General features: G+C 47.6%; 6 protein-coding genes across 19 annotated transcripts; 4 read left to right on the forward strand and 2 right to left on the reverse strand.

Annotated features, from left to right (window-relative positions):
* Window positions 1–12,304: 12,304 nt before the first annotated feature.
* On the reverse strand, window positions 12,305–16,161 carry napaa (N-ethylmaleimide-sensitive factor attachment protein, alpha a). 2 transcript variants are annotated; one of them, XM_077011168.1, is made up of 11 exons: window positions 15,929–16,161; window positions 15,621–15,697; window positions 15,424–15,540; window positions 15,275–15,321; window positions 15,083–15,160; window positions 14,820–14,875; window positions 14,635–14,719; window positions 14,442–14,546; window positions 14,268–14,336; window positions 14,038–14,088; window positions 12,305–13,721 (listed from the first exon to the last, which is right to left on the reverse strand). In XM_077011168.1, the coding sequence occupies exons 1-11, from the start codon at window positions 16,024–16,026 to the stop codon at window positions 13,614–13,616; spliced, it is 891 nt and encodes a 296-aa protein (XP_076867283.1). In that variant the 5' UTR covers window positions 16,027–16,161; the 3' UTR covers window positions 12,305–13,613. The 2 variants fall into 2 exon arrangements, with proteins under 2 accessions (XP_076867283.1, XP_076867282.1); XM_077011167.1 differs by having other exon boundaries at window positions 15,621–15,700.
* Window positions 16,162–16,204: 43 nt separating this feature from the next.
* On the forward strand, window positions 16,205–20,413 carry zbed4l2 (zinc finger BED-type containing 4-like 2). Of its 2 annotated transcripts, none has more exons than XM_077011160.1 (2): window positions 16,205–16,826; window positions 16,896–20,413. In XM_077011160.1, the coding sequence occupies exons 1-2, from the start codon at window positions 16,778–16,780 to the stop codon at window positions 19,553–19,555; spliced, it is 2,709 nt and encodes a 902-aa protein (XP_076867275.1). In that variant the 5' UTR covers window positions 16,205–16,777; the 3' UTR covers window positions 19,556–20,413. The 2 variants fall into 2 exon arrangements, with proteins under 2 accessions (XP_076867275.1, XP_076867276.1); XM_077011161.1 differs by having other exon boundaries at window positions 16,206–16,467.
* znf541 (zinc finger protein 541) lies at window positions 20,309–26,992 on the reverse strand. Of its 5 annotated transcripts, none has more exons than XM_077011157.1 (16): window positions 26,855–26,992; window positions 26,135–26,370; window positions 25,695–25,947; window positions 24,331–25,396; window positions 24,167–24,216; window positions 23,871–23,985; window positions 23,626–23,730; window positions 22,928–23,243; window positions 22,752–22,806; window positions 22,446–22,588; window positions 22,194–22,297; window positions 22,033–22,111; window positions 21,634–21,722; window positions 21,476–21,568; window positions 21,160–21,281; window positions 20,309–20,977 (listed from the first exon to the last, which is right to left on the reverse strand). In XM_077011157.1, the coding sequence occupies exons 1-16, from the start codon at window positions 26,980–26,982 to the stop codon at window positions 20,821–20,823; spliced, it is 3,111 nt and encodes a 1,036-aa protein (XP_076867272.1). In that variant the 5' UTR covers window positions 26,983–26,992; the 3' UTR covers window positions 20,309–20,820. The 5 variants fall into 5 exon arrangements, with proteins under 5 accessions (XP_076867272.1, XP_076867273.1, XP_076867274.1 ...); XM_077011158.1 differs by having other exon boundaries at window positions 21,476–21,544; window positions 23,626–23,733; XM_077011154.1 differs by having other exon boundaries at window positions 20,310–20,977; window positions 23,626–23,733.
* Window positions 26,993–27,038: 46 nt separating this feature from the next.
* On the forward strand, window positions 27,039–33,660 carry ehd2a (EH-domain containing 2a). 4 transcript variants are annotated; one of them, XM_077011162.1, is made up of 7 exons: window positions 27,039–28,249; window positions 28,431–28,679; window positions 29,001–29,180; window positions 29,581–29,678; window positions 30,247–30,659; window positions 30,988–31,152; window positions 32,306–33,660. In XM_077011162.1, the coding sequence occupies exons 2-7, from the start codon at window positions 28,456–28,458 to the stop codon at window positions 32,888–32,890; spliced, it is 1,665 nt and encodes a 554-aa protein (XP_076867277.1). In that variant the 5' UTR covers window positions 27,039–28,249; window positions 28,431–28,455; the 3' UTR covers window positions 32,891–33,660. The 4 variants fall into 4 exon arrangements, with proteins under 4 accessions (XP_076867277.1, XP_076867280.1, XP_076867278.1 ...); XM_077011165.1 differs by having other exon boundaries at window positions 27,039–27,280; XM_077011163.1 differs by having other exon boundaries at window positions 27,039–27,268; window positions 27,742–28,679.
* A 60-nt stretch (window positions 33,661–33,720) lies between these two features.
* Window positions 33,721–36,240, forward strand: selenow1 (selenoprotein W, 1). 2 transcript variants are annotated; one of them, XM_077011170.1, is made up of 6 exons: window positions 33,721–33,866; window positions 34,539–34,563; window positions 34,661–34,714; window positions 35,189–35,263; window positions 35,629–35,725; window positions 35,819–36,240. In XM_077011170.1, exons 1-5 carry the CDS (start codon window positions 33,838–33,840, stop codon window positions 35,704–35,706), a joined length of 261 nt encoding a protein of 86 aa, XP_076867285.1. In that variant the 5' UTR covers window positions 33,721–33,837; the 3' UTR covers window positions 35,707–35,725; window positions 35,819–36,240. The 2 variants fall into 2 exon arrangements, with proteins under 2 accessions (XP_076867285.1, XP_076867284.1); XM_077011169.1 differs by having other exon boundaries at window positions 33,725–33,866; window positions 35,860–36,240.
* A 218-nt stretch (window positions 36,241–36,458) lies between these two features.
* On the forward strand, window positions 36,459–50,900 carry akap10 (A kinase (PRKA) anchor protein 10). 4 transcript variants are annotated; one of them, XR_013132231.1, is made up of 16 exons: window positions 36,462–36,829; window positions 38,330–38,377; window positions 39,633–39,809; window positions 41,211–41,720; window positions 41,963–42,061; window positions 42,406–42,490; window positions 42,929–43,052; window positions 44,396–44,532; window positions 45,325–45,469; window positions 45,822–45,992; window positions 46,352–46,458; window positions 47,236–47,318; window positions 48,203–48,255; window positions 48,466–48,561; window positions 49,413–49,550; window positions 50,673–50,900. XR_013132231.1 is itself a non-coding variant. In XM_077011173.1 (15 exons), the coding sequence occupies exons 1-15, from the start codon at window positions 36,808–36,810 to the stop codon at window positions 49,416–49,418; spliced, it is 1,857 nt and encodes a 618-aa protein (XP_076867288.1). In that variant the 5' UTR covers window positions 36,459–36,807; the 3' UTR covers window positions 49,419–50,900. The 4 variants fall into 4 exon arrangements, 3 of the variants coding, with proteins under 3 accessions (XP_076867288.1, XP_076867287.1, XP_076867286.1); XM_077011173.1 differs by having other exon boundaries at window positions 36,459–36,829; window positions 48,472–48,561; window positions 49,413–50,900; XM_077011172.1 differs by having other exon boundaries at window positions 36,461–36,829; window positions 47,239–47,318; window positions 49,413–50,900.
* Window positions 50,901–68,045: the final 17,145 nt, after the last annotated feature.

A 68,045-nucleotide genomic window follows, 5' to 3' on the forward strand; every position in this document is an offset into this window, starting at 1 on the left:
TGGACGCAGGAGTGAGTACTCAATTGAGCAGATGCTGTTGAGAAGACACAGGAGAAAGTTCGCAGGTGAGTATGCAGTTGAGTATGCAGTTGAGATTATGCAAGTGAGAGGACGCAGTTAGGTGGACGCTGTTGAATGGACGCAGGAGAGAGTACTCAGTTAAGTGGACGCAGGAGAGAGTACGCAGGTGAGAGTACTCAGTTGAGTGGATGCCGGAGAGAGTACTCAGTTGAGCAGACGCTGTTGAGTGAACACAGGAGAGAACACGCAGGTGAGTACGCAGTTGAGATTACGCAGTTGAGATTATGCAGGTGAGAGGACGCAGTTAGGTGGACGCTGTTGAATGGACGCAGGAGAGAGTACTCAGTTAAGTGGACGCAGGAGAGAGTACGCAGGTGAGAGTACTCAGTTGAGTGGATGCCGGAGAGAGTACTCAGTTGAGCAGACGCTGTTGAGTGGACACAGGAGAGAACACGCAAGTGAGTACGCAGTTGAGATTACGCAGTTGAGATTATGCAGGTGAGAGGACGCTGTTAAATGGACGCAGGAGAGAGTACGCAGGTGAGTATGCAGTTGAGATTTTGCAGGTGAGTGGACAATCGACGCAGGAGAGAGTACTCCGTTGAGTGGACGCAGTTGAATGGACACAGGAGAGAGTACGCAGTTGAGAGTACTCAGTTGAGTGGACGCAGGAAAGAGTACGCAATTGAGAGTACTCAGTTGAGTGGACGCAGGAGAGAGTACTCAGTTGAGCAGACGCTGTTGAGCGGACACAGGAGAGAACACGCAGGTGAGTACGCAGTTGAGATTTTGCAGGTGAGTGGACAATCGACGCAGGAGAGAGTACTCCGTTGAGTGGACGCAGTTGAATGGACGCAGGAGAGAGTACGCAGTTGAGAATACTCAGTTGAGTGGACGCAGGAGAGAGTACTCAGTTGAGCAGACACTGTTGAGTAGACACAGGAGAGAACACGCAGGTGAGTACGCTGTTGAGTATGCAGTTGAGATTACGCAGGTGTGAGGACGCAGTTGGTTGGACGCTGTTGAATGAACGCAGGAGAGAGTACGCAGTTGAGAGTACTCAGTTGAGTGGACGCAGGAGAGAGTACGCAGTTGAGAGTACTCAGTTGAGTGGACGCAGGAGAGAGTACTCAGTTGAGCAGACGCTGTTGAGTGGACAGAGGAGAGAACATGCAGGTGAGTACGCAGTTGAGTATGCAGTTGAGATAACGCAGGTGAGAGGACGCAGTTGGTTGGACGCTGTTGAATGGACGCAGGAGAGAGTACGCAGTTGAGAGTACTCAGTTGAGTGGACGCAGGAGAGAGTACGCAGTTGAGTGGACGCAGGAGTGAGTACTCAATTGAGCAGATGCTGTTGAGTAGACACAGGAGAGAGTTCGCAGGTGAGTATGCAGTTGAGTATGCAGTTGAGATTATGCAGGTGAGAGGACGCAGTTGAGTGGACAATAGACGCAGGAGAGAATACTCAGTTGAGTGGACGCAGTTGAATGGACGCAGGAGAAAGTACACAGTTGAGAATACTCAGTTGAGTGGACGCAGGAGAGAGTACTCAGTTGAGCAGATGCTGTTGAGTGGACACAGGAGAGAACACGCAGGTGAGTACGCAGTTGAGTATGCAGTTTAGATTACGCAGGTGAGAGGACGCAGTTGAGTGGACGCTGTTGAATGGACGCAGGAAAGAGTACGCAGTTGAGAGTACTCAGTTGAGTGGACGCAGGAGAGAGTACTCAGTTGAGCAGACGCTGTTGAGTGGACATAGGAGAGAGTTCGCAGGTGAGTATGCAGGGGGAGACGAAGACAGCCTCCACGTGGCCTTCCCCGCAAGTAGCTGAAGAGTAGTTGCAAGTTTGCATGCCCTTCAAGCGAAACAAATGTCTTCACAACGTCCACAGCCTAAAGTTCCTACGCTAGCGCTTTTCCAGCTTAACATTGAAGGTCTCACCACTGCCAAAATTGAGTGCAGTTGAGAATACTCAGTTGAGTGGACGCAGGAGAGAGTACTCAGTTGAGCAGACACTGTTGAGTGGACACAGGAGAGAACACGCAGGTGAGTACGCAGTTGAGATTACGCAGTTAAGATTATGCAGGTGAGAGGACGCTGTTAAATGGACGCAGGAGAGAGTACGCAGTTGAGAGTACTCAGTTGAGTGGACGCAGGAGAGAGTACTCAGTTGAGCAGACGCTGTTGAGTGGACACAGGAGAGAACACGCAGGTGAGTATGCAGTTGAGATTTTGCAGGTGAGTGGACAATCGACGCAGGAGAGAGTACTCCGTTGAGTGGACGCAGTTGAATGGACACAGGAGAGAGTACGCAGTTGAGAGTACTCAGTTGAGTGGACGCAGGAAAGAGTACGCAATTGAGAGTACTCAGTTGAGTGGACGCAGGAGAGAGTACTCAGTTGAGCAGACGCTGTTGAGCGGACACAGGAGAGAACACGCAGGTGAGTACGCAGTTGAGATTTTGCAGGTGAGTGGACAATCGACGCAGGAGAGAGTACTCCGTTGAGTGGACGCAGTTGAATGGACGCAGGAGAGAGTACGCAGTTGAGAATACTCAGTTGAGTGGACGCAGGAGAGAGTACTCAGTTGAGCAGACACTGTTGAGTAGACACAGGAGAGAACACGCAGGTGAGTACGCTGTTGAGTATGCAGTTGAGATTACGCAGGTGTGAGGACGCAGTTGGTTGGACGCTGTTGAATGAACGCAGGAGAGAGTACACAGTTGAGAGTACTCAGTTGAGTGGACGCAGGAGAGAGTACTAAGTTGAGCAGACGCTGTTGAGTGGACAGAGGAGAGAACACGCAGGTGAGTACGCAGTTGAGTATGCAGTTGAGATAACGCAGGTGAGAGGACGCAGTTGGTTGGACGCTGTTGAATGGACGCAGGAGAGAGTACGCAGTTGAGAGTACTCAGTTGAGTGGACGCAGGAGAGAGTACGCAGTTGAGTGGACGCAGGAGTGAGTACTCAATTGAGCAGATGCTGTTGAGTAGACACAGGAGAGAGTTCGCAGGTGAGTATGCAGTTGAGTATGCAGTTGAGATTATGCAGGTGAGAGGACGCAGTTGAGTGGACAGTGGACGCAGGATAGAATACTCAGTTGAGTGGACGCAGTTGAATGGACGCAGGAGAGAGTACGCAGTTGAGAGTACTCAGTTGAGTGAACGCAGGAGAGAGTACTCAGTTGAGCAGACGCTGTTGAGCGGACACAGGAGAGAACACGCAGGTGAGTACGCAGTTGAGATTTTGCAGGTGAGTGGACAATCGACGCAGGAGAGAGTACTCCCTTGAGTGGACGCAGTTGAATGGACGCAGGAGAGAGTACTCAGTTGAGAATACTCAGTTGAGTGGACGCAGGAGAGAGTACTCAGTTGAGCAGACACTGTTGAGTGGACACAGGAGAGAACACGCAGGTGAGTACGCTGTTGAGTATGCAGTTGAGATAACGCATGTGAGAGGACGCAGTTGGTTGGACGCAGTTGAATGAACGCAGGAGAGAGTACACAGTTGAGAGTACTCAGTTGAGTGGACGCAGGAGAGAGTACTCAGTTGAGCAGACACTGTTGAGTAGACACAGGAGAGAACACGCAGGTGAGTACGCTGTTGAGTATGCAGTTGAGATTACGCAGGTGTGAGGACGCAGTTGGTTGGACGCTGTTGAATGAACGCAGGAGAGAGTACGCAGTTGAGAGTACTCAGTTGAGTGGACGCAGGAGAGAGTACGCAGTTGAGAGTACTCAGTTGAGTGGACGCAGGAGAGAGTACTCAGTTGAGCAGACGCTGTTGAGTGGACACAGGAGAGAACACGCAGGTGAGTATGCAGTTGAGATTTTGCAGGTGAGTGGACAATCGACGCAGGAGAGAGTACTCCGTTGAGTGGACGCAGTTGAATGGACACAGGAGAGAGTACGCAGTTGAGAGTACTCAGTTGAGTGGACGCAGGAAAGAGTACGCAATTGAGAGTACTCAGTTGAGTGGACGCAGGAGAGAGTACTCAGTTGAGCAGACGCTGTTGAGCGGACACAGGAGAGAACACGCAGGTGAGTACGCAGTTGAGATTTTGCAGGTGAGTGGACAATCGACGCAGGAGAGAGTACTCCGTTGAGTGGACGCAGTTGAATGGACGCAGGAGAGAGTACGCAGTTGAGAATACTCAGTTGAGTGGACGCAGGAGAGAGTACTCAGTTGAGCAGACACTGTTGAGTAGACACAGGAGAGAACACGCAGGTGAGTACGCTGTTGAGTATGCAGTTGAGATAACGCAGGTGAGAGGACGCAGTTGGTTGGACGCTGTTGAATGGACGCAGGAGAGAGTACGCAGTTGAGAGTACTCAGTTGAGTGGACGCAGGAGAGAGTACGCAGTTGAGTGGACGCAGGAGTGAGTACTCAATTGAGCAGATGCTGTTGAGTAGACACAGGAGAGAGTTCGCAGGTGAGTATGCAGTTGAGTATGCAGTTGAGATTATGCAGGTGAGAGGACGCAGTTGAGTGGACAGTGGACGCAGGATAGAATACTCAGTTGAGTGGACGCAGTTGAATGGACGCAGGAGAGAGTACGCAGTTGAGAGTACTCAGTTGAGTGAACGCAGGAGAGAGTACTCAGTTGAGCAGACGCTGTTGAGCGGACACAGGAGAGAACACGCAGGTGAGTACGCAGTTGAGATTTTGCAGGTGAGTGGACAATCGACGCAGGAGAGAGTACTCCGTTGAGTGGACGCAGTTGAATGGACGCAGGAGAGAGTACGCAGTTGAGAATACTCAGTTGAGTGGACGCAGGAGAGAGTACTCAGTTGAGCAGACACTGTTGAGTAGACACAGGAGAGAACACGCAGGTGAGTACGCTGTTGAGTATGCAGTTGAGATAACGCAGGTGAGAGGACGCAGTTGGTTGGACGCTGTTGAATGGACGCAGGAGAGAGTACGCAGTTGAGAGTACTCAGTTGAGTGGACGCAGGAGAGAGTACGCAGTTGAGTGGACGCAGGAGTGAGTACTCAATTGAGCAGATGCTGTTGAGTAGACACAGGAGAGAGTTCGCAGGTGAGTATGCAGTTGAGTATGCAGTTGAGATTATGCAGGTGAGAGGACGCAGTTGAGTGGACAGTGGACGCAGGATAGAATACTCAGTTGAGTGGACGCAGTTGAATGGACGCAGGAGAGAGTACGCAGTTGAGAGTACTCAGTTGAGTGAACGCAGGAGAGAGTACTCAGTTGAGCAGACGCTGTTGAGCGGACACAGGAGAGAACACGCAGGTGAGTACGCAGTTGAGATTTTGCAGGTGAGTGGACAATCGACGCAGGAGAGAGTACTCCCTTGAGTGGACGCAGTTGAAAGGACGCAGGAGAGAGTACTCAGTTGAGAAATCTCAGTTGAGTGGACGCAGGAGAGAGTACTCAGTTGAGCAGACACTGTTGAGTGGACACAGGAGAGAACACGCAGGTGAGTACGCTGTTGAGTATGCAGTTGAGATAACGCATGTGAGAGGACGCAGTTGGTTGGACGCAGTTGAATGAACGCAGGAGAGAGTACACAGTTGAGAGTACTCAGTTGAGTGGACGCAGGAGAGAGTACTCAGTTGAGCAGACACTGTTGAGTAGACACAGGAGAGAACACGCAGGTGAGTACGCTGTTGAGTATGCAGTTGAGATTACGCAGGTGTGAGGACGCAGTTGGTTGGACGCTGTTGAATGAACGCAGGAGAGAGTACGCAGTTGAGAGTACTCAGTTGAGTGGACGCAGGAGAGAGTACGCAGTTGAGAGTACTCAGTTGAGTGGACGCAGGAGAGAGTACTCAGTTGAGCAGACGCTGTTGAGTGGACACAGGAGAGAACACGCAGGTGAGTATGCAGTTGAGATTTTGCAGGTGAGTGGACAATCGACGCAGGAGAGAGTACTCCGTTGAGTGGACGCAGTTGAATGGACACAGGAGAGAGTACGCAGTTGAGAGTACTCAGTTGAGTGGACGCAGGAAAGAGTACGCAATTGAGAGTACTCAGTTGAGTGGACGCAGGAGAGAGTACTCAGTTGAGCAGACGCTGTTGAGCGGACACAGGAGAGAACACGCAGGTGAGTACGCAGTTGAGATTTTGCAGGTGAGTGGACAATCGACGCAGGAGAGAGTACTCCGTTGAGTGGACGCAGTTGAATGGACGCAGGAGACAGTACGCAGTTGAGAGTACTCAGTTGAGTGGACGCAGGAGAGAGTACTCAGTTGAGCAGACACTGTTGAGTAGACACAGGAGAGAACACGCAGGTGAGTACGCTGTTGAGTATGCAGTTGAGATTACGCAGGTGTGAGGACGCAGTTGGTTGGACGCTGTTGAATGAACGCAGGAGAGAGTACGCAGTTGAGAGTACTCAGTTGAGTGGACGCAGGAGAGAGTACTAAGTTGAGCAGACGCTGTTGAGTGGACAGAGGAGAGAACACGCAGGTGAGTACGCAGTTGAGTATGCAGTTGAGATAACGCAGGTGAGAGGACGCAGTTGGTTGGACGCTGTTGAATGGACGCAGGAGAGAGTACGCAGTTGAGAGTACTCAGTTGAGTGGACGCAGGAGAGAGTACGCAGTTGAGTGGACGCAGGAGTGAGTACTCAATTGAGCAGATGCTGTTGAGTAGACACAGGAGAGAGTTCGCAGGTGAGTATGCAGTTGAGTATGCAGTTGAGATTATGCAGGTGAGAGGACGCAGTTGAGTGGACAGTGGACGCAGGATAGAATACTCAGTTGAGTGGACGCAGTTGAATGGACGCAGGAGAGAGTACGCAGTTGAGAGTACTCAGTTGAGTGAACGCAGGAGAGAGTACTCAGTTGAGCAGACGCTGTTGAGCGGACACAGGAGAGAACACGCAGGTGAGTACGCAGTTGAGATTTTGCAGGTGAGTGGACAATCGACGCAGGAGAGAGTACTCCCTTGAGTGGACGCAGTTGAATGGACGCAGGAGAGAGTACTCAGTTGAGAATACTCAGTTGAGTGGACGCAGGAGAGAGTACTCAGTTGAGCAGACACTGTTGAGTGGACACAGGAGAGAACACGCAGGTGAGTACGCTGTTGAGTATGCAGTTGAGATAACGCATGTGAGAGGACGCAGTTGGTTGGACGCAGTTGAATGAACGCAGGAGAGAGTACACAGTTGAGAGTACTCAGTTGAGTGGACGCAGGAGAGAGTACTCAGTTGAGCAGACACTGTTGAGTAGACACAGGAGAGAACACGCAGGTGAGTACGCTGTTGAGTATGCAGTTGAGATTACGCAGGTGTGAGGACGCAGTTGGTTGGACGCTGTTGAATGAACGCAGGAGAGAGTACGCAGTTGAGAGTACTCAGTTGAGTGGACGCAGGAGAGAGTACGCAGTTGAGAGTACTCAGTTGAGTGGACGCAGGAGAGAGTACTCAGTTGAGCAGACGCTGTTGAGTGGACACAGGAGAGAACACGCAGGTGAGTATGCAGTTGAGATTTTGCAGGTGAGTGGACAATCGACGCAGGAGAGAGTACTCCGTTGAGTGGACGCAGTTGAATGGACACAGGAGAGAGTACGCAGTTGAGAGTACTCAGTTGAGTGGACGCAGGAAAGAGTACGCAATTGAGAGTACTCAGTTGAGTGGACGCAGGAGAGAGTACTCAGTTGAGCAGACGCTGTTGAGCGGACACAGGAGAGAACACGCAGGTGAGTACGCAGTTGAGATTTTGCAGGTGAGTGGACAATCGACGCAGGAGAGAGTACGCAGTTGAGTGGACGCAGTTGAATGGACGCAGGAGAGAGTACGCAGTTGAGAATACTCAGTTGAGTGGACGCAGGAGAGAGTACTCAGTTGAGCAGACACTGTTGAGTAGACACAGGAGAGAACACGCAGGTGAGTACGCTGTTGAGTATGCAGTTGAGATTACGCAGGTGTGAGGACGCAGTTGGTTGGACGCTGTTGAATGGACGCAGGAGAGAGTACGCAGTTGAAAGTACTCAGTTGAGTGGACGCAGGAGAGAGTACGCAGTTGAGTGGACGCAGGAGTGAGTACTCAATTGAGCAGATGCTGTTGAGTAGACACAGGAGAGAGTTCGCAGGTGAGTATGCAGTTGAGTATGCAGTTGAGATTATGCAGGTGAGAGGACGCAGTTGAGTGGACAGTGGACGCAGGATAGAATACTCAGTTGAGTGGACGCAGTTGAATGGACGCAGGAGAGAGTACGCAGTTGAGAGTACTCAGTTGAGTGAACGCAGGAGAGAGTACTCAGTTGAGCAGACGCTGTTGAGCGGACACAGGAGAGAACACGCAGGTGAGTACGCAGTTGAGATTTTGCAGGTGAGTGGACAATCGACGCAGGAGAGAGTACTCCCTTGAGTGGACGCAGTTGAATGGTCGCAGGAGAGAGTACTCAGTTGAGAATACTCAGTTGAGTGGACGCAGGAGAGAGTACTCAGTTGAGCAGACACTGTTGAGTGGACACAGGAGAGAACACGCAGGTGAGTACGCTGTTGAGTATGCAGTTGAGATAACGCATGTGAGAGGACGCAGTTGGTTGGACGCAGTTGAATGAACGCAGGAGAGAGTACACAGTTGAGAGTACTCAGTTGAGTGGACGCAGGAGAGAGTACTCAGTTGAGCAGACACTGTTGAGTAGACACAGGAGAGAACACGCAGGTGAGTACGCTGTTGAGTATGCAGTTGAGATTACGCAGGTGTGAGGACGCAGTTGGTTGGACGCTGTTGAATGAACGCAGGAGAGAGTACGCAGTTGAGAGTACTCAGTTGAGTGGACGCAGGAGAGAGTATGCAGTTGAGAGTACTCAGTTGAGTGGACGCAGGAGAGAGTACTCAGTTGAGCAGATGCTGTTGAGTGGACACAGGAGAGAACACGCAGGTGAGTACGCAGTTGAGTATGCAGTTGAGATTACGCAGGTGAGAGGACGCAGTTGGGTGGACGCTGTTGAATGGACGCTGGAAAGAGTACGCAGTTGAGAGTACTCAGTTGAGTGGATGCAGGAGAGAGTACGCAGTTGAGAGTACTCAGTTGAGTGGACGCAGTAGAGAGTACTCAGTTGAGCAGACGCTGTTGAGTGGACAGAGGAGAGAACACGCAGGTGAGTACGCAGTTGAGTATGCAGTTGAGATAATGCAGGTGAGAGGACGCAGTTGGTTGGACGCTGTTGAATGGACGCAGGAGAGAATACTCAGTTGAGTGGACGCAGTTGAATGGACGCAGGAGAGAGTACACAGTTGAGAGTACTCAGTTGAGAGGATGCAGGAGAGAGTACTCAGTTGAGCAGACGCTGTTGAGTGGAAACATGAGAGAACACGCAGGTGAGAGTTCGCAGGTGAGTATGCAGTTGAGATTATGCAGGTGAGAGGACGGAGTTAGGTGGACGCTGTTGAATGGACGCAGGAGAGAGTACTCAGTTAAGTGGACGCAGGAGAGAGTACGCAGGTGAGAGTACTCAGTCGAGTGGATGCCGAAGAGAGTACTCAGTTGAGCAGACGCTGTTGAGTGGACACAGGAGAGAACACGCAGGTGAGTACGCAGTTGAGATTACGCAGTTGAGATTATGCAAGTGAGAGGACGCTGTTAAATGGACGCAGGAGAGAGTACGCAGTTGAGAGTACTCAGTTGAGTGGACGCAGGAGAGAGTACTCAGTTGAGCAGACGCTTTTGAGTGGACACAGGAGAGAACACGCAGGTGAGTACGCAGTGGAGATTTTGCAGGTGAGTGGACAATGGACGCAGGAGAGAATACTCAGTTGAGTGGACGCAGTTGAATGGACGCAGGAGAGAGTATACAGTTGAGAATACTCAGTTGAGTGGACGCAGGAGAGAGTACTCAGTTGAGCAGACGCTGTTGAGTGGACACAGGAGAGAACACGCAGGTGAGTACGCAGTTGAGTATGCAGTTGTGATAACGCAGGTGAGAGGACGCAGTTGGGTGGACGCTGTTGAATGGACGCTGGAAAGAGTACGCAGTTGAGAGTACTCAGTTGAGTGGACGCAGGAGAGAGTACACAGTTGAGAATACTCAGTTGAGTGGACGCAGGAGAGAGTACTCAGTTGAGCAGACGCTGTTGAGTGGACAGAGGAGAGAACACGCAGGTGAGTACGCAGTTGAGTATGCAGTTGAGATAACGCAGGTGAGAGGACGCAGTTGGTTGGACGCTGTTGAATGGACGCAGGAGAGAATACTCAGTTGAGTGGACGCAGTTGAATGGACGCAGGAGAGAATACGCAGTTGAGAGTACTCAGTTGAGAGGATGCAGGGGAGAGTACTCAGTTGAGCAGACGCTGTTGAGTGGACACATGAGAGAACACGCAGGTGAGTACTCAGTTGAGTATGCAGGTGAGAGGACGCAGTTGAGTGGACGCCGATGAATGGACGCAGGAGAGAGTACTCAGTTGAGTGTACGCTGTTGAGTGGACACAGGAGAGCGTACGCAGGTGAGTACGCATTTGAGATTACGCAGGTGAGAGGACGCAGTTGAGTGGACGCTGTTGAATGGACGCAGGAGAGAGTACTCAGTTGAGTGTACGCTGATGAATGGACGCAGGAGAGAGTACGCAGTTGAGAGTACTTAGTTGAGTGGACGCAGGAGAGAGTACGCAGTTGAGAGTACTTAGTTGAGTGGACGCAGGAGAGAGTACTCAGTTAAGCAGACGCTGTTGAGTGGACACAGGAGAGCGTACGCAGGTGAGAGGATGCAGTTGGGTGGACGCTGTTGAATGGACGCAAGAGTGAGTGCGCAGTTGAGAATACTCACTTGAGTGGACGCAGGAGAGAGTACTCAGTTGAGCAGACGCTGTTGAGTGGACACAGGAGAGAGTTCGCAGGTGAGTATGCAGTTGAGATTTTCAGGTGAGTGGACAATGGACACAGGAGAGAGCACTCAGTTGAGTCTACGCTATTGAGTAGACGCTGTTGAGTGGACGCAGGAGAGAGTACTCAGTTGAGCGGGCGCAGTTGAGAGTACGCAGGTGAGAGGACGCAGTTGAGTGAACGCAGTTGAGTGGACGCAGGAGTGAGTACGCAGTTGAGAGTACACAGTTGAGTGGACGCAGTTGAATGGACGCGGGAGAGAGTACTCAGTTGAGTGGACGCTGTTGAGTGGACGTAGGAGAGAGTACTCAGTTGAGTCTACGCTGTTGAGCGGACGCAGGAGAGAGTACTCAGTTGAGCGGACGCTGTTGAGTGGACACAGGAGAGAGTACGCAGGTGAGTACGCAGTTGACTACGCAGTTTAGATTACGCAGGCAGGGCCGGCGCCAGGACATATACAGTAGGGGGCCGTCGGAAATTTTCGGGGTGGCGAACATAAGTTGTTTACCGGGGGGGATGGAGGGGGTGGCGAACGGAAGTTGTTGACTGGGTGGTGGTGTGTGACGGTTGTTGAACGGGCGAGCAGGTGCCATGTAGCGATTGTTGTAAAATAAATGGGTCTTATTATTTACATTAAGGGGGTGGGACACCTCGTCTGAGGGGGCGACGCCCCCTTTCGCCCCCCCCCCATGGTGCCGGCCCTATACGCAGGTGAGAGGACGCTGTTGAGTGGACGCAGGTGAGAGTACGCAGGTGAGAGGACGCAGGTGAGCAGACACTGTTGAGGGTACACAGGTGAGAAGATGCAGGTGAGAGGACGCAGTTGAGTGGACGCAGATGAGTGGACGGACGTGAGAGTACGCAGTTGAGTGGACGCAGGTGAGAGGATGCGGGCAATTAGACACAGGTGAGTGGATGCAATTGAGCAGAGAATCTATACAAGCATTCACTACACTCATTACTGAACATGTGTTATTGCACTTTAGAGCTAAGTAACACCCCTCCTTGGAGTACCAGGGTCTCCTCCCACCTCATCCCTCAGTTTGCCATTGCTGTCGTCCACTCCAACCTGTGGCCAGGTGCCACCGCCTACACCTGTGGCAAGTAAGACCCTTACCTCCTACACAGGTGTCCGCCACTTGGGACAACTCGTACTTAACTCACAGTTCTTCACAGGAAGTTTGAAAACACCTACATTGGTTGGGAGCTGAAGTTCTCCGGCAAAGGAAAATGGAAATGGCTTTTAAAATGTCTTTTAAAAACTTTTGTATTAAAATTGAACCATTATGGTTCAGCATAGATCAGTTTTAAATGTTCTTCAGAAGACTCTGAGTCCTCTGATGTTATTTAGATATTTAATTTTTTATTAAATTTATTAAATATATTTAGATATTTAATTTTCAGTTCCTAGCTTAAGAGACTTGGAAATGCTGTACAGTTACATGGAAATGTTTCAAATAAACAAGAAGTCAGTTTGAGACATCTGAAATATTTGAGTGTCACATTCTTTATTTACCTTAGAAAGCAATTCTGTATCAGTACTTGTATTAATCAAATGCCCTGGGGTGAATGCCCAAACACAAAACCCCTGCATGTCTACAGTCCTGCTGAACACCTGCTGTTTTCTTCCAGATCAGGGATCTGGGTCTGTGGTCTTGTTTTACAACAGGGCCATGTGAAATGCATCAGAGCAACCCCACGTACATCCCCAAAACAAAGCTGCTTTTCCGTGAAATAACCTTCTCCACTCCCTCCCCTGCGGTGCCCTGTAGCAGCCCCTCTATCACACACTGCGTCTGCACGCCTGCGAGGACTTGAGTGCCATCACACTAATTAGTTGCATATTAAATTTATATTAAACATATTTATTAATTCATATTAATTCATATTAAACAGTATCTGTGAGTACATTTTTAATTGAGATCAAAAGGCTCAGTAAGTGTATTAATACACTTTTATATCATTTACACCATCTGTCAAGTGTTCCTTTTTATAACTGAGCAAGAGAAATGGTCAAAGTTTAGTCTTTGAACATTTTAACTCCTTTCATCGTTCTCTGTGGTAAACTGCCAATTAAGTACTTTAAATTAACTGCACAAAAGTTTGGTTGGAAAAGCTAGTGACTCAAATTCACCATTCCCAATAAATAATAAATACATTTGATCCGGTTAAATACAAATGAATACGGCATCTGCTGTCATGCTGTCATCTTCGTAGAATGTGTCCTACAAGAACTACATTATCTGTATTGTGAAATTTGTTTGTAAGTGTGTAAAAATGAAAGCTGACCAAACTTCCTCAATAGAGGACAATAGCAATTAGTACAATTTCAGTTCTCGGCAAGAAAGAAAAAACGATATATACAATTTCCAAAATTATGCCTACATATTTTCTGTAGGTGAGATCCATGCATCCAACAGCCTATGGCTACATTAGTAATAATAAATTATAAAATTAATTAAATCAAAACTGTAATGATTAAAGCATTAGTGCTAGATACAATTACATAAGATATACCAAACATAATGCAACTACAGCTCAAGAAATATAATGGAAATCCATAAGTGTTTGATTTATACTAACCAGACATGTTCTATAGTTTACAATGATGTTCTTTGGTCGAAATACTTTTTGTTATGAGCATCTGGACTTGAAAGAAGAAGAGAGGCCATTGTGATCTTTGTGAAAGAAATACAGAAAGTAAAGAGCAGAGGGTTGGGCTTTGGGTTTGGAGGAACATCTCAACTAAAGTGAACGTGCATAGCAAGTCTGGAGTCCACCACGGGCTTTGCAGAATATTAACGGAGATCGCCCTCCTCTTCCTCCTCCTCAATAGTCTTCTTGATTCTCAGAAGCATAGTGGTTTGCCACTGATCCAGCCTCATGATCGAGTCAAAATCTTTCACCTGAAAGTCAAACGAAATATACATGCACTTAAATTAGCAATAATGTATTCTATAAAATAATGATTTAACTTTATTGAATGAATGAATGTTTCAATTTATATAGCACCTTATCTAGATACCCCAAGGCGCTTTACAATTGTTAACACAGCTACGTTACAGACAACCAATCACACACCGGCGAGAAGCGGCAGCCAATTGCGCACAGGATCCACTACCGGGATCCACTATTGACTAGTCATTTAGAAAATGGTAGAACCTATCAGAGAAATAGCTCGTTTATTTCTTTCCCAAACAGGAAATGGAAAAGGAAACTTACAGCATCCGTATATGCACCTACATCCTGCTCTTCATGTGCATCAAGAAGTTTCTGGAATTCACAGAATTGAGCAATACTGAGGTAAGTGCAAGTCCCGAGGACATTTTAAGGAACTGCACACATTCATAGACGTCTTTTGTTTCAAACTGGATGTAAAGTAACTTGTTTTATTTACTACAAAAATTCCATGCAAGAACCCTTAATGGCATCAGCCATAACAAACACCAAACCTTTAGGAGTTTGCATTCCCTGGCGTCTGAGAAAGCCGGGAACATTTCCTCGTATCTCCGAACGGCCAGCTGGATGAGAGTTAAATGAGAAAAACAATAAAGAGGTCATTCTCAACACTGTGACGCTCGCTGGAAGGCTGCCGTTAATGGAACATTAACGAGAAGAATGCTCACCTTGGCGTTCAGCATATCAACACAGAAGTGGCACAGTGCAGCCTTGAAGAAGTGATCCTTAGCCCCATACTTCAGCAAGGTGTTGTCCATGCAATATGTACCAATCTGAAGAGATACAACATCACTGAAATGAACTGAACAGAAACCGCTACGATATAATAAGATTTGGTTTTCGTCATATTCAGATACAAACCTGCTCGTAAATTTCAATGGCTTTCTGATATTGTTCCAGTTGGGCGGCAAATGTAGCCACTTTAAGAAGACATTTATTGGCGGCACTACAGAAAAAGATAGATCGTTTTGGCTACAGAACATCTTAGACAATATTTGGGTCGCATGAGGGGGTGGGAGTGGGGGTTGACTGGAGCACAGAAATACCTGGTAGACTCCTCGCCTTTGTAATAATCGGCAGCCTGTTCATAGTGGGCAACTGCCTAGGAAAATATGCACACAATTAACTGGCTGAAGGCAAATAGACAAACACACAAGAACTGTATTTCTTCAACAGCTGCACTAATCACATACACCACGGCTGCTATTACAGTGTAATAATTCAGGTGTTGGTAAGCCATACAGGTCATCTGCCCTGAGATAAATAAAAAAAACAAGCATTTGCCCGGCAAGTTAAGCGTATCACTCACTTTATCAGTGTCCACCAGTTCAGATTCATAGATCTCAGCTATAGAGATGTGGTGCTTCGCTGCAATGGTGAAGCGTCCCTGTAGAAGAGTGGGCACGTGAAGTCACAGCAAGTAAACTCGTGCTACAATTAATGCAGAAACTGGTTTGCTTTGTCAGCACGCAGCAAATTTGGTCTTCCGCTCCATTCTCACCATGTCTGTGTAGATATCAATGGCGCGAGTGAGACACTTGATGGCCTCTGGGGCAGAGAGAGGAAAGACGTTTCACAGTTTACCGAGAACCAGTCATTTCAACAACTCAAATGAGGAGTTTAAGAGAGACCAGGGGAAGGGCGCTCTACCTTGTGGATCAGCTTTTTTGTAGGCATTGCCAGCGTCGATGAAGTGCATTGCGGCGTCGTGCTTGCTTTGAATTTGTAATTGCAGCTTGGCAGCTTTGCAGAAAGCGTCTCCTGCCGCTGTAAGGGAGCACAAGCCAACGTTAGACGAAACGTCAATAAATATTCCCAGGTGTCACACGTTCAATGACTTGACGTACCGTGCCAGTTCTTTGCCATCTTGAACATATTAGCAGCCCTTACGTACATATCGCACGCCTCTTCAGCCTTAGATGAGCTTCTAGAAAAAAGCATTTGCCATACATTTGAACTGCATTTACTGAACATCACTGATTTCAAAGCTGTGCTTAAAATAGGTTTCATGATAATTTGCTTCTCTAGGTATTATACATTTCATTGTAATTGTAATTTAAGTTACAGATTCTTAGACTGATTTGAAAGTGGTATTTTGGCTAAGGTTACCTGAATAAATTGTACACAATTAAATGAAACCAAACTGCAACTTTACCCAAAAAACGTTCCAAAGAACGATCCAGACGTTTTCATTTTCTTGTCAGCTTCCGCAATCAAAGCCATGGCTTCTTTCTCTTTTCCAGAATAATCCATTTTATCCGGAGCTTGTTGGTGTTTATTAATAAACGCGTCTAACCGATGTATTCACGTTGGCCTTGTGTGTTTTTCACACACGCATCACGCCGAAGCCGGAAATGGAGTTGTGGTGTCGTGAAAATATTTGGGACGCGAACAAAATTTTCTTCTCGGTCCAAAATATCATATGTTAAGCGAGTGATGTATTCCCAAGCGATCTCTTGTTAGAGTATGGTATATCCGTCGTTTTGACCTAAATGTTGCTGTATGACGTGCATGTTGTACACGACCCACATCGGCGATGATTTAAGGATTTGGGGAAACTCCGTTATTGTGCACGTCTCGTAATTTGTAGTCCGACTCTAACCGAAACAACGCAAAGCGTTTCCAGTGTAGAGGTCGCAAATGTGGAAGGAGGCCGTTTTGTAATTCTACGATGTTGTAAACTTCACTGTAACGGTATTGTTAATTTTGTGCGTTGTTCTGTGCGGTGGAGACGTCTTTCAGTTGCCCGTGCAGCCGCAGTTCGGATACGGGCGCTCTTAGTGGGAATGGCATGAGAGCTGCTATGTGAATGAAATGCTCCTTACCATTAGGCTATGGCCCGGTTAGCCCGGAAGAACATTGAAGTGAACTGAACTGAATTACGATTAAATGTGTTTTTTCCACAAGGTTTTTCTACATAATACCGTCTCATTACATGATTTTATAATATTGATGGATTTGCTGTAATGGTCATGCATAGAGGACAGAATGATTAATTCAGTTAATGGTAGAACTTTTCAAAAATGAGTTTTTGCATGGCTGCCCTAAGTATGGTGAGTGACACTAAGATCACATACTAACTTTTAGTTTTCCTTCTTGTAAAACTACAATCTGATCCACAGATATGGAGGCTCGAACGCGGCCTGGCAGCCTAAGCATTCCAAGTCTGAGGCGAAGAATGGACCGTATTTTACCGTTTTCTGAGCGCCGCACGTCCAAAGTGTGGGACCACTACACCCAGCTCAGCATGTTCAGAGTGGAGTGTAATCACTGCAAGAGGCAGCTGTCTTTCCACAACAGCACCACGTCGATGAGGGAGCATCTGGGGCGCAAGCACAGCATTCGTGACGGCGCAGTGCCCCCTCATAACACGGCCGACGTCCCGAACCCCTCAGCGCTGCATCCCCAGCTGGTCCAGTCCACTTTACTCAGCGGCAGGTTTGTGGCGTCCGCCGCGGGGGCCGACCCTCCGGCCGGGGCGTTTCAGCCCGTGGTGCCCGTCGTCGTCAAAGAGGAGCAGCGGGAGGAGGCGTCGGCGGAGGCGGCCGAGGCCAAGCACGCGTGCGCCACGTACGCCCCCGGTTCGGCCGGGGCCGGCAGCACTTCCAACGCCAACTCCATTCCCAACCCGGACATGGATCCGGCGTACGGGTTCTCCCCGGAGGAGATCAACAGCACCAGCAGCAGCAACAACAGCGGCACCCGGGGTTGTAGCGACAAGCGGGCGGGCGTCTTTACGGAGCTGATCTTGGAGATGGTGTTCAGGGATCTGCAGCCGTTGTCGGTGGTGGAAGAAAGGGGATTCAAGCTGTTGCTTAGTTGCCTGGAGCCCAACTATCCGGTTCCCTCTCCCTCCTTGCTGGGGAGCCTTCTGTGGCATCGCTACCATGTTCTCAAACAGTGTCTGCAGCGGCACCTTGAGAGCAGCCTCGCCCCTCGCTGTCTGGCTCTCTGCGCCGAACACTGGCGCTCTGTGGAGGGCTGTGGGGTTGATGGGACGGGCCAGTTGTACCTCACGGTCAGTTCACATTTTGTGGACTCAAACTGGCGCCTGGCCCGCTGCGTTCTAGAGACTCGTCCGATACCAGAATACAAAGACGCTACCGTTGGGGCCGGGCCTGCAAAGTTTGCGGACACCTTAAAAGCGGTTCTCTCAGAGTTCCACGTTCCTGAGAGTTACGTGTTCTGCATCGTTTATGACTCTCCCTCGGGTGCTGAGGGCAGGAGGCAGGGTGACATGGCTCTCCATCAGGAATACCAACAGGAATTTCCCGGGCCGAGTCACGCGCCTGTCCTGTCCATTCCGGACAACTGGGAGCCGCTTCTATGTGCTGGGGAGGCTCTCAAAATCTGCGTCCAGGAGGGACTTAACATAGAGACCGTCAGGCAGGCGCTGGCAGACGCCCGAGGGATCGTCCTGCACTTCCAGCACGACAGCAACGCGGCTGCGGCTCTGAACCAGAAAGCCGAGGCTGCCAACAAGGGCGCTGCCCGGCTGGTCCTGGATGACCCGGGCCGATGGTCCACGGCCATCGACATGTGCGAGAGCCTGCTGGAGCTGAAGTGGGTGGTCAGCTCGGTGCTGGAGGAGCAGAAAGCCTCGCCCAACTTGGCTGATCATCAGTGGCGGTTGCTGCACGAACTCGTACCGGTGCTGAGGACAGTGCGCATCGCAGCGTCCTTCCTGAGTGAAGACATCAACGCAGCCATTTCTGCCTTGATGCCGTGCCTGCAGGGCGTGTCCAGGCTCCTCGGGCAGAACATCGCCGAGTGCGCCTGCCCTCTGGTCAGGGGGGTCATGGAGAAGGTCCGGGCCGGGATGGAGAAGCGATGGAGGCTGAGCGACGAGGAGGCCCTGCTCGACAGCCCCGCCGTGCTGGCCTCGTTCCTGGATCCCAGATTCAAGGAGATGCGGTTCCTCAGCCCGCACGCCCGCAGTAAGCTGCACGACAAGGTCAAAGAGCTGCTGTCTGTCCAGGCCTACGCCGACGACGGGGCGGTGGACCAGGGGGCAGACTCGGAAGCGGGAGAGAACGAGGCTGGAGGGGACGCTCCGGTTTTGGGGTTGGAGGAGCCGTTGCCCATTCCCACCGTGGCGTCCTTGGACTCGCCCGAGTCGTGTGCCTCGGGCGAAGAGGGGGACAGCATCGAGCTTCAGCAGAACGGGACCTTTGTGCCAGCTTCCTCTCCGGAGCAGGTCAACGAGGCCGCGCATGCCGGCTCCCCCGCCAAAGCCGCCGCCGGTGCCGGCCGCAAGAGATCGTCCGGCGCGGCCGGGCTGACGTCTCCGCTTCGCGGTGACCGGCAGCTGTCTGCACGGATGCGAATGAGCCCCCTTCCTCAAAGCATGTACGACATTCTTCTCGGGGAGGATCCCACCGAGCGCATGCCCGAGATCCACCAGCAGCTGGAGAACTACATAGCAGAACCGCTGTGCAAACGTAGCCTCTCGCCGCTGCACTGGTGGCGCAGCAAGGAGCACCGCTTCCCGGCCGTGGCTCGACTCGCACGCAAGTTCCTCGCCATCCCGGCCACCGCCATCCCTGCCGATCGAGCTTTTGCCCCGAGAGAGTGTCCCGTGGCCCACAGGAGAGCCATGCTGGGTCCCAAGCATCTCGACCACATATTGTTCCTTCACCAGAACTGCGATTACGCAGAGCAGCTCAAAGGCGGCGGTCCTTCGGGCCATCGTGAGAGTGACCACAACAGCAGCAGCGTGGGTGGGAACCAAACCAGAGACAGCCTGTATCAGACCTTGGTGTCCTATGACAGTAAAGTTTGAGTGAAGGTTGTTCCGTATGGATACGTGGCTCTTATGCACAAACTTATGAGAGCTGAAGCTCTCAAATGTAAGAGTCATAATTGGAAGGGGACAGTTTCCTGAAGATTATTTTTCACCCAAGTATCAAAATAAGCTCTTTCGGGTCTGTGATTCAAAGCCCAGACTAGTCAATAAGTATTCATGTAATATTTACAAGTTTTAAATGTAAAAGGTGCGCAGCTATTTAAAATTATATTTACAACAATCACAGAAATGTCCTTACTAGTTTGAAACAACACCTAATTTCTATTCCGTCTAAGGAAATTATTACACTACCTTCTTTTTAGTGTTTGGGCTCTGGGAGTTCTGGAGAACAATCTTGTTGTGGCTCTGATGTGTGTCCAGTATGTTAAATGGATGATTTTATGTGGCTGTTAAATATTTCGTAACTGTTCAATTACAGGGTAAAAGCCTAGATATGTTGTTATTAAGAATAATAGTCTCTCAAGCATTACATATGTGATGAAGTTTTGCCAAGCTCATGCATGTATTTCAAGTCAGTTTCTTCCATGTACATAGTAATGGGAAAATGACATGTTCTGCAACTTCACATAAAGTATTAGTTATCTTCCCTACTGTAGATTTTAAGATGTAATCCATTAACGCATGTCAAATTAAAATGAATGAAACCATTTTAATAAGAATTAGAAACTCACTGTGAAGTCATCCAAGAAATATTCAAGGTATTCTTTTATTTAGTTCTCAAACAAACTGAAACAATATTAGTTTTGTTACCATACCATATATCTTTTTTCCTCAAAATACAAAGTTGAATTATAAATTGATAACGTGCTTTGAACTGGATTAATAAAGCAATTATGAATTACTAATCAAATTAACACGGTAGACATTTACAACCAGCAAAATGTTTTTAGAAAGATATTTTAACCTGAACAAATGAAAATACAAAAATGTTAAATTTTTGATGGTACGTAAGATGAAATATACTTTATAGAAGTAGAAAAACCTTGTGTAAGCAATGTTTTATGAAAAATGTAATAATTTTAATCGATACAAAAAGTGATTGTTTAAGATCTGAAAGTGATTAAGAAATTTAAAGTCAACAATCTACCCCACATCCATCTGAGATACGCGTGCCACTTCATCACAGTCCCTGCTCAGAGGCCGGCCCGATTCACACATGGACACTGAGGCCGGCCCGATTCACACACACCCAGATCTTTATGAAATTATTTTACTAAATTAAGTAGTCTGGCAATCCCCCTTCAAACATTTTCAGGGTTCCAAATGACCTGTGACCTGTGCCCTCCTTGACCTTGCCTGTGATCTCCACTGAACCTGCTGTCCACGGAGAAGCTCTCCTTCTCCCGCTGCTTGTGTGTCTTCATGTGTGCGCTGCGACTCTTTACCTTATGAAAACTCCTGAAGGACATACACGTCAAACAAAATCAACAATCCCAGTAACTTTTAACATTATGACATACAACTCTATAGTTGTAGAAACAACTTTGCCTTCTATAGTTGTAGAAATAACTTTGCCTTCGGGCACTAATTTCCTAGACCAGGGTCTTTTCCACAGCTCAGTCCTGTTCTAGGGTCCTAACCTGCCACACTCCTCACAGGTAAAGTCTCTTCTCTCAGTGGACTGGCTTCCCTTTGGCCTAATGGGAGTTCTGTGCCCAGTCCTGCCCTCAGTCCGCTCTGGTGGGGCCCTCAGCGTCTCTGCCTGCAGCCCAACACAGGAAGTGCTACTTTGCGGTAGCCTCTGGCATAAGCATTTAGGTACTCACCTTCAGATTATGTGTGTGTTTTTCATGAGCGGCCTGAGCAGAAGGTCAGTTTGCAGGGTTAATGCGATTAGTGGGTCGTCGTGTAGGACCATTAAGCATTTGTGTATCTTGCTTGTGTGACAATGCCTACACGAGGTTCTCCTTTGGTCCGCTGCTTGAACTTCTTCACCTTCTTCATGGCGTAGTAGTACTCCACACACTGGGCCACGGATTTGGTCTGCAGCTGTCGGAAAAGGTCTCATTACTCCATACAGGCTGCAGCGTGAGCTCAGAGGCTGACCATCTTACCACATTATGGATTAGCTGAAAGTCCTTGTTGTGGTTGAGCAGAGCCTTCCGGAACGTTCTCATCTCCTGAGCGCTCCAGTGGTCTGACCCTAGCATTTAAAGGAAAGGATTTCCAGATAGACAGACTAAGTCACATTAGTCTCATAGCTTGAGTGCAAATTTACAGAAAAATGTAGGACACTAAACATGTTGAAATCGATCAAATGCAATTGGGCTTAAAAACAGTAGGTTGTTCACAAAAACATTTACTTCAAAGGAAAGTTTCAGAGTTCCACAAAACACTGTACAATCAGACAGTCTGATAAAGCACTGTCGTACAGTCTGATAAAACACTGTCGTACAGTCTGATAAAACACAGTCAGTGTGGGCCCAACATGCAAAGCCCCCTATCGGTAATACCTGCATAGTGATAGCCACTTAGTGGATGAGTGGAGGAGGTCCGATAATCTCCTCTCAGTAGGAGCAAATCTAGTGCAGCCTGGTTGAAACGAAATAAATCAATCAGATGTAAAAGTCATGACTCGTTAGCACATGAAGCTAATTGGATGACACAGACTTACTAGTGTGTCTCCTTGGACTTCATGTAAACAGTGAAGGGCAAGTTCAACATTGGTGCCCCCTCCTGGTAGCACACTGGAACAGCACATATCCAGAAACACTGTGACTGTGGCATAAAAGAAGACACATATCTCAACAAGACACATCAGTAGGACATCAGTAGAGATACTAGTGTGTGTGTGTGTGTGTGTGTGTGTGTGTGTGTGTGTGTGTGTGTGTGTGTGTGTGTGTGTGTGTATAAGGGAGACACAAACCCCTGTGTTGTGTTTCCAGGTTACTAGGGAGGTCACCCCACGGGGCCCAGACAAGCTGGGCAGGGTGTTCGTCGTACAGCATCAGCAACAAGTTACGCAGTGGGGGGACATCGGCCTGGAAACGGGCGCCCAAGTTGATCCTTCTACCCAGACAAACACACAGCATCACTGCCACCTGGGAACATGCAGCTCAACAACCAACATGAGCTCACGTAACTACCCCAGCTGCCCTCACCGGAATTCACACCAAACCGAACAGCGTGATTATGATAACAGCAAACGCCAGTGATGGCAGAGGTGACTTACGGCTCTGTACTGACTACCGTGTTGTCCGGCTTCAAGGAGATCCCGTCATTCCCATCTGGAGGGGGGAGAAAGTATAAATTAGTCCCACTACGAGAGTACGCGTGGAGATGGCGTCTCAGGACCTAACGAATCGATGCCTGATCGCAGCAGTGTACATCACGAGCTTTGTAACCCACCCAGGAATGCGGCGTACATGGCCGGCGGCGGTGGGAGAGGCTGGTGCTTGGACAGGGTGTTGAAGTACAGGCCCGTGCCCGGCCGCAGGGGGCTCAGCATGGGCGGCGGAGTGTAACGGGGCAGGTGGAGGCCGGAGGTCAGCAGATGGTCGGCCAGGTAGCCCGGGGAGCGCAGCTGGCTGGGGTAGCCCCCTGAGGCCCGGCCGCCCTGGCCTCCCGCCGGGGGGATGATGAGGGTCCTCACAAGGTCGGGGCGACGGCACTTCCTGGAGAGTCTGCTGATATTCGGCTCCTGCTCCGTCTGTGGGGAGACCTGCTAGGACATGAGGCAATTCAACAGCAAAGGAAATGGCCAGAGCTGTATGTGCTCAATAAACTAAAGTCCTGGATGAAGGAACACCTCACACAATAAGCCATGTGCTTTAAACAGTGATGACAGGTAATTATAGTGTTATACATACAAAACCCTGTGAGCTGGTTTTCATTTACTGTTAGCCACTAAATGCATGTAGCATTTCCCACAAATAATTACTCAAAGCGTAGTTTCCCAATCTAGTCCACAGACACTCAGAATAATCCAAGTTTTTTGTCTTATCTTACCTAGCACAGACTCTATCTGATCTTCACACTACACTGATCAATCACTTTATAATAAGGTAGTGAGAGCTTTTTCAAGTTGTGCTGAGGGTTTGTGGTACCTTATTTGAGACAGCCACAGGTACAGAGACCGGGATGACCAGAGGTGACAGCTGCAGCTCTGAAGACTTCTCATCCAATCCAAACATCTTCTCCACTTCTCCTCCCTGCTGCAGGAAGTAAATACCCACAAACACGTCTACTGCAGGAATGTAAGACTGATAGGAGACCATTTCAGCCAGAAATGCTAATAGGGAAGGAAAATTGGGTGGCGTTAATTTCTTTATTTGACTGTAAGACACTGTACCAGCATGGGGGGCATTGACTCCAGTAACTGAGTATCCATTTGAGCAGAAGAGGTTGTTGGAGCTTGATGAAGTGAAGACTGAGGCCCTTGTCCCGTAGGGTATTTTAGATATGTGCTGAAGAAACCACATTTTAGGAGATACAGTTCAGAGCAGTGATCTTCTAGATGAGTTACATATTTTTTTTCTTTCACTTTATTTTTATTTCATTTAAGAATTTCTTGGCACCACCATCTTTCAAAAAATGTGCTCAGATGTCTCCTTAATAAAACACTTTCCCTGTAACACATATTCTAACCTGTCACCAGACCCTCCTCCATCTCCTGGCTCAGCTGCAACACTTCGCCCCTGTGCAGTGAAATAACACAGATAAATCCACCCCGAATGATCTATTCTCCGACAGATCCTCACACCAACCAGCTGAACACTGACCAAATTACAGCAGTAACTATGAATATTCACCACTGTCTCATGCGATGCCTTGACTGACAGAGAGGTGGCGCCCTCTCTGTTGAAGGACGCCATGGCCACCTGGCTGGGTGAGACCAGGTTCCCGTGACGGGACTTGGGCCGTTTTTGCATGGAAGGTCTAGGAGCCGGTAGAGGAGGGAGGGGAACGTCGCCGGTCTTCGTGCTAGTCTTCTTCACTCTTTTCTTCCTGGGCTTGGATGCCTGTGGAAGGTTCTGAAGTGGAAGTTCTGTCTCTCGGGAGGCAGGAGGTCCGGAGCACGCGGCGGCCATGTTAACGTGGGGGATGTGCTGCTTGTGTTTTGGCTGTCGTGTGCTATGCTTCAGCAGGATGGGCCGGCTGTGCCTGTGGTGACGCGGAGACACCGGCCCCGAGGCGCGCTTCAGCCCGGTATCGCTCGCCTCTGTGCAGGGCTGGACGGACAGCATCTCCTTCCACGCGTGGAGGTCTGCCGTAGAGAGACGTGGATCCCAACCGTGGATGTTCTGAGCTTTTGCTTTGGGGCTCCCTGTTCCAGGTGGGTCCACAGCTCTGCTCACAGGCCGTGGGTCGTGATTCGAGGTCCCCAGGTGGAACGGTAACGCTTCACAAAACGTGGCCGAATCGGCCGCGCTCTGCAGATCGCACGGAACGCCGCCCACCAATGAGTCCCAAGCTTGCCCGATCTCGGGAGGTTTTGGCCGGGTCGGCTCAGGTTCCTCCTGGTAGCAGTTCGACTCGAGGTTTGCCGCCACCGAGGCAAACCCGGCACGGCCGTCTCCACAGCTGGAGCGATCCTCCGGCCAATAGCCTGAAACAGACATGAGGGGAGAGAGAAAGAAGGAGTGGTAATCGAGCGAACTCTCTGCCATGGTCGGAAGCTCAATGTGCTTCCAGGGGGCCTGGGCGGACCAGAGGGCCTCAGGGGCGTGGGGCTGAGATGGTGTGGAGAGCAGGAAGAGGCCGTGCTGTGTGGAGCAGTGTCGCCTCAGTGAGTGCAGGTCATGGAACGTCTTCTGGCAGCCAGGCTGAGGGCAGTGGTGTGGTGCCCTCTTCTGGTGGGTCAGCATATGGCCAGTGCTACACCAAAAGATGAGTTATGCTTAACACAATTGTTCACTGTCAATGTAGGCACAAAATCAATTAAACAATATGTAAACTTTTAATTTAAAGTAGCAATGTTGGACTAAAATAAATATTAGGAGTAGATTTGTACCAAATGCCCTCATTTCACTGTTGCAAACATGACGCAGTCTGGCTCATACTCTCATAGCTGACAGTGACACTTTAGCTGAGCTCCATGTCATCAGTCAAACATCTGCAGTGTTTATAAATGAAACTATGCTGAGGTTTATGCTGAGAAATAAGTTCCACTCACAGGTGATCGTGGCGTTTAAACCCTCGTTGACAGATGTTACATACATGGGGTCTGTCTGGCTGGTGCGTGAGTAGGTGTTTGTTGAGAGCGTTGTTGGTCCCAAACACCTTACTGCACTCTGAACACTGGTGCATTGTGACTTTGGCCCTGTGTACGGCCTGCGTAGGAAGCAGCTCAGGCCCAAACAGAGTCCCAGCTTCTCCCACGCTAACCGTGTCCTTCACTGAAGAAGACAGCCCTTCTTTTGACCTTCCTGATAAAGAAAAATGTAAAAGATTTTTTGAGTAAAATTGTATTTGTGATAAAAAAAAATACATTTTGTGAATATTTTAGACATATCTTATTAGGTTATTTTATACTAACTTACTAATGATTTGTAAATCCAAGTCATCTCCAAACTATTTAAAAAGATTGGCACTAGTAGCTACACAGATACTAACCACTCTTCCTGCTCACTCCAGAGTCTATCCAAAGCGGATACTCCAAAGCTGGTAGAGAGGTCATGGGTGGGGGTACAGAGGTCATGGGTGGGGGGGTTAAGGGGTTGATGTAGATGACATCCTCGGAGAAGTGGTCAGTCACTGAGAGCGGAGGAAGTTTCACCACAGGGTCCACAGCTACCATAGCCTCAGGCGTGGAGTACAGCTCTGCAGCCAACCGCTCTTCAGACATGTTGCTACGAACAAAACAATTGTAACTTTAATTTACGTAATAAATAAATAAATAAATATATTTTTAAAAATTATCAATTCTGCACACACACACCCACATTCTAGCTAGTGCAGAATCGCGCCACTGTGAAAACGGCTAATTTCGCTAGCAGATCCTTTAAAGCTCTCCAGAAAGGTGCAAATTAAACGTTGAATGTTAAAACTGTGTTAATTCTAGCTATATTAACGTCAGCTAACAAACTGCCACTATCTTAGCAAGGTGGCCGCTAGCTATGCTAACAGGCTAGGTACAAACATGCATAACGCTAGTCTAAAGATGTAAGATGACTGGTTAACTAGATAAGAAACCTTAGCGAAACAAAAAATTAACCTAAACAAAAAGTACTATTCACAAGTAGTACACACAAGCAGAGATCTTAAATGTAAATGCAAGTTATATTTAAGTTTGCTAATCAGATAAAATAGGATAAACTGCTGTCGTCGACTAACCTGTCTTGGCAGTAAAGGTACTGTACGCACTTGTATGGTGGCACGTGGCCGCATGCAGACTGTACTGTGTGTGTGTGTGTGTGTGTGTGTGCATTATTAATTCCAAAATTAATATTGACAGGGAACATTTGTTTACAGAAATTAGCTCATTATATTTCAGGTTTTTTTTTTAGAGATTTACTGATCCACTACCCCACCCATCGCAACATCTGGAACTGTGAACACTACAACCCTCTACGACTCTGGCTTTGCAATTGGGCTGCAATCCTGCATATACACTCCTTTTACTGTTTTCTGTGTTTAGATTCAAATAACTGAATCTAATCAAGTCTATACGGAGTCTGCTTGATAAAGGTCTGTGTTGTGGTTTTCTACTGGGACAAGAGGGATCATCATTTCAGCCTGTTCTCAAAGGTAAAAACGCTAGTAAGTGTTGGAGTGCTTTTGAGTTTATCGTGGTTCTCTATGTGTAGTTTGGGCTTCCATAAACCTAAGCGTGCACATGGTTGTTTTGTCTGTAAAATAATGTTTTTGAGATCGTCATGTTCAGCTGTCAGAGTAGCCTACATGAAGTTTTTTTAGCATGAGCAGAATATTAAAGTCATAGAAAATAATTGATAGAAAACCACCATGGATGATTTTGTAGCTTGTGACCATTGCATGCGCAATTCATATTTGTTATTATTTTGTCTCGCTTTCTAGGACATTACAATTCCTTTACAGGCATCAGCAAATTCCTATTTGACAGCATGGACACATAATGCCTGTTTTTATTCAATTTCTGTTATTATTTCATGTACTTTAGGATTTATTTGGTCATGAAAATTGTCATTCTATGATTTACTGCCCTCATTTATTCCTTTTCCTTATACCCGCATGCATTATAGATGAGTGCATCTGGAGCATGGGTGATGTGGTGACTGTACTTCCAGACCCACTATGATGACAGTGTTATTTCTGCATTCTTCAGACTGTTCGCACCCCCACCCAGTCCCATTGAAACCTTTTCTTTTTCTTTTTGTCCTATAAGTGCTGGCCTTCAGTTGGGGAGTCCCCGCTATTCACAGTCTTGCTCAAGGAGAACAATTAAAGCACAGCTGTTGTTGTTGACCAGCACAACATAGTCTCGCTGTGGATTAGAAAAATGTTTTAAAAGTCTGTTGATTTGCACTGTGAGAAGGGATTTGTAGTTTGGTCCTGAGGTCTGAGCACTTTTCTGTTCTGGCACATAATCCAACTCAAAAATGTTTTGATAATACACAGATGAATTGGAATATGTAAGCTAAAACATGGAACCTGTGCAGTGCAGTGGGTCTCCAGTGGATGAGCAGAAATCCTTGCACTGGGAGATTTTATAGATGTTACGAGACCAGTCAGACATTGATGCTGAACAAGGTACAACAGTCCAGTGTCTTTCATTCAAACCTACACAGTTCTCTCAACACTGTAGTGTTCCTTTGCATCTCCATGTCCATACACATGGTCCTTGCTTGTTTTGCCAGAAGCCTGATAACATGTGTCCTGTTGCACCAAGAACATGAAACAACACGGAGAACATTGTGTCTGTGTTGTTCAGACTGGCAGAATACAGTTCCAGCTTGATGTCTTCCAAAGATCTGAAGAACCAGGGTGTGAAATCCCTGAACGAGGTGTGCACGGTGACCGAGGGCTTGAGGTGGCTCTACCGTCAGAAGCTGCTTCCTCTGGAGAAGTATTACGCCTTCTCTGACTTCCACTCGCCCAGCCTGGAGGAAGCAGATTTTGACAACAAACCCATGATCCTGGTGGTGGGTCAGTACTCGACAGGGAAGACTACCTTCATTAGGTAAACGACGACGAATGTGAATGAATGAGACTGGGAGCTGGCGAGTGAAATGCTGTCTCGACTGAACTGAGCTGTGAAGTTTTATGTCAGCAGGAACACTGGGTTATTCTCAGTATATGTCCAACATCCAAATGTGGTTCCAATTTTACCTGTTTAGCTTCATCTAATTGCTAAGTATATAGTGTATTGCTAAGTATATAGTATATACTTACTAATTGCTAAGTAAGTATATAGTGTTGGAGTGGAGAAAAGACACTTTTCTACAATGCAAAAGTGACCCAGAAGCTGAGAACCTTGAGTTTGATGCAATACGCTTTTCAGGTATCTTCTTGAACAAGGAGAGTATCCAGGTGGCAGGATTGGTCCAGAGCCAACGTCAGACTGTTTCACCGCTATAATGCACGGGGACGTTCACAACGTCATCCCGGGCAACGCCCTCGTCGTCGACCCCAACAAGCCCTTCCGCAAACTCAGCCCTTTTGGGACCACCTTTCTGAACCGGTGAGTGAGGGCGGGACAGTGTCCAGATGGCTGGTGGAGACCGGGAGAGCCAACGTGCATGTTTTCAATGTGTGGCTTGAACTTCAGCCACTAAACAGAAACAGAAGAATCTGCACTCAGACTCTTGAGTCAGGGTGGGTGCACAGAGGAGCTGTATGTTATGTTTGGCACCTTAAATGGTGCACTTGGCCAAACATTTTTGTTAAACTGAGGTTGGGGTATTACAGACATATAAATCAAACGGGGAAAGTTAAAGAACAACCTAAGAGAGTTCAGTATCTGACCTGGGGCTTTTTTTGAGCTGTCTGTTCACTTGTTCACTCATTGGATTGTTCACTTGTTTACGTTCACTAGGGCTCCTGCTCTTGTGATTTACACTGATTGCTGGGTGTCCCTGTAGGTTCCAGTGTGTGCACTTTCCAAACCAGGTTCTGGAGAGCATCAGCATCATTGACACACCAGGAATTTTGTCCAGCTCAAAGAGAAAGATGAGCAGAGGCAAGACACAATACTCATTTACATAAGACAACACTCATTTACATAAGACACAATACTCATGTACATAAGACAACACTCATTTACATAAGACACAACACTCATTTACATAAGACCGCCTCCTTGGCCTTGATGCAAATACCTGTACACTTTTGAGGCCCACATCTGTACTCTAATCATGGAAATACAGTCATATTGATGTCTGGTGTGTACTTTTTAAAGGAATATTTCACCCAAAATGAACTTAATTTAAGGTTTAAAAAAGCAAAATAGCATGATCTTATTTACATACAGCTAATTATCGTTCATCAAGTAAAATTTTTTTTATTTGCAAAAGCTTTTGTGTGAAGCATTGCATTATTCTGCTGTGTTCAGAATGTGCCACCTTCCAAATAATATTAGCACACAGAAGGTGCTTCTAATAACATGGACAGAGTGTCATTTCAAGTCATATTTATGGTTAATTTATGGCTCATACACCCAAAACCTGGTCCTCCATCAGCACCACCCTATCTGTGCCGCTTTGTGAACACCAGCTGAGATCCCTGAACGTTTCGGCCCTCCCCGCTAGGGTACGACTTCCCTGCCGTGGTGCGTTGGTTCGCCGAGCACGTGGACCGCGTCATCCTGCTTTGCGACGCCCACAAGCTGGAGCTGTCCGACGAGTTCTCGCGCACCATCGCCGCGCTGCGGGGCAACGAGGACAAGCTGCGCGTGGTGCTCAACAAGGCGGACGCCGTGCACCCGCAGCAGCTCATGCGCGTGTACGGCGCCCTCATGTGGTCGCTGGGCAAAGCGTTCCGCACCCCGGAGGTGCTGAGGGTCTACATCGGCTCCTTCTGGTCGGCTCCGCTCAAGGTGACGGACAACCAGAAGCTGTTCCAGCGCGAGGAGGAAGATCTGTTCGCCGATATCCAGAATCTGCCCCGGAGCTCTGCTCTGAGAAAGCTCAATGACCTGGTGAAGAGGGCACGCCTTGTAAGGGTGAGACGGCATGTGCCTGTGAGCTTACATGTACCTTTCAATGCTAATGCCACATACGCCACATACGTGTAACACATTCATCATTTAAATGGTGTTTATTAAAGACAGGTCTTAAGATAGCTGATATGAGAGAGAGAGAGAGAGAGAGAGAGAATAAATGTGTGTACATTTATCATTTCTCAGTTGTAACAGCAGTGTACGTGTAAGTAACAAGATACAAGTTGAATACAAATATATAGTGCAAATATTGTAAAAAGTACAAAAATAGATAAATAGATAAACACCACGGGCCTCAGTGACCTAACGTTCACCCCTACCCTCCTCCCAGGCCCATGCTTACATCATCAGTGCCCTGAAGGAGGAGATGCCCCTCGTCTTCCGGCGAGACCACAAGAAGCGGGACCTGATTTACGACCTCCCACTGCTCTTCTCCAGGATCCAGCAGAGACACCAGCTCTCGCCCGGGGATTTTCCCGACTGCGCAAGGATGCAGGTCTCCCCCAGCTCACCCCACACACACATGGCCTCTAGGATTTAACTCAAACCTCAAGGATGCAGGTCTCCCCCAGCTCACCCCACACACACATGGCCTCTAGGATTTAACTCAAACCTCAAGGATGCAGGTCTCCCCCAGCTCACCCCACACACACATGGCCTCTAGGATTTAACTCAAACCTCAAGGATGCAGGTCTCCCCCAGCTCACCCCACACACACATGGCCTCTAGGATTTAACTCAAACCTCAAGGATGCAGGTCTCCCCCAGCTCACCCCACACACACATGGCCTCTAGGATTTAACTCAAACCTCAAGGATGCAGGTCTCCCCCAGCTCACCCCACACACACATGGCCTCTAGGATTTAACTCAAACCTCAAGGATGCAGGTCTCCCCCAGCTCACCCCACACACACATGGCTTCTAGGATTTAACTCAAACCTCAAGGATGCAGGTCTCCCCCAGCTCACCCCACACACACATGGCCTCTAGGATTTAACTCAAACCTCAAGGATGCAGGTCTCCCCCAGCTCACCCCACACACACATGGCCTCTAGGATTTAACTCAAACCTCAAGGATGCAGGTCTCCCCCAGCTCACCCCACACACACATGGCCTCTAGGATTTAACTCAAACCTCAAGGATGCAGGTCTCCCCCAGCTCACCCCACACACACATGGCCTCTAGGATTTAACTCAAACCTCAAGGATGCAGGTCTCCTCCAGCTCACCCCACACACACATGGCCTCTAGGATTTAACTCAAACCTCAAGGATGCAGGTCTCCCCCAGCTCACCCCACACACACATGGCCTCTAGGATTTAACTCAAACCTCAAGGATGCAGGTCTCCCCCAGCTCACCCCACACACACATGGCCTCTAGGATTTAACTCAAACCTCAAGGATGCAGGTCTCCCCCAGCTCACCCCACACACACATGGCCTCTAGGATTTAACTCAAACCTCAAGGATGCAGGTCTCCTCCAGCTCACCCCAAACACACCTGGCCTTTAGCGTTTAACTCAAACCTCAGCTGGCCCAAATCAACCACAAAAAAATACACATTCTTGAGTTCAGCATCAGATTGTTTTGTACCTAAATTTAAATCTACTTCTGAGTGATTCTGACCCTGTCTGACCCTCTGCTGTTGGTAGGAGCAGCTCATGAATCATGACTTCTCCAGATTTAAGGCCCTGAAGCCCAGGCTCTTGGCTGATCTGGACGAGCTCTTGACCACCGACATTGCCAAGCTGATGCCTCTTCTGCGAGAAGAAGAGCGTGAGGCAGCGTATCGACCCGGCGTGCAAGGCGGCGCCCTGCTGGACACGAGCAGTGGACCGTTCGCAGAACTGAACCCCTTCTGTCACCCGGAGCCCGCCGGCGAGAACGCGGAGCCGTCCGACGAGGGCTGGGTGGTCTCTAGGGACAAACCGAAGTACGACGAGATCTTCTACAACCTGTCTCCTCATCAGGGCAAACTGAGCGGCACCCAGGTGAAGGACTGGATGCTCGGCACCCGCCTGCCCAGCTCGGTCCTGGGCCGGATCTGGAGGCTGGCGGACGTGGACCGCGACGGTATGCTGGATGAGGAGGAGTTTGCTCTGGCCAGCCACCTGATGGAGGTGAAGCTGGAGGGGTTCGGACTGCCGCCGATGCTCCCCCCCCACCTCGTGCCTCCGTCCAAAAGAAGGCGCAGGACATCAAATACAGAGAACAGTAAAGACTGTGGGGATGCATAAAGACCCCCCCCCCCCCCGTACCCCTGTTATTTGATTCAGATGAATGGTAATTGCATATATAAAAACTCTTTTATACCTACAAGAACAAACTTAAAAGAATTTAAGGATTTTAAGATATCAGCACCTAGCTCTGAGCAATAGGCTACCAAACACGTGGAATCTGTCCATTTGCTCTTTACAGGTTATTACAGATGTTATTGTGAACACCCGCACATTAATTTTATTATACAGATAATTCAAGTTGTTTTATTATTTTACTTTTCTTTGCATGACATCTGCTTAAATGTATATAGTTTGCTTTCATTATTTCGTTTGCTTTCATTAAGGAACATTTTATTCATCATTGGTATTTTTATTTTAAAATAGTGTGGGACCGTAATATAAAATATACGTAATATAGCCTTGTAATATAAAAACAAAAAACAACAACAACAAAACCGACGGGCAACGAAGCAGGAGAGCCAAAGATACTAGTTAAGATAAGATGGTGCACTGTTGCAGACTTTCCTATTATACCGGGCACTTTGTACGAGTTCATTTTAGTAGCTGCACTCTGTAAATAACTGATTAGTAAATTATGACCTCCATAAACCATTTGCGACTGGCATTGCGTCCGAGGTTAGAGAGGACAAATCCGCAAAATTGCCATTAAAACATTGTGGTTTTAAACGACTTTGTTTATTAATTATATCGCATGCAAACAATTTTTAAATGTTTTATATTGATGTTTATATGGATTTTATTAAGCGTTGTTATGCCATGAGTGTTCAGGAAGTGGAGTGAAGTTGAGCATCTTGCATGTTCTCTTGACTCTTTGTCGCTCCGCCTCGTCTCGTTGGTAGGAAACAAGGAAATAAACACGGAATCACATCTCCAAATCACTCACTGCTCCACTTCCTTCATACAACAGTTGCTTGCTCCTGGCAAGATCTTCTGCAAACGCCGAAATGGGAGTCAAAATTCATATAATCTACTGGTAGGTTAACGCAGTAGCCTATTTATAGCGCATAGGTCCGAAAAAAATATGATTTGTTGTCATCCGTTGAGACGCGCACCGATCCAGTGTTTATAAGCTACGTGGGTGTGTTGTGCTACAGATAAGGAGTTACGATAGAAACGGCGCATTTATATTCTTCAGTCAGCTAATAATAAACCACAAAGAGGTCCTCCAATAATTTCTACACTTGATGGAGGCCGTAAGCGTTACAGATCATTTCGAAAAGGGCGAAACAGCCTTCGCTCTTTCGGGACTGTCGTCTCGACGCAATGGCTTCTGCATTATCAGACGCATAGCTGCATTCCAGTTATACCAGGTTTCTAGGACTTGAAAGCCGGTCATATTTTTTCTCCAGCAACCATTGATGGATGGCCAGATCTTAACAAACACGTTAGACTTCATGTTAGATTTTTTTCATACCTTTAACTTACGTAAAGCATAATACCAACTTTATGTATTGATATTGCATTGTCACAATATATCCATATACCCAATTGTGTATTTAAAAAGTCCAAAGGTCTAAGAAATCAATATTCAGTATTTGTTTAATACTTCTTCTTAATAATGATAATAATAAAGTGTATAATGTTCAGTAATTGTACCATATAATAGTATTTATTATTGTTATTAATACCACTTCTCTTTTTTTAGTGGTGGATGAGGGTACAGACCCAAGGTGTGTTCCACTTCACACACTGCATGTTCTTCTTGTGTTTCATGCTTGTTCTGTAGTTTTGAGTGTGTTTGAACTTTGATGCTGTGTTGTTTTATAGTTCACCAAGCTCATGATGTTGCTTGAAGATGAATTTCCAGGCGACCTTGAGATTGTAAGTTACTCCGTCCGACACATTCAGTAGTGTATGAGGTTAGACATTCACTGCATTAGTAAACTGGATTAGATTAGATATTCAGTACATTGGTGAACTGGATTAGCCAGTCTGAGATGGGCTGGGTCTGAATGTTTTGTCCTTCTAAGATCAATTTCAGTTGTGCGGCATTTTCAGTATAGAAGGTGTTCTAGTTCATGACAGAGCTATCAACTGGATTGCTGCCTTATTGTGCATTTTCTGTATGCTCAGTATTGTGATTATACCTTTCCAAATATATACAAACCTAAGTGACTTTGTCTATTTGCCATCTTAAATAACTAAATGTGTTGTTTATTCATTCTAATAATATAAAAGTATTGTTAACTAGGCAGTAACCTGCTCCCGCTACACTGCTCTCTACTAAAGTAAGTAATAGTTTTAGGTTGTTTTTTGTTTAGTTCCTCCTTTTCTCACAGCTGTGTCTCTTTATAGTCTGGTGAGGCCACACCCACATCATCTGGGTGGTTTGAGGTGCAGGTGAATGGCAAACTGGTCCACTCCAAGAAGGTAAACACTGTGGAATTCAGATTCACAAATGTTAGCAAGTGTATTTACATCCCCATGGCTGAGATTGTAAGGAACTGATGAATGTTCACACTTTTTTATGCATCTTTGTGAATAAAATAAAATAAACTGGATATTTCTGTTTATCTATCTGACACTGAAATTATATCTTCAGGCCAGCACCCAGTGTGATGGGTGAGGAGAACATTGTAATGTTAAACCTGTATTGTGTCTGCATGGTTATTCAACACTTGTGTCCCATATGCGTTTCAAGTTTCCATTCTAAGCTTAGTCATTTACACACAGTAACACAGTGTTAGGTGGTCTGACAAGTTACGCATGACTGCATGTGTGCTCGCTTTTGACAGAACGGAGATGGTTTTGTGGATAGTGAACAGAAGATGGCCAAGATTGTGAAGGCTATTGAAAGCGCAATTGGAAAATGATGCCGCTCTAATGTCGGAGGTGAGATCTTCACCAGCACCTTCATCACCTATTGCCATTTTCCTGTTGTAGGAGCAGATGTAGCGTCCATTCCTCCTCCGTCCTCTTTTGCAGCGCTCACCTGGTGTCTCTCGTTTCCTTCCCCCGTCTGGCAGTTTGTCCGTCTCTGTTTGTCAACCCCTCTGGCCGTGCAACAATGACCGTGACTTCCGAAGTGTCCCAAACACGGATGTCGCATGATGAGCCCGCACGTCCGAGGAGAAGGCCCTCCGAGCTGGCAAACTCCAGATGTGAAACGGATTTATGCAACACTTACCCAGGAGAAAACTTTTTTTGTTGTTGTTATCTTTGTTTAAGGTTTACTTTTCATTGCTTTGTGAGAACCTGTTACTGAAATTGCACAAGTTAGAGAATATGTAACATTGTGAATAGTAATAAAAAAGAAGTTAGCTCTGAAATTCTTTTTTCCCAGCTTTTTTTAGTTTAAGGAAATTAAAGTGTATGCAACCTAAACTAATTAAAGTGTTGAAAACTTGCTACTTGGATGTGACTACTTCATTTACGTGCAATACACACTGATTAATCGTTGATTAACTGATATGAGTAAACTCAATAATTAAGATAGTAACATATATAAAAAGGCCCAGTATCCGTATGAAGTGCAATGCTGCCATCCTGTGGACAAATGTTGTGTTGCACAACATTATAGGGATTGCAACTCATTCTTTCACTTCAGGTTTCGACTATTGCATATTTATTTCCCATTTACGTAAATGCAAGCGGACCACTGCGGTAATGGCGTTTTAACACGCACGTTTATGTTGGTGGCGCTCAAAAATGGACAAAAAGGTCTTTTTAATATGTCGCGCGTCTCCCCACAACTCCCATTAGAAACGCTGCCCGCAGAATTCCGGAAGTGAGACGTTTATTGACAATATGGCGACGCGGCCAGCCGATGACAGAACGGGAACGTTTGGGATTTGACCGCGCACGGAAAAGCCCCCGAGCCGCACACACTCCCGCGTGTTATGAATGAAGGGAGCCGGGGAGCCGCGGGACGGTGTCACTGAGCTGAGGACGCACTCGCAGCGTGACGAGCCGCCATGTCGTTCTTCAGACGGAGAGGTGAGGAAGTGGCCGCGCGCGAGCCCTTTTAGCCGAGTTGCTAGGCGACACGTTCGCACGAGACGTTGAGGGGAAAACGTTAGCGGCGTTTAAGGCCACCGAGGACCGTCCCGTTTACGTTATTCGCTTCGTTTAACGTATTTAACTCCTTTAAGTAGCTGCGTGTGGCCAAATTCGTGTACACTGAGGGCTAGTTGGTTGGTTAGCTAGCAGGCTAACGAGCTAGCCTTCCTGTTGGCCGGTGGGACCGTCATCCCAGTTTACCGTCTGGGTGACGCGCAGCAGCCCGGTGGGCCTCACGCCCCGGGACTCCCGTGTCCGTGAACCGGCCGGCCGCGCGTCTGCGGTGGGAACGGTGGAGGACGCTTTGGGTCATGTGTCTGTTCACTTTACATGTCAAGACCTCGACGTTGGGTGGCGGCCTGCGACCCCGTCGGTCCCCCCCCCCACCGCAGGTCGTAAGTCGGCGGGTTGTTCCCGCCGCTCGACGTGCTGGTTCACCTCACCTTCCAGGACTGGACTGGGGATGTGAAGGTGTTGCAATCCCTCCACTCATCCCACCGCCCCTGCATCTCTCCATCCATACCTCCTTTCATCCCACCGCCCCTGCATCTCTCCATCCATCCCTCCTTTCATCCCAGCTCTTTCTTTTTCAATTAAGAAGTGTAAAAGAGCAAAATAATGTTACTTTGATTCCACAAGTCACAAGTAACATCATGAATATTGACATTATTTATAATAAACATAGATCTACTCCATAGATTGGAGTATATAAAGTACTTTCATATAGTACTTCATAGATACTGGGATATTGCCTGTCCAACTGCTGCATTTTAGGAGATCTTAATTCATAAAGTTCCGGTTCACTGCACTTGCAGTGCGTACAGATCTATAGGCTTTGACCTTGTGAATGACGTGGATCACAGTGAATCCCTTCTGTGTTGGGCTTATTTTCCCAGTGACACTGTTGAGAAGGATGGAACGTTCTAGAGCTGATACTGAAAATCCTCACAGCTCGCAGTGTTTACATTAGTCTTACATTTACATTGCTCCTGAAGTGTTGTTTGCTATGTTTTGGTTTTGTTTAAAAATGGTAAATGTGTCTTGCGTTGAATAACAAAATAAGAAGCGATGCGATTAATAATTAATGTAATATGTTGTTATAAATATAAAATATAGTGATTTATTACCCCAACACCTGTTGACTCTTCCTAACACCTGTGGTTTATCAACTATGCTAAATCTTGCACTCAGACAAACACCAGCTCTCATAAGTACATTTTTATGTGGGTCCCTCCTTACGTTCATAGTTGTTCCAGGAGCGACACACGTATGGCGTATAGAGCGGCACGCGTATGGCGTATAGTGTGTAGAGAGACACATGTATAGTGTGCACCTAGTGTGTGTTTTTCACCATCTGGTCTGTGGCCCCACATTTCTTTAACCTGTTCTCCAGTAACAGGTCCTGCACGCTCAGCTCTCATGTGCTTTGTCCCACAGCTAAAGGGAAGGAGCTGGAGAGACCAGTAGATGCTAAAGCAGGCAGGGGTGAGTACGCCACTCTCTCCTGCAGCCTGCCCCTCACCGTAGGCTACATCAGTGTTTTATTATTACTCTTCAACCTTTCTAATGTGTGTTGCCACATTCTTTGACACCTGAACTTTATTTAAACATTGTTATGGTTATTTTTGCGAATACATTAGCACTGCTTCAGCTGAAATACCATGGTGTAATAGCTCCTTCAGGGCAGGCAGGTCTTTTTGTAGTGTGTCCTCTTGCGTCATTAATTAATACCCAGTAGCCTGTGCTGCTCGCCTCTCACCTTTTGAAACCTTTGCCTTTAAATAGTGCAGCGGCATGCACTTTAATGGAGTGGGTTAGGAAGGCGACGTCGAGCTAATAAAAGACAGCACTGTTAGGAAGAGGGTGGGGTTGAGGATCAGGTAAAGGCCAGTGGGTCGCCGTCTCCCAGTCAGAGAAGTGGCAGCCTCCCAGTCAGAGAAGTGGCAGCCTCCCAGTCAGCTGGCTACTGTACAGCCCTGGGGACTCCTCCCAGCGTCCTTGAAGGTCATCGCTGCGTGGCAGGCAGAGGTTTGCCCAGGGGCTCTCGTGAGGGTGCGTATCACTCAGGGGTCAAGCCTGAGGTCGTGCACGCTGTGTTTGGTGATTAAACGGCACGTAGAGCATGACGTGGTCTCATACATATAATAGATTAGATTAGACACAGCAATGGTGTTTCACAGTAGGATGGATGGGAGATGTAGTTCTGTTCTACTCGATAAGGATGGATGTAACAGCCGATCACGTCGCAAAAACAAATGCAACTCAAGTTAACTTGCAATGCAAGTTATATGGAAGTTTGAATATCCGAAAACCATGAAACACAGATTAAGACTGATTAAGTCTTCAAAATAAGTCTTCAAAACCCAGACAGGAAACACAGCAAATCCAGTCGATCAGCTCAGAAGGTGCAGTCCCAGTAACCGCAGTGACCACACCCACAGAGTGAACTTGTGGCCCATGTCTTAGCAGCAGGGCTACTGAGACTGCACCAAAACAGCCATTGTGTCATGTTGTTTATCCCATATGAAAGCAATTTAAAAAGGAGCAAGAATATAAAAGCCCATTTTGAATGAGGAAGCTCAGGTGTGACGTAACGACAGGTTTATGGTGTTTACATTTTGCACTTTGTACACAGATTAATGACCTGTTGTTCCAGCAGACTCACAGACTTTCACAGATCCCAGGACGAATGTCCTCGACGTTCCCTTCTCCCCACTCACCTCTCTCCTCTTCTCCACAGTCACACCTCTGCCCAGCTCGCCCGCCCGAAACCATCATGCCATCCTGGAAGCGGCGGGCCCCAGCCACGTGGCCATCAGCGCCATCTCGGCCAACATGGACTCCTTCGCCCGCGGCCGCACGGCCATCCTCAAGAAGCAGCCCAGCCACATGGAGGCCGCCCACTTTGGGGACCTGGGTAAGCACGCCCACTTTGGGGACCTGGGCAAGCACGCCCACTTTGGGGACCTGGGTAAGCACGCCCACTTTGGGGACCTGGGCAAGCGCGCCCACTTTGGGGACCTGGGCAAGCGCGCCCACTTTGGGGACCTGGGCAAGCGCGCCCACTTTGGGGACCTGGGCAAGCGCGCCCACTTTGGGGACCTGGGTAAGCGCGCCCACTTTGGGGACCTGGGCAAGCGCGCCCACTTTGGGGACCTGATGAGAAGATGACATTCTGCCTCCACTGTACCAGACTGTGGCTGGACCAGCTGGGCTTTGGGCTCCTGCCGAGAGGCTCCTGTGTGAGAGGCCCTGCAGTAGTGGAGCAGTGTGAGAGGGCTGTGGGTGTGGGTCGGGTTCTGACCGCCCGGACGCCTGCTGCTCTCTCAGTAATGCCTGAACCGGCTCACATCTGCAAGGCAGAGAAGCATGATGTATAGTCCCTTCAGCGCCACCTGTTGGCTCACACCCTGAACTACCACAGCCCTCAAATAGCCTTAACAGCATCGCGAGAGCCACATGTATATAAATATTCTCCTTCATTTCTGTTGTGGTGAAGGTTGCTATATATGTTACATGTGTGTACCTGTGCTTGACTCAGATATGGTCCATTTCTCAGATGCAGACGCTACCTATGTGCAGGTGTGTGTGTGTTTGTGTGTGGTGTAACTGTCACAGGTGTTACATGAGGGCGCTACTGAAGTGCATGCTTCATCAAGACATGTTTTAAGCGCTCCATGGTTGGTCCATTCTTCTAGGGACACGCCCTCTTCTCAGTCGCAGCTCCGCCCTGCCACCCTGACCACCACGCCCCCTTCCCCCGGGGTGTTTTGTACAGCAGTAGCCCCGTATGCTTTAAGCTCTGTGGCCTGCCGCCGTGCCTCTCCACCACCACCTGGGTGGAGGCCTTTTTGTGTCTATTTGTGTAGCGGTGTCGTGGGTTGTGTAGCAGGTTAGCGGCGTGGGCGTAGCAAGAGCGCGTCTCGTGAATGACGCAATGGGAAAAGCACGCAGGAGCCGGCTGGCCAAGTCTGATGCACGCGTGTGTGTGTGTGGGACTCGGGTTTCAGGCCCTTCCTTGTCAACTGGAAACCCGTTCGTGGTCGTCATTGTTTGACTCTGCAGCGCTGTATCGCTCGTGCAGGTGTGAGGTTCAACGATGGCGCTTTAATGATGTCAGTGAGAGGCACTTCTGAGCCACACTTTAATAATCTACACGTTTAATCTACAGAAAAACCTCCTATACAGAAGCTCCAACATATGAAAAGGAATGTGTTTTCATTTTGCTTACATTTTTTTTTATTTGAACTCTTCCATGTAATTGTATGGTAGTATTGGGTAGTATAATGTGATACCTGTGTGTGTGTTTGTGCGTCAGGGCGCTCAAGCGTGAACTACCAGGCGCAGGAGACGCGCTCGCGCCTGTCTAAGACGGTGGAACAGGTCCTTCGGGACGTTGTGGCCCTGCCGTACTACCTGCAGCTCCTGGAGGCGCGGGGCGCCGAGCACCTGGCCCGCTTCTGGCTGGACGCCGAGAGCTTCCGCTCCACCAGCTGGTCCCGCGTACGCGCCCACAGCCTCAACTCGGTCAAGCACAGCTCCCTGGCTGAACCCGCCCTCTGCCCCGCCTCCCCCACCTCTCCGGACATGCCCTCACCCTTTGGCACCTCCCCCTGGGCGGAGCCTGAAGACCCCTTCCTGTCCCGGATCCCGTCAAGGCCGCTCACCCCCAGTCCCCAGGACACTAACTCCCACGTTGGGGGCGGGACCCCGGTTCGGGTGGACACGCCCAGCCAGATGGCCTCCGCGGACTCCTCCAGAGCCGGGACGCCGGTTAAAGGCCAGGCGGGCGGGGCCCTCCGAGAGCTGTCGGACAAGCTCATGAAGAGTGAGTGCTCAACACAAGGGGCTGACGGGTGAATGCAGTTAAAGGAAGCTGTTTTGATCAGATAGTTCAGGCCAGTTCATCCCCATTCGAGGCTCAGCCGTGCGTTTCCTCCCTCATTTAAGTCATGTGGAAAAAAATGCGTAGTAGTTCAGATTCGAATGTCCGTTGTGTGGTTTGAGGAGCTGTAGATTTTGTACACGATGTTGTCCACTCAACCACAACGTCCTCTTCAACTCCTGCAGGTATAGAGAGAGACGCTGTCAACATCTTCACCAAGTACATCTCACCGGACGCTCCTAGGCCCATCCCCATCACCGAGCAGATACGCAACGACATCGTGGGTAAGAGAGACAGCGTCCGCTCACCGCCGTGACCCATCGATTCATCCGGGCTGAATGTGTGTGTGTGTGTGTGTGTGTGTGTGTGTGTGTGTGTGTGTGTGTGTGTGTGTGTGTGTGTGTTTTTTCAGCTGCAAATTTAATTATCTGACATTCGAGTCCTTCTGGGATTCTGTCTGTTAACACTAAAACGACTTCGTCGTGATAACGATGTGCTAATTTCTCGTCTGAGGCCTCGGTGTCTCGTGAATGACTAGAAAACGAATCTTTGGGGAAGCTAAATGCGGAGTAATTGTGCCGAGTGGCGTATGTCTGAGCGGCCGTTGACGTCGTTTGTCTCTCGTCAGCTAAAATCTGCGGTGAGGACGGACAGGTGGACCCCAACTGCTTCATCATCGCACAGTCGGTGGTGTTCGCCATCATGGAGCAGCAGTCAGTAACTCCTCCTCCTTCTCTATGGACTCCTCCCTCTTTTTTCTCCAGCCCTGTTTCCTTCCATCAAACTGCAAGTGCTTTAGAACATTAACACAGCGGGCAAATATTTGTTTTGTTTTTGTCAAAGAAAAGGCTTCATGGAATTTATTTTAAAAGGGTGGACATGTATACACCATATAGGACAGCTGGTTAATATGGCTTTGAGGACGAGTAGCTTTCATTTTTCAGCATTGTCCGTGCTGGTGCTGTTGGTATAAAAAAAAAGGCCCTTTAAAATCATACAGAGCTCGATTACAACCTGGCTGCTCTGTAGCCTTTACCTTGTGTTTTCTGATCACATACCTCTCTCTTTCTCTCCCTCTCTCTCCTCCCACTTTCTCCCTTTCTCTCCCTCCCCCTCTTCCTCTCTCTCTCTCTCTCCCTCCCTCTCTCCAGACACTTCAGCGAGTTCTTGCGTAGCCATTATTTCTGTAAGTACCAGATCGAGGTGCTGACCAGCGGCTCCGTGTTCCTGGCGGACATCTTGTTCTGCGAGTCAGCTCTCTTCTACTTCTCTGAGGTGAGAGCTCCACATCCTTCTACTCCAGTACATCCTGAGGCCCAGGTTCCTTGGGTTCCTCAGGTTCCTCTCATAACCCTGGAGTGCTTGTGTTCAGCCCCGTCGACAGGGGGGGACAACCGGGTCTGTTGTCCCGGGCCCCAGGGCCAGGGGGGCCCATCAAAGAGCCCAGCAATTTATTTTTTATTTCAAGTCTATAATTTTAAATAATCTTGAAATTTTTCATTAATATAAAATTATATACTTAAAATAAGCTCAATGGCTAAAAATATGTTTTTTTTACCTATCTGCATATTTTCCATTAAGTGCATACACCCCCGCCTCCCACTGAAAAATGGTTTGATCCAGCACCTATCGTAACCGGCTGGTACCCGCCCAACAGCGGGAAATACAGTGGCGGATAGTTAAAGTAAACAGAAATCTGTAGCGCAGAAAAGAAAGGAAAAATATTTATCTGACGAATTTTAATGTTGCATTGTGTTCCAGGTTTGAAAAGTGCTAAAGTAAGCTAAAGTACTTGTATTTTAAAACTAAATATCCTGTATTACGTTATACGAGCCTCTTGTAATTCCAGGACGAAACATGAGAGAACGTGAAGACGTTTGGGCGTTTTGAAAATGAACAGCCATTAAATAATGTGATTTAAAAAGCGAATTATTTCGAGTATATGTATAAATATTTAACTTAATTAGGTTTAACGTGCTGGGAAATATTGAAATTGACCTTTAAAGTGACGTACAAGTGCTTTAATTCCACCTTGTAAAGGTGTATGGAACCGGCAAACATGACTTTGTTCATTGCGCTGAAGCGAGGCGCGCGCGAAGTTACAAAATTCGAGAGGTGCACGACCTCGCGAATCGACAGCGCGTGAGGCCCTCACGCACGGGCGGTGCCACTGCGATTACGTCATTTTCGCCGCGCGGACCCTCGCGTCGCATGAAGTATAAACCAGTCAGCTGTCAGAAACAGCTTTGATGTGTGGCTATATTATATACTATATATGACCTAACACAAGGATTGTCTGCTACAGAGGAAATTCAAATGACGTAAGCGGGCGGAGGAGGGGGGGGGGGGGGGGGGGGGCACATGAAACTTTCTTGTCCTGGGCCCCAGCAAGACTGTCAACGGGCCTGCTTGTGTTTGTTTATTGTTTAACAGCTTATAATATGCTGACTTAACTTTTTAGTGAATCAGTATTAAGCAAAACTTAATGTGTATGGTGTGGGATTTTATTTATATTTTTGAACTGAGGACTTAATAAGGACTTGAATTACAAGCTGAATTTGAGGTGTGTGTGTTTGTGTGCGTTTGTGCGTGCGCGCGTGTGTGTGTTTGTGTTCCAGTACATGGAGAAGGAGGACGCGGTGAACACCCTGCAGTTCTGGCTGGCAGCAGATAACTTCCAGGCCCAGCTGGCCGCTAAGAAAGGCCAGTACGACGGCCAAGAGGCACAGAACGACGCCATGATCCTCTACGACAAGTAGGACACCTCACAACACCACACTCCTGCAGCTCCGCCCAGACTGGTGTCATAGACTGTAGTCACAGACCAGTTACAGACTGTAGTCACAGACCAGTTACAGACTGTAGTCATAGACCAGTTACAGACTGTAGTCATAGACCAGTTATAGACTAGTCAGACCAGTTATAGACTATAGTTATAGACTAGTCACAGACCACTTATAGACTGTAGTTATAGACCGTATTTAGACTGTAGTCACAGACCAGTTATATACTGTAGTCACAGACTAGTTATAAACTGTAATTATAAACTGTAGTCACAGACAGTTATAGACTGTAGTTATAGACTAGCTATAGACTGTAGTTATAGACTGTAATTATAAAATGTAGTCACAGACTAGTTATAGACTGTAGTTACAGACTGTAGTTTATCTGCTGGCATACACCCTGAAGTGAAACTGAAGTGCTGGTGAACTGGCTTTCCGGCCGGTTGTCAACTGTATTTGAGTTTCCTTGACATTGAACAGGTTAAAATACTTTATAAAGCTTTACTGAACCACTAAAGTAATTCTCTAGTGTCTAGTTTGACTAGCTGGACTGCCGTTAGAATTATTTAAAGGTTCTTCTGTAAGTTGCTCTGGGCCAGAGTGTCTAGTAAATGCTATAAGTAAAGATCAAGTGATAATGATCAACATGAATCATCATTCATTTCCTCCCTGTTGGTATTTCTCAGCAACCATTTTAGAAGAACCTGACTGTTCTCATCTCCACGTTTCCTGAACACGTGCCTGACGGATTTTTCCACCTCCAGGTATTTCTCACTCCAAGCCACCAACCCGCTCGGCTTTGGCGACTCTGTTCGGATGGAGATAGAGTCCAATATCTGTCGGGAGGGAGGCCCCCTGCCAGACTGCTTCACCACGCCTCTGCGTCAGGCCTGGACCACCATGGAGAAGGTGCGTGTGGAGCCTGGTCCTAAACCCCTCACAGTTCCCACAGGCAGCTCAGCTAGAGCTGGAACCGAGGGGCCAGGCCCAGTGTCGTCGTCACGCTGACCTGTGGCTCCGAGATGAATCAGGAAGACTAGTATGTCCAGTGTGCGGGTGTGTGTTACTTTCGCTGTAGTAAGATATAATGTCCCTGTGAAATTTGCTAAGTAATAGTGTCAAGTACATTAACATACGGTCCTATGGGAATCCTCCAAGGAGCATCAAAGGTGTGTGAGTGAGTGAGTTTGTGTACAGTGGATCTGTGGACAGTGTTTACATTCTCTCCCCCTCAGTCTCGTTCTCTTGTCTGAACTCTCAGGTTTATCTGCCAGGCTTCCTGTCCAGTAACCTGTACTACAAGTACTTGAGCGACCTGATCAATTCTGTGCACGCGGACGAGTTCCTCGGGGGAAACCCCAGCGCCCCCGGCCAGGTCGCGACCCTGGACGGCGACCGGGGCTCCAGTGCCTCGGAAGGGTCACAGTCCCAGGTGAGCCTTTGCATCCGCCTCCCACTCGAGCTGCGATTTCATTGGCTGCCGTCTACCTGTGGCTCTTCGGTTTGCTGCAGTGGCCTTGCGTTGAAGGCGGAGCTTGGCCTCATGTCGGAGAAGCATGCTGTCAGATGCTCTGATAAACTCCAGGGGTTTTGGCTCCTTATTTGCTGGTGCCGGTGTGATGTGGTGTCCGTCATAAGTCTCGTTTTGACGACGTCCTGCGTTCCACTACACCTCTTTCCCTGGCTGTAATGCTGGCAGTAAAACTGGATCCCTGATTCCTATCCGCCCCACACCTGCATGATCTGAATGGCTCCCTGAACATGTCACGCTTTCTCCTCGGCTTACGACAGGGCACCAAAAAAGCGGCCGTGAAAATCCTGAAGAATTTCGATGAGGCAATAACGGTGGACATCTCCAGCCTGGACCCCGAGTCTCTGTACCAGAGACCGTACTCTGGGTGAGTGTGTGTACGTGTGTGTACGTGTGTGTGTGTGTGTGTACGTACGTACGTGTGTGTGTACGTACGTACGCGTGTGTACGTGTAAAGCTAATGCTATAGTCATGCATCTTTGACTTTGGTCTTTGAAGTCAGTGGCTGATTTGAGCTCAAGATTTGCATTTTAATGCAGCTTCAGGGAGCTGAAACTGAACCTTTAAAAGCCCCAGACTATGGGGTGTTGCATACATTAGGTTTCTCACTGCTCCTTTCATACATACAATATAAAGACATAATACACATTAGTTACTGAATAACTCGAGATCAATAACTGAAAACACATGGAGTTTGAGGTCAATGCTAAGAGAGAGTAGGTTGAGTTAGGAGTTTGAGTTCCAGCGCTCCAGTTCCAGTTCAGCAGTATCACTATGAGCCAAAATGCCATCTGTGTCAGACTGTGAGCATCTCTACCTCCCTCAGAGATGGTCTTCACCTTCTTAGCTGGTTTTCAGCATGCTCTTTGATGTTCAGTAGAGCAGTGGTACAGAAGGAGTATTGTTCTCCAGAGTTCAGTCTCCACAACCCAGTGTGGCAGTGTGAAGCCCTCTGTAACATGATCTACAACAGCCACCTCAGGGATTAGGTTTTAATGTCAGTTATGATGATGGTCACGGTACTGAAATGCCATAAGAAATGGAGTTATTCACAACAGCTCTGTCTCGGGTCTGGAGAAACATTCATCTTTTTGAGTCTCCTAAACATTGTGCCTGCATTAATACGGTCTACCCTTCTGTTCAGAAGAATGACCTTTGGGAAGGTCAACGAGCTGGGTCAGTTTATCAGGGAGGCGGAGCCAGAACCAGACATCAAAAAATCCAAGGGTAAGAACCCGCCCATTACAGCTGCTGAACAAACCCCGCCCATTACAGCTGCTGAACAAACCCCGCCCATTACAGCTGCTGAACAAACCCCGCCCATTACAGCTGCTGAACAAACCCCGCCCATTACAGCTGCTGAACAAACCCCGCCCATTACAGCTGCTGAACAAACCCCGCCCTCATCAGCGTCATCTGTTTGCACACAAGGTGAACAAATGAAGCTCAGTTTAAAAACGCATTTATTTATTGATTCACCTTTGAAACAAGTATGAATTCTATTTAAGTCTCTGCTCATGATTATGTTGAATCCCCTCTAGCTTTTTCGCTGTGCGTCTAAGTCTTTCAGTCTGTCTCTGTCTCTCTTTCTCTCTCTCTCTCTCTCTCTCTCTCTCTCACACACACACACACACATACACACACACACACACACATGTGTGCTGTATTGTCTGCCGGGTGAATTGGCTCTCAGCTCGCGTTGAAGTGCTCTTCAGGCCTGGGCATGAGTGACTTGGAGAGCGTGTGTTGCCATGGTGATAAGGCGGCTGCGATTTGGTGTGATTGTGATTGGGAACAGATGGAGAGAAAGAAGAATTTCCCTCTCCCTCACTCGAGAGAGACGAGTCTCCCTCACTCGAGAGAGACGAGTCTCCCTCACTCAAGAGAGACGAGTCTCCCTCACTCAGGCCCTCTGAAGCTCGATCGCCCCATTCCTCTGTGTGTTTACCCCTCGCATTCCAAATGATGGACATTGGGTAATGGATTCTGAGAGAGACTCTAGACGTGCTGGTTAGCCTCTGAATCCCAGTCGGCCAGGTTGTGGTTCAGCGCGTGTGCTGCCGGCGTGGCGTGGCGTGTCACTGAGACCTGCTCTCTGCTTCCCCTGACAGGTTCCATGTTTTCTCAAGCAATGAAGAAATGGGTGCAAGGAAACTCTGATGAGGTGAGCATGGGAAAACCCGTCCCGATTCACTGAGGACCAGAACTTAATGAACACATGTTCGTATGTTGTCCATTAGTAGTTCATTACACAGATCAATCCCCGTGCATTAATAGGATGAATCTCACTGTATATAATGTGTGTGTGTGTGTGTGTGTGTGTGTGTGTGTGTGTGTGTGTGTGTGTGTGTGTGTGTGTGTCCTCTTAACCAAGGCTCAGGAGGAGATGGCCTGGAAAATTGCTAAAATGATAGTCAACGACGTGATGCAGCAAGGACAGCATGACAGCCCTGTAGCAAAGTCCACTAAGGTAGCGTACTCCACGTGTGTACTGCACACTAGCAAAGTCCACTAAGGTAGCGTACTCCACGTGTGTACTGCACACTAGCAAAGTCCACTAAGGTAGCGTACTCCACGTGTGTACTGCACACTAGCAAAGTCCACTAAGGTAGCGTACTCCACGTGTGTACTGCACACTGTAGTAAAGTCCACTAAGGTAGCGTACTCCACGTGTGTACTGCACACTAGCAAAGTCCACTAAGGTAGCGTACTCCACGTGTGTACTGCACACTAGCAAAGTCCACCAAGGTAGCGTTCCACGTGTGTACTGCACACTACCAAAGTCCACCAAGGTAGCGTACTGCACGTGTGTACTGCACACTAGCAAAGTCCACTAAGGTAGCGTACTCCACGTGTGTACTGCACACTAGCAAATTCCACTAAGGTAGCGTACTCCACGTGTGTACTGCATACTAGCAAATTCCACCAAGGTAGCGTACTCCACGTGTGTACTGCACACTAGCAAAGTCCACCAAGGTAGCGTACTCCACGTGTGTACTGCACACTAGCAAAGTCCACCAAGGTAGCGTACTCCACGTGTGTACTGCACACTAGCAAAGTCCACTAAGGTAGCGTACTCCACGTGTGTACTGCACACTAGCAAAGTCCACTAAGGTAGACCTCCAGGCAGGTGTGTAGTGGACACTGTATTGGGTGCGTTATTTTCTTCTGATGAGTGTCAGTTCTTTTCTTCTTCAATGAAGCCATAATGTCTGGTTACATAATGCTGAATCAAACCGCAGGGTGTCTGTCAGTGTCAGAGAGGAGGAAGTGTGTTTAACGATCTCATTGGCCTCTGCTAAATCAGTGTGTGTCTTTCAGCTATGACCTGGCGCTGTGGTGAAGAAGCGTTCGCCAGCAACGCCCTTGGCTTCCCATGCTGCTGCCCTCGACATCACGAAGACAGACACGGCGCCACCTAGAGATGACACTGCACACTGCGTTTGATACTAGAACAAGGCATTCCTGCATCTCCTTGAACCCCTTCATATCATGGTTGGGTGGTTGGGGGGTGGTGTGTGTGTGTGTGTGTGTGTGTGTGTGTGTGTGTGAGTGTGTGTGTGTGTGTGTGTGTGAGACATAGGTGTGTATACATGCACTAAATGAACACGGGCTCACATGACCCACACTTCCATTTCTATTATGAAGGCTTTATGTTGTTGCTGTTTTAAATGTTTCAAGGACTTGAGGCAAAGGCCGTGAACATGTGGCAGTGCGCACACACAAGAGAGCACGCCCCTGGCCAACAAAGCCCCTCCCCCGAGCACCAGCCCAGCCTGGGCCAGCCGAGACGCCCCAGGGCCTCTGTGAGCTGCCACTCCCAGACCGAAGTGTGGCAGGTGTGCAAGGACCTAACCAACGAACCGCACAGGCCGCGTCACGACAGTCTCTCCAACACATCCAGACCTGCAGGGACCTAACCTACGAACCGCACAGGCCCGCGTCACGACAGTCTCTCCAACACATCCAGACCTGCAGGGACCTAACCTACGAACCGCACAGGCCCGCGTCACGACAGTCTCTCCAACACATCCAGACCTGCTCACGCATCACACACACTCTCTTCACCTCTATTAACCACCCCCCTCTCTCTTTCACTCTTACGCTCTCCCCATCTTTTTTTTTTCTTTTTATATCTTTCAGTCTTTTTTTTAATAGCTCATACAGTGACTGTTGACTACGTACAGTTTTACCTGTGGGTACATTCGCACCACTATGGTTTTCCTGAGGCTTAATGCAGTCTACGGCGGTATGTTTAAAGCAGCGTCAGGGGAGGTGCTTGAATGGCCGACACCTCATTACAATGCAGACTGAAGGGACCTGATTGGTCAGGGGGCCGACCTTAATGCCCCTCCTCCTCCCACCCTGCCTCACATAGCAGGAAGTCCCATGTCCGTGTAGACTCCTCGTTAACCTGAACCACTGTCCCACTCCAGCTCAACGTCAGTGCTAGTGCAATTTTATACCCCCCCAGCCTCCAGTCTATGATGTAGATTTCTGGTTTACCCCATATATTACTGTAACTTCTTTTTATGGTGATTGTCTCATTTTGTTTGTATGTTTGTTTACTTCCCTTTTTAGTTTTTGTATGAAATGTCAACTCTGTCGAAGCGAATTTCAGTAATGCCTGTTCCATTCGAAGAGTATACACCCTGAACATGCTATCAATGACATTGCTTTGGACCTCACCGAGATGTGGACAAGAACCAGAAAAATAGACTTTTGGTACCATGTACCACTAATGTGTGTGCTTAATCTATAATATATTTAAATTGTGTTTGATTTAAATACATATGATATATTATTGAAGTGGCTTTGTATTCTTGTATTTATTATTGTAAATATGTGATGCGCACGTTTTAGCTACTCTATATTACAATTGCCGTTTGTCAGGACAAGTACGCTTATCTGGAGATGGTAAACGGTTGAGTGACTCTTGAAATTTTAAGCAAGCAAGACACTAGTTCAGAATGACTTTGTTTTGGCTAATAGAGGAACAGTCAGGCAAAGCGTTTCGATGTAACGGGGAGAAAAGTGAGAGGAAAGCAAGTCGCTGTGTTACCATGTTGAGTTTTTAAAACTGGCAGTATAACTACAGTATATCCATTTGACTATGGAAGAGTGACAGAAAATGCCCAGCAGAGGGCAGTAGTGCCTTTACTTCCCGTGAAATACGTGCTTATACCTTTTGGTACTACAGTAACAACTGCAAAAGAAATACCGTAATTACTATACATTTTATGACTTGTATTATTTAATAGCATTACCTTGTGGACACAAAATAAATAAAGACTTGTTAAAAACAAATAGATAAATCTTACTGAGAAGATTTTAGATGTGGCATCTAAATTTTGCTGTCATATTTTTACTTACTTTGAATATTGAATATAAACCAATTATAATAATAATTACAATAAATTAATTATAGAAACGGATTTAAGCTAAGGATCAATAAAATTAGACGGTTATGAATTGAAATGTTTTTCAATAGACCATACAAACGCCAGTGAAAACATCTCGGTCGACCGATGAGGCCACGCCCACTTGGAGCTGACGCGCGTAGCGCAGGACGCACGCGACTTGAAAAGAGGCTTCGCAGCGCTGCACTACTGTCGCCCGCGCGCGAGGCACGCCCGGCTCGCTCCAGAGAAGACACCCTTTGATCCACTGACCTGACCAACTTGTAGCTTTTTTGATATGCACCTTTGGCACGTGAAATAGAACTGGGTGGATCTGGAGTTGTTTGGGTTTTTTTGGAGGTGTGTGTGTGTGTGGGGGGGGAGCACCAGCTGTGTATGACAGTTCACATCCGCGTGCTTGTGTTTTGGGTGTTGACATGTCTTTGTCCTGCACTTCATTTTATCCTCTACTTTTAATCACATCACAAATCAGATGGGTGTACTGAGCGCAAGGAAGCAATGCTCGCCTGGGAATGACTTGACTGATATTTGTCAGAAGTTAACAATTTAAAATCCAAGTCAGATCGGTGCCCGCCGTCTTTTAAACGGATTAAAGGCTGCACGTCTCAGAAATCTCTGTTGCTCCTCAGATGTAACGTTTTTGCGAGGGTGTCTTTGTTTTCGTGTTTACGTGGTGAGTGCACTCCAGATGCATTCACTGCTGGACAGAAAGAGGAAAGAAGCCGGGGTTGGGATCGATCTGTCTCCGGGCTCGCTCCCCCACGCCGCGAGGATGTTCAGCTGCGTCGGGTGTTTCTGGGTGCTTCTGTCCTCCGCCCTCGTCGCCGTGTGCAGTTTTAGTTTTATTTCCCCCGCCTGGATTGTGAAGGAGCACGCGAGGAACAAGGACTCCGTCAGTTTCGGGCTGCTGTGGCATTGCTCCGAGTCCCTGGACCATATGTACAGGTGTTACACGTTCGGTGGGCTCGGGAGGTTTGCTGAGATCCCCTCAAGCTCCTGGCAGGTGAGCTGTAATCTCAACAACGTGTCTATGATAATCTGCGAGTTTGAAACTGTGGTGTTTGTGTATCAGATTGTGCAACAGATGTAAATTGTAAGGGCTCGCGGGCGCGAAGTTTTTATTACCACCCAGACGTGCAACTGCGCAGACTGCACCTGTGCACGCTTTGCGCTCGCGCTGGGCGGCGGGAATCAAAGTCAGTTGCCCTACAAATAATACACGCCAAGCAATCATTTTCGGACTACGATACAACAGTTTTATTGCAAGGCGTGGACGCGGATATTTAATGGTCACGAAAGACGCACGAGCGCATTAGTCATCTTTAATGAATTAAAGACATGACTCACTGAAGGTTAAGACCAAAACACTCCAACTGGTGCATGTTTGTTGACGAACTATACGCTGGTGGTTTTATCAAGCTCAGTAGTGACGGCCGTAAGTGCTGTCACAGTTACATCTGTGTGCATCCATACAAAAGTCTAGAAGTGGCATTTGAAATGGTGAATGACTGAAAAGTGGCCATTCGGAGTTATTTTAATGACAAACTTAGCTTTTGAAGGTATATAATTCCCAGCTGATCAGTGTGAGAGTTCATGGATGCTTAATCATCGCAATGGCTCTCTCAGGGTTTGTCGGCTCATAATGTGTTATATAAATCATAAATATTCGTTTTAGCAAAGTTGTTTGTTTCTCGCATCAGGTAATTAGCCGTGATTAATCAAATCAACCATGAAGAGTAATCTGGATGTATGAGACTGACGACTGGACGAACACAGAAAAGAGAAATCTCATTTGTTGAAGGGCTTGTGGGCAATTGACACTTATGCAATATCAAAGGCCAATATTGCGATAACAAATCATGTATTATATAGCTCAAGCTATTATCCTCCAGTGTTGCTTTTATATAAAGCAGTATTTTGCTCAAAAATTGTGGACCGCTTTGAATGCAAAAACCAAACCAGCAGCCAGAAGAAACGTGTTTTGATGTTGACTGCTTTGTTTACACAGAGAAGACGGCCCTCTTCCTGGAATGCAACGGGTACGGAGGCTTCTGTGTCGGTTTACATTCCTACGTACTTGTGGTTTTGATGACATAATTCTCATTATTTGCTTGGATATCCTTTTGATCAAAATCTAAATCATTTGTTATGTGACCTCCACAGAATTAGTCCTGTTTATAACAAGAAATGTTCTTCATGCAGATAATAGATATTTTTTAAAAGGGTCTCTATGGGCCATGAAAGTCCATGGTATGTGTACTTACTTTATCAAATTTGAAGTGTTGTGGATCCTCTGAATATTATACACAGAGGAATTAGATTACAAGATCAGTCATAGTTATAAAAGTACAGGATTGTTTTGCTCAACAACATGCAGTATTGCATCACAGCCTTGATTCAATCCCTGTGCTGCTCTCAGTGGTGCCTGAAGGTGAACCTTATAATGCACCACCATGTTCTGTGCCCTCGCTGTTTATAAACACTGAGATTGAGAACTTTGCCCTTGAGACATGTGACAGGAAGTGTGATCCGTTCTGCACTTTGTACGTAGTCTTGTTCATGTTGTGCAGTTCGGTTCTGTTTTCTGGGCAGCTGTGTGTCTTGTGTAAGCTGCACATTTAGGTCATGAAGCTTTTCAGGAAAAAAGTTTGTGTGTTCAATTAATTATTAGAGAATGAAAAAATGGAGAATGATGTGTTTCCTCCGGTGTGTGTGGAAGGAGCAGAGCACAGATATGGGAAAACAAAGACCTAATTTCCTATTGCTAACGCAGTCTGTGGTCATTTACCTGTGGTCGTTTACCTGTGGTATGTTGTGGAGAATTCCATTGGAGTCAGACATGTGTTAAGGCATATGTTATGTGTTAATCTTTCAGCAGCACTGAGACTATATTTAAAGGTGGGAACCGTATTGTTTGCCTTCTGGTGGCTTTAGCTGTGTTCCAGTGTTTAAAATAACGTTTGCCATCATGGTGGGTGTCGTCTAGCTTGTTTTTAAAAGCGGCTCCCTTAAACCGAAGCTGATTATTGGAGGTGGTGTCTATCGCCATAAACCCTGGCAGTTGTGGTGCCAGGACTCTGAACCACTGGGAAATGCTCCAGTGCTTGTGGGTGATCCGGATGTGGCCCGTGGGTTGTGGGTCATCCTCCGTACTCCCCGTCTTGGGCCAGGCCGGGAGTGTCCAGGCTCTGCTCCGTTACTGTTGTCGGGCCTTGACCAGTGCCTGGCACTAGGGTCCTACGGTCAGGCTGGGACAAACGGATGACCCCCCCCCCCCCCCCCCCCCCCAAAGCGATAATAATAATATGTTTAATTTATATAGTGCCTTTCTCATCCTCATGATTGCTTTACATATCCATACATGCAACACTTGAGAGAGGACATTCAAAAAAATCAAAAACAGTGCAGCAATAAATAGAAACAGAATTCCTGAGGAGGAAAACGTGTATCCACAATAAGAACAGGAGACTTGTGCGGTACACACACGTTCTAACGTCACATTGTAAACCCCTTAGCATTCTGCAACAGATTTATATTTAATCTGAGCCTCAATCATGTAGATTGGCAAAATTAGGTGCTGTCGTGGATGGGGTAAAAGTGCATAGAGTCTTTTAAGAAGTAACTGTCCTTCAGCGTCCTTGTTTTTAGCGGGAGTCGTTTTACAAATGTGTCCCAGCTTTCAAGCATGCTCTCTTTATTTCCAACCCGACACAGAAAGAAGCATCACTCTGGCCCTCCTTGTAGCATAAAAGCATTCTCTCTGTCCGGAAACCAGCAACCTCAAGACTTATGATTTATGTATGAAAGCATTAAAAAGAAACTGAAATTAGCATTTGAAAGAAGATTTTAATAAATCGCAGTGCCGTTCTCTTCGGTTCTGTGGGATTGCGAAGGCCAGTGGGAGACTGGTGCTCCATCTTTAATCTAAAGAACACGAGTCAGATGAAGGGAAACGCCGCCACACGTACGTCCGCACGCCGAGCACAGCCAACACTGCGGTTCTTGCCGAGATGCTCGGCTGTTGCTTATTAACGAGCATTTAGACCTTAATGGCATGGAGAAATCGAAAGTGACGTTTCCATACTTTCATAACTGTATTTGCAAGTGGCCTTTCCCAAAAGGTGCCTTTATTTAAAAGTTGATTAGCATCGAGGGACGAGAAACAGAGTCAGGAAGAGCCAGGGAGCTTTGGTTCATTTGATGTGACACTCTTGCCCGGGCTTCATGCTGGCCCTGCTGTGAGTGCACCATGCAGCAAGAGTGTCCGCACAAGCAGCAGGTTCACATCCGCCCTGCTGCCCCATGACGGTCTGTGATGTGTACTGGACCTCTGTCCATCCAGCTACACCACCACAGGTGTCATGGTGGCTTGTCTTAAGGCCTTGGAGAAGAGCAGTCTTGCAAACAGAAATAATGGACTCTAAAATGAAACGTTTGCTGATGGAGGCTTTTTCTTTCTACACCCACGTTGCTCCTTTTTGGTTATTGTGGTGCGTTCATTCCCCAGTAGCCATTAATATAGGTGAGCTGGACATTAAATATTCATCAGGTGTGTCACAGATGTCTGCCACAGCTCGTTAGTGTGCATATTATTCTGCCAAGGTTCCTGCCGTCCTACAACACACACACACACTTGCACTTTCCATTCTGCAGACCTACCATTGTTTACCCCCTGTTGTAGTGAACAGTGATTGCTGAATGGCGTGACGGTTGTGGGGCGAACACAAATTCTCAAACTCTGGTCTGGCCCTGTGAAGACCCTGGTTATCTGTCCTGGGTTATGGCCGCGAGTCAGTCAGCTAACTTGAGGAGCCTGCCCATGACTGCATGGTACAGTCGCCCTAGTTAGTGCACTTCATGCTCGCTGACTAGGGCGTTTCATGCGCACTCCCAGCTGCACACTTGGCCGCAGGCTTTGTGACGGCCGTGCGGGAGAAGCTGCGTGTGGCCTGCAGGTCTCCTGCTCCACCGCTGCAAGTCCTGCGGTTGGCGGTTTATCTCCGTTCCTCCCCGCGTGGCTGTTGTGGTGTTACTGAAGGGGCTGGAAGCAAACCAGATCGTGCGCTGCTAAAATAAACATGAGCTATTGGACGTCGACGGGCAATATTCAAATGAGTTATGCTAACTGGTCCCCATGGGCGTCCGTCCAGTAGGTAGGTAAGTGTTTTTGGGCTGAAGTTTTTCTTAAAGGCTTCCATTTGCTTGAGGCATCAAGTTGTGCCTGTGGCCCTGTGAAGACCCTGGTTGACTGGCAGGGACTGTCTGCATGTCTTGTGACCCCACCCCTGCGTGAGGGTCCAGGGTGGGCCTTATGGATGCCCCAACCCCTGCGTGAGGGTTCAGGGCGGGGCTTATAGATGCCCCCACCCCACCATGAGGGTTCAGGGCGGGGCTTATGGAATTCACAAGAGCAGTTAATTCTTTACAAGGTTTAAAGTAAAAGACGACAGCGCTGTCTGTCTCACGGCTCTCCTTACGCTGACCAAAGGACACACTACGGGTAGTGTGTCCTGTGGTCACCGTAACCTGCTCTCTGCCGGACGGGCTTCTTGACGGATTTCGAGTGTGTCACCAAGAAGGCGCTTGAAGCCATTCTAGTCACGTTTTTTGCTTCTTTTTTTTTTGCCGTAGCCGTCTTGCGAGAGGGGCAAAATGCCCCAGATTGCTGCTGCGGGCAGAGACTGAGGAAGAGTATGAGGAAGAACCCCCCCCCCCCCCATCCCCCCCACCCCCATTAATAGCGAGATTCTGCTGGAGTTGTCAGCAGCTTACCGGATTACAGGAAGGCATGGCACACCAGGGTAGGGCCAAGCAGCAAGCACTCGGACAGGATTAGAGCAGCCCAGAGCATGCTGGGAAACACGCAGGTGCTTTCCACATGTCCAGCTGGCAACTACCAGTGTGTGTGTGTGTGTGTGTGTGTGTGTGTGTGTGTGTGTGTGTGTGTGTGTGTGTGTGTGTGTGTGTGTGTGTGTGTGTGTGTGTGTGTGTGTGTGTGTGTGTGTGTGTGTTTTCAATATTATGTGAGTGAGATTTGTTCAGACACCACATATGTTGTGAGTGGACAGTATGTCCACCCAAGTCTTCATCTGTTGTTCATCTCTTAATAAAAGTGGCAAATTCACATATTTGACAAGTTGCAGAAATTGGTTTTGTCTGAGTGGAAACCCTCCGAGTGGAATGACCTCGCTGTGCCAAAGGGAAATGATTTCATTTTTATACCTTATTTTATGCTGAGATGGAAGAGTCTCAGGAAGGCCACTGGAATCCAAATCTCTTTTTCATGTTTAGACAGTTTGACTGTGTGTGTGTGTGTGTGTGTGTGCTGATTGACTGACTGACTGACACAGAGAGAGAGAGAGAGAGGGAGGGAGAGAGGAAAAGGGGGGAATTTCATGAACTGGCTGCCTATCTACCAGACTAATGGAGGATTCTTTCTCTTGTTGGGTTGTTGCATGTCTTTAGTATCTCGAGGATGCAGGTGTCTCCTCTCCTGTCTGAACTTCTTAAACCTTCCATGTTCACAGAGCCAGACCATCAGGGTCTGGAATTTTATCACTGCAGTCACACTACCCCTCTCCCTCTGTCTCACTCACACACACACACACACACACACACACATGCACATAAGACCAAATGCAGCATAGCGTGGTGTCCCCAAAGATGGAGCCCATACGTTTAAAACGGGTCTCGTGGGCCGAGGTGTTGGGTGTCGGGCTTGGGGATCCGTAATTCTCGGCCCTCGTGCCCTTCTGCCCAGAGTGGCCCCGCTATCAGGAAATAAGGCTGCGCTGGACGCCTCCTCTTGCACGCAGCTATTGTGCTTACGATAGATTTACAGCCTCATGGCTGGAGAGCTGCAGACTGGCCCTCTTGCTGTACCGCGTCGTTCCCCACAGTAATGGCTGCCAAATATGATGTATGTGCCTGATTGGCTAATGGAAAAGCTCCACTGTTAACCTGTTAGCGCGTGATGGAGGTTAGATGGGCCAAGAGAGTGTTATGAGGAAAGCGTGTAAGTGTGGGACGCGTGATCCAGTCATTTGCCCTGGGGAGGAGGAGCGGTCAAGGGAGGGAGAGAGAGGGAGAGGGGGGGGGGGGAGAAGGAGAGGGCATGAGAGAGATAGACAGAAAAAGAGAGAGAATGGAAGCATGATGAGACAAAAACATGGAGGATAAGCTGTCCTGGATAAGCAGATCCCTTTTGCCAGGTCTTCTTCTCCAGGAGCCTCCATCTCACACACACACACACACACACACACACACACACACACACTGTGTTGATGATCGAGCTGGCAGATGGGATTGGAGGTGACTGGCCACATCTGTAGTGCAACACAGGACAGGACAGAGGAACGGAAGACGGGACACAGGAAGAGAAGACAAAGGGGACAGTAGAAGGCGGTAGCAGAGCGGCTCAGGAGCAAATATCCTGCGATGTCACTTGCACAAGTTTGCCACACTCCACCAATGCTTCAGCGACACGGTGAAGCGCCCCAGTCAACAAGCCTAAAAGCCTAAAGCAGGAGCGTTTCCCAGCATGCCCTGTGGCCAATCACATCACATCACGGTCAGTGGTGCCAAGGACGAGCCCCAGAACGCACGCTGATGGAGTTTCCTTTTTCGCTCATTTCTTTTTGTAGACTTTTCAGCGTTGGTGGGGATTAGTTTAGCTTCACAGGCCGCATGAGCTCGGCCTCGGGCCCCATAAGGACCGGCCCACGAATGAGGGAGGGGCAGTTCTGAGTGCTTTGGAGGCGCTTCCATTACCAAGTGGGGTAATGTAGTAAACAGACAGACTTGACCATTAAGAAGCAGTTCTGTCGTGTGTCCAAGCATCTGAGATGGACGGCAGGGGGTTGGGCCAAGTATGACCACTCCACCAACACGACTGGGACCCACATGGAGGTTACACCAACGGAAGAACGCCACTTCACCAAAGCCTGTGTGCCAGACTACTGCAGAAGGATGGTGGAGTTTAAATAAGGATACTGCCTCTCTTGTAGGGGACTGGGGTTCAGTCCTTGTCTGGACTAGTGCTCTGTGTTGTAAAACTAAGAGTCCCACGACAATATTGTCTCATAAAACACTTTTTAATAGGCAACTGTCAATATTCGACTTGGTGCAGCTTGACGTAGCGTGAGTTGGTGGCCATATGGGGAAGTTCTGGACTGTATGAGTGGGGGATTTGGCGTGTGTGGATGATGGTGAGATGTGCAATTAGCTCAGCAAGCAGTTGGCTTCAGCATGAGTTGGAAGGGACCGTGTAAGTTTCAGAACGGCTTGGCACTGGTGTAGGTCCATGCATTGGTTGTTGTGTGTTATGGGACAGTCAGGGCATTTTATGGACCTAATATTTAGAAATGAAACATTGCAGGCTTGCCAGTGTTCTAAGGAAGTGCACTTAATTAGTGCACTTATGAGTCAGTAAATTGGAGTTTTGCCCTTAGCCCTTAGTGTCTGTGGCACGCATGTGTGACTAGATCAACTTTCCCTATCTTAATCCTGCAGAGCTACGTGTAATGACTTATAATGCTGTGATGCACTTACTCAAGTGGTGATCCCACAACCCTGAGAAATGGATTCAAAATGTGCCATGTGGACTTGAGTTCTTTTAGTCTATTTGGTGAACTACGTGTGATTACAGCTGATCTAGTGGATGATGAACAAAAGCTGCAAAAAGTGCCTTTTGGTGGATCTACAGCACATGGTTTGAATTGGAAAGACCAGATCATTTATGTTCATTCATTCACTTCCAAAGGATTAGCCATGCTGTAGAGACAACAGTGGAAGACTGAGAAGCGCAGGTTCCATCCCGTGTTTAATGTCAACCGCGGCACCTTTTAAACATCCATTACAAAAAGCGCCATGAAACCAAAAAAGGGGGCTTATACCACCATTCCATCACAGGCTGCCTGTCTGGGGTCCTTTGGGGCGTGGGGCTAACCAAGGATGTGCCTGTCCGATTTGGCACAGAGTCCAGGCCGACAATCCAATCTGAAAGCAATTTAGGGCAGTGCGATAGAAAGAAGCTCCTACATTTGTCACGCAGACTAAATTCATTGGCCCTGGGAATTTAGAGGCTGATTCTGAGTCACAGGTTCTCCGTTCAGGGCCGTGGGCGCTACATGTGTCTGCGTTGCACCAACACACCTGACCAGCTCAAAAAAGGCTCGATAATTACCTGTGGAGCTCAAGCTGGTGTCGGAGGTCAGGGAACAACAGAGATGTGCGGTGCCTGGTACTTCCAGGAGAACCCAAGCCTTCAGAAACGTAGAAGATAACTCGGTCAATCCACACACTCTCTTAAACCTTATTTGCTGTGGATCAAGCAAACAAGTTTCCAAGAACAAGATTAATGTACGAAAGAGGAACTGGAATGTTTTACATTGTGTTGTTTTAAGAAGTTAAATTTGCTCAGCGAAGCGTCTTTCATGGCTTAAATAATGAAATGAAAGGCTGACTCTTGCATAGAAAACGTAGTGCCAGTATATACATATATATATATATATATATATATATATAATAAATATATATAATATATATATATATAATATAATATATGTAATGCACAGCAAGGATTGGCACGGCATTGATTAAATACCCCGGCTGGATTAACAGTGGGTTTTTTTCTTTTCTTGGGAAAGAACAAATGGCTAACTCCTTTTATTACTTGTCAGTGCTGTGTGCACACACAATTACAGCAGTAATTCCCATCAACACCCACCGGCCTGCCTGCGTATCCTTGTGTCATTGATTTTTCCTGTGCCACTGTGACATTCAAGACCCAGTTAGCAGTACGGCTTCCCAGCTCTCTGGCAGGGGGAATATTTCAGACTTATAAAAAATAAATAGAGAGGTGAAGAGAGACTGGCAAAGGGCAGGAGAAATAACAAAGTGTGTAAGGGGGAGAAAGAAGGGGAGAGAGAGAGAGAGAGAGAGAGCGGGAGAGAGAGGGAGAGACGGAGAACGCTTGCAGACCTCGAGTGTGTGGATGTGGACACAAACTAGAGTCCAGGGAAGACGAAAGAGAAGAAGTGTCGGGTCAGGAGGTGCCGGCGAGGAGCGAGGGAGCAGACGGAGCAGCAGACGGAGCGAGGGAGGAGAGGAGGAGTGTGATGGGGGCAGGAGAGGCACTCTCTCTGAGGAGGAGGGAGTGCTGAGTTGCTTCTTTGGTCAGGTCCATTCGTTAAGCAGCTTGTCAGCTCGGCGGGAGACACGGGGGGAGTTTGTGTATTGATTGAGCTGAACGTACGGCGCCATTTTTTTTTTCCTGTAAATGATTGTCCGCTTGGCTTGACACATAGAGCCAAGATACTGTCATAAGCACCAGATACACGTACACACACACACACGTACACACATGTCATTTGTATGGCTGTACAATATATCATTTGTTAATCGTTATCACTGTGTTGGCTCTGGAATACTGATATGGAGGCTGTACTCTGAGAATGAGTTCTTAACAAATCAGTTTGCGCGTGGCTCTGATGGCCCTGACCAATCTCGGAGGAGAGCACTTTGATGAATCACAGCACTCCCACGTGTGAGCAGCTCGTTTAATTTAGCGCAAAATATTGCAGAGGCATCTTTAATTGCGTCACGTCAGGAATTCACCAGCGCAGTAAGAGGGGGGTTCACGCACTCTTGAATGTGTAAAAATATCCCAGAATTTGTCTTTGTCCATACAGATAGAAGCCAGAGTTCTTTTAATCATGAATTCATCATAACTTCATTATAAATTCATCGTCCTACTTCTGCAATGCATTAAAATATACATGCAATTCATTAATGTTTCACGAGATGGACATCAGATCACAGACGTCATTATTAGAACACATCACCTTCATGTAGGAGGTCCTAACAGAGTTTGTCTCCTCTAAACACAGAGAATGTAAATGAGGAAATGTGAGGGACAACCTCTCTGACCTGTGGAAAAACTACAGGTCCATCCAATACTGCAACGTACACACTAAGCGTTTAGAAAATAACTGATGTAATCAGAAGTAATGCACGTACTGGAGATTCCCTGGACTGTAATCCTTTATCTCGGTTTTGGTTGGGTAATCAGAAACGCTTAACAAAATGCCTTTGCTCGCCACACAATTCTTCTTGTTTACACATTAAAACCGCATCCCTGTTTTGGTAACGGCGAATGTTTTCCACACAGTAAAATCTTCGCTATTAAATTAATTCCACCCCTGGTAAATTGACTCCTATAAAGCTCATTCATGTCCAGTGGGGCCTGAATTTACTGTGAACAAATGAAGTCTACATAAGTGGGTAGTCCCTGAAGGGTGTTGTGGATCTGGACTGCTATTAGTCTGGACCCAGTGTTTCGGGGGTTCTGGTCCTGGATCGCGTCCACCAGGCTGTAGCTGTGGTTTCGGGTTCAGAATCTGGACTTCGTACACCGACGAGGTTCTGTGTGGGAAAGGAACGCCGCTGTGTTGACACGGATCAGCATTCCTCTGCCGTAAACGAGTAAACTGAAATAAAAACAGCGCAGAAAAATTAAACCGGCTCACCATGCTACGCATCCACAGTGGCAGCTTACGTGGTATTAGTAGCCACTAAGGTCTCGTAAGTAGAGCAAATTTCTTTAGCAGAGTATTACACAAGCACTTGGAGGTAGCTTCCTGTTAATGTTGTTGGTGTTGTGGTATAATAAGCAGGACCTGTAATTTGCCCTGTGGGGTAGAATTGTTGCCACACTTGTATCTTTCCCCTCATGTACTCCTCACTCTGTGCTTTGGTCTACAACCAGGCCTTTTACTAATGAAAACTCGCATTGTAAAAAAAAAAAAAATCTGTTTAATTTAAAAAGAAAGCCTCTGTATACAGTGTTATTTGTTGAGGCCCTCATTTGTAATGAGGTGGGCAGGCTCTGAACTCTGGGCTAGTGGGATCTTAACATACGCTCTTTAACTCATGAGCAAGTCCTTATTTTTTTACAATTTGTCTGATGCAATTTCAGTTCTGAGGTTGGCAACTCACCCTCTGTAATACTGTCCCAAAATGATACGGAGGCCTTTCGAACGTTTTCTCTGGAGTTGTAATTGGGTGTGCAGTGCCAGATACCAGACAGCTTTCTGTTTTGATGTTTTTTAAGAACATACTAGCAACAGAATTTAAAGAATATTAGCACTTGGAGAGCTTGCGGTCAGTGGTGGTGGATAGCTTGTCTGCTTTATTTATTTATGTATGTGTTTATTTATTATTTATATTTATTATTTATTTTATCAGTCAAGCAAAGTCTATGCTGAACTTGGTTTATATCACCAGTTAATAACACCAGACCAGTGCGTATAGTTTGAAAAACATTTCATACCAAACTGGTGGACCAGATCCCTGCTCTTAACTGTAGTTACTGGCGCCATGCAGGTGTGCTAGCGATGCCGTGGCCTTCATTCTGGGCCTGGAGCATTCCAGGGGGCGGAGTCATGGGTGGGGTCATGGGCGAGGGCGGGGTCATGCGTAAATAGAGGTCAGTGAGAGGTGAAGGTTTGGAGTTTGGAGTTGATGGAGGTGGAAGAGGAGCAGGTGAAGACCCTGTGAACCCAGCGGCGTCTCTCTTACACAGCCATTCACTCACCGCACTTCCACACATCAAAGGTCCACAGAGTTTCTCAGGACTTCCACACATCAAAGGTCCACAGAGTTTCTCAGGGTAGATTAAAGATGTTTGTGATGTCCGCCCTCTCGTTATTGACGGGATCACTCACATTGAAAGTCTGATGCAGAAGCAAAGACGCTGTGGCGAAAGATGTATTGATATACTTTAAAGTGCCCCAGCACATGTGTGAAGGTGTGCGTGTGTGTGTGTGCGTGTGTGTGTGCGTGTGTGGTGCGTGTGTGTGCGTGTGTGTGCGTGTGTGTGCGTGTGTGTGCGTGTGTGCGTGTGTGTGCGTGTGTGTGTGTGCGCTGCGACTAGTCTGAGCACACATCTAAAAGACTGTTCTATAAGAGGTCAGGATTATGCTGGTGAGTTAGGGTATATCTTTACAGATGCCTGCTTTCTTTAGGTGTGTCCACAGGATGTCTTCTGGTGTAGGAGCTGAGTGTCTTATTCTGTCTGGTTATGTGATGTCACTGACTGTCACAATATTTTACAAATGGCAGGATGTTCTTTTGTAGTCCTTCTTTCTGTAGAGTGAAACTGATTGAATGGTACACGTGTGCACAGAGATATGCAGTTGTTTGGTTAACACGAACAGAGTTAGTACTGCATGGATGGATTTGGCATGATGGGTCTTATACAGGTCAGACTCTGGTCAGGTCAGACTCTGGTCAGGTCAGACAACTGACTTAAAGGCAGCACAACTGTTTAATTACTTAAACAGCACAACTGAGTTTAATTACTTAAATCCTAAGTAATTTAGCACAAGGATCTAGCTTAACTTGGTCAATCCAAAGTCTGATTTAACTGTGAGTGTTTAAGTAATAGAACTGTTACACATGTATACAAACAGTACCTAATGCCTGATTGTGGTTTTTTTACCCACTGCTGGATGGTTTCTGCATCATTTTCCTTTGCCCCATCATTACCACACTATGTTGCTCATCCCAGCCCCTTTAATTTTATTCATCTCCGAATAATGACTGCGTATTCTGTCAGACACTGTGACGAGGCATCTGTCTCTGAGTCCATGTTTAAGCTCACGCCGTCAGGTATGGAGATGCGGGGATTGGCTGCTTCACCCCACAGCCGAGTGAGGAAGGCCCTCATAATCCACTCTTCAAACGCCTTTTTGCTCCCGTTAATGCACCATTCTCATCATTAGTCGTCATTAAACACGGGAACCTTCCTCTCACTCACGCTCTGAGCCACGCTGTCATATTGATGTATTATTTAGCGCCGTCCGCAAAGTCCACTGGGAGCGTCTGAAAATGAGGAGGATCTGAAACTGGGTGAGGGGGTGAGGAGGTGAGGGGGTGAAATACAGGGGGGGGAGAGGGGGGTGAGGTGGGTGTGCACGTGGTTTGAGACCACGCTCCATTTGCAGTGGGTCAGGCCTGTAGTTTTTTTTGTTGTATGAAGTGCGGCATGGCCAAGAATTTTTGAGGATTATAATGCAACCTAAACACTCTCCTGGTCTCCCAAACCGATTTGCATTCACTTCAATTTGTCCTTTCAGTCACATCCGCCTCTGGTGATGTAGACCAACGATCTTCACGCTTTATATCTGATGTGCCTTTGTGCTGACTCGTATTCCACAAATGTGATGGCCACGTTTTAGCATTAAGGCCTTCAAAAACCACATTACTGCTGTATGAAGAAGCACCGGACACCGAAGGTGCCTAGAACTTTGTTTTGCAGGTTTATATTAGTCCATACACTGAAAAGCCTCTTTATTACAGACACCGGCTCTTTAAGGTTTAGAAGCTTGAGACAGATGAGTCCAGATTTATGTTGCAGCATGTTGGCAGGAGGGCTCAGAATTTGGTGCAAACAGCCTGAATCGATGAGCCCTTCAGGTACGAACGGTCCAGGCTGGAGGTGGAGTTATGGTGTGGGGGAGTGGCCTGTGGCCCCGGCTCCTCCCACACCCCTGGATGGATGTTTGGACCAGTAGAACGTTTGTACGCATCATAACGGACCCACGCTCATCCTTTCAGCGCACCGTGCCACAAAGGTCTCATGGTCATGGAGGGGTTCCAGGAGCATGATGGTGAGTGTTCCCAGCTTCGTTGGCCCTCACAGTCTCCAGATCTTAATCCGGAGAGCATCTCTGGTAGAACAGGCTGTTCAGAGTGTATCAGTACCTCCATCTGATTTGTGTCAACAGTGAGAAGCTGCTCTGGCCACATGAGCCCAGACTCCTGCAGATTTATGTCAACACCTAGTAGAATCTACGCCACGATGAATTGCTGTGGTTCTGAAGGCAAAAGGAGGTCCAACACACTACTAGATGGGAGTGTCTAATAATGTGGCCATTAAGGCAAGTGTCCCCATAGACATGGGTTCACCTTTATAGACGTACAGTCGGAGAGTCCAGCCCATTATAGACATGGGTTCACCTTTATAGACGTACAGTCGGAGAGTCCAGCCCATTATAGACATGGCTTCACCTTTATAGACGTACAGTCGGAGAGTCCAGCCCATTATAGACATGGCTTCACCTTTATAGACGTACAGTCGGAGAGTCCAGCCCATTATAGACATGGGTTCACCTTTATAGACGTACAGTCGGAGAGTCCAGCCCATTATAGACATGGGTTCACCTTTATAGACATACAGTCGGAGAGTCCAGCCCATTATAGACATGGGTTCACCTTTATAGACGTACAGTCGGAGAGTCCAGCCCATTATAGACATGGCTTCACCTTTATAGACGTACAGTCGGAGAGTCCAGCCCATTATAGACATGGCTTCACCTTTATAGACGTACAGTCGGAGAGTCCAGCCCATTATAGACATGGCTTCACCTTTATAGACGTACAGTCGGAGAGGTCCAGCCCATCTGTGGAAATGCACCGTTTGTCTTGGCTGTCTTGAAGTTCTTCACCAGTGGTCTGGAATAGCAGTGGCTGTCTGTCAGTGAATAGGCAAGAGGGAAGTTCTGTAAAGCACAGGCTGTAACGTTGTAAAGCACAGGCTGTAATGTTGTAAAGCACAGGCTGTAACGTTGTAAAGCACAGGCTGTAAAGTTGTAAAGCACAGGCTGTAACGTGAAGCACCTGTCACTGAATGCAATGACTGCTTAGTGTAAGAGAAGGGATCTGCTCAGTACGCAACAATCAATCATGAAAATCTCATCATGAATCCCATGATATTACTTCTTAGGCTGTATTATCAGAGATAGTGAGTAGACCTAATGATTTTTCTGAATCTCGGGAATTAGAATAAAAATAAAAACTTATTAGGTTAAAGTGAAAGCTCTCATTAGGTTTAAAATTAAAGCTCTCATTAGATTAAAATTAAAGCTCTCATAAGGTTTTTGTTTTGGAATTTACATTATATGGAACTGGGACTCTGGGTGATTAAAGCAGGATGCTAGTAGAGGCCGACTCTTGGTCTAGAAACACACTTCCAGAATCCCTTGAAGGTTCTTGGCACACTTCCAGAATCCCTCGGAGGTTCTTGCTATTCAAGTGGTGAGCAGCGTTCATGCAGCCAAACAAGCCCGGACTTTTACCTTCTGACTCTCTTTACAGTGTGTGGTGGCAGATGGACTTTGTTCCCTTCTCATTAGAGTCTGTGTAAAAGTCATGAGCAGCCTGCAGTCAGACAGGAGGCAGAATGCTGTATAAATCTGTTCCTGTCAGGATGTCATGACCCCTCCTGTGCCCCCCCCCCCCCTCTGCCCTTAAGTACCAGTGTGACAAATAGGTGCTGTGGCACATGACATCAGTGTTAGCTTTTCTTTACTCTCTCTCCCTTTCTCTCTCTTTCTCTTTCTGTTGAACGCTGCCTTAGGAAGACTTGGCCTTTGTGTTGCGATCATATTACCTTCCCATCAGCCCGAATCGCTAAATCCCAGTGATCAAGGTTGTCTCCTCGTTGTCCGGGGTTACGGATGTCATCTCTTGC

This window comes from Brachyhypopomus gauderio, chromosome 7 (genome assembly GCF_052324685.1).
Source record: "Brachyhypopomus gauderio isolate BG-103 chromosome 7, BGAUD_0.2, whole genome shotgun sequence".
NCBI lineage: Eukaryota > Metazoa > Chordata > Actinopteri > Gymnotiformes > Hypopomidae > Brachyhypopomus > Brachyhypopomus gauderio.

What these genes read in the sequence shown, in the direction of transcription:
- napaa (XM_077011167.1), bottom strand. Translation starts at nt 16,026, where the DNA reads ATGGATTATTCTGGAAAAGAGAAAGAAGCCATGGCTTTGATTGCGGAA. An exon ending in TTGATATCTACACAGACATG is followed by an intron (nt 15,161 to 15,274) that starts GTGAGAATGGAG and finishes ACTCTTCTACAG; the next exon opens with GGACGCTTCACCATTGCAGC. An exon ending in AAAGGCGAGGAGTCTACCAG is followed by an intron (nt 14,720 to 14,819) that starts GTATTTCTGTGC and finishes CTTTTTCTGTAG; the next exon opens with TGCCGCCAATAAATGTCTTC.
- zbed4l2 (XM_077011160.1), top strand. Translation starts at nt 16,778, where the DNA reads ATGGTAGAACTTTTCAAAAATGAGTTTTTGCATGGCTGCCCTAAGTAT. An exon ending in GCATGGCTGCCCTAAGTATG is followed by an intron (nt 16,827 to 16,895) that starts GTGAGTGACACT and finishes TCTGATCCACAG; the next exon opens with ATATGGAGGCTCGAACGCGG.
- znf541 (XM_077011154.1), bottom strand. Translation starts at nt 26,982, where the DNA reads ATGTTCCCTGTCAATATTAATTTTGGAATTAATAATGCACACACACAC. An exon ending in AAGTGGCTATCACTATGCAG is followed by an intron (nt 21,723 to 22,032) that starts GTATTACCGATA and finishes TTTAAATGCTAG; the next exon opens with GGTCAGACCACTGGAGCGCT. An exon ending in ACCTGTGAGGAGTGTGGCAG is followed by an intron (nt 20,978 to 21,159) that starts GTTAGGACCCTA and finishes TATGTCCTTCAG; the next exon opens with GAGTTTTCATAAGGTAAAGA.
- ehd2a (XM_077011162.1), top strand. Translation starts at nt 28,456, where the DNA reads ATGTCTTCCAAAGATCTGAAGAACCAGGGTGTGAAATCCCTGAACGAG. An exon ending in AAAGAGAAAGATGAGCAGAG is followed by an intron (nt 29,679 to 30,246) that starts GCAAGACACAAT and finishes CCTCCCCGCTAG; the next exon opens with GGTACGACTTCCCTGCCGTG. An exon ending in CCGACTGCGCAAGGATGCAG is followed by an intron (nt 31,153 to 32,305) that starts GTCTCCCCCAGC and finishes TGCTGTTGGTAG; the next exon opens with GAGCAGCTCATGAATCATGA.
- akap10 (XM_077011171.1), top strand. Translation starts at nt 36,808, where the DNA reads ATGTCGTTCTTCAGACGGAGAG. An exon ending in AGATGCTAAAGCAGGCAGGG is followed by an intron (nt 38,378 to 39,632) that starts GTGAGTACGCCA and finishes TCTTCTCCACAG; the next exon opens with TCACACCTCTGCCCAGCTCG. An exon ending in GTCGGACAAGCTCATGAAGA is followed by an intron (nt 41,721 to 41,962) that starts GTGAGTGCTCAA and finishes CAACTCCTGCAG; the next exon opens with GTATAGAGAGAGACGCTGTC.